The 72,089-nt window shown below is 35.0% G+C and overlaps 5 protein-coding genes across 5 annotated transcripts in view; 2 read left to right on the forward strand and 3 right to left on the reverse strand.

Moving 5' to 3' along the window:
* Positions 1 to 9,546: 9,546 nt before the first annotated feature.
* On the reverse strand, positions 9,547 to 10,940 carry LOC121242611 (transcription factor BEE 3-like). Its single transcript, XM_041140518.1, has 6 exons — positions 10,548 to 10,940; positions 10,314 to 10,433; positions 10,138 to 10,203; positions 9,946 to 10,014; positions 9,746 to 9,823; positions 9,547 to 9,639 (listed from the first exon to the last, which is right to left on the reverse strand). Exons 1-6 carry the CDS (start codon positions 10,938 to 10,940, stop codon positions 9,547 to 9,549), a joined length of 819 nt encoding a protein of 272 aa, XP_040996452.1.
* A 10,625-nt stretch (positions 10,941 to 21,565) lies between these two features.
* On the forward strand, positions 21,566 to 23,106 carry LOC121242612 (transcription factor MYB62-like). The gene is made up of 3 exons (XM_041140519.1): positions 21,566 to 21,854; positions 21,972 to 22,101; positions 22,294 to 23,106. Exons 1-3 carry the CDS (start codon positions 21,704 to 21,706, stop codon positions 22,925 to 22,927), a joined length of 915 nt encoding a protein of 304 aa, XP_040996453.1. The 5' UTR covers positions 21,566 to 21,703; the 3' UTR covers positions 22,928 to 23,106.
* A 16,124-nt stretch (positions 23,107 to 39,230) lies between these two features.
* On the forward strand, positions 39,231 to 39,773 carry LOC121242375 (protein FAR1-RELATED SEQUENCE 5-like). Its single transcript, XM_041140246.1, has one exon. The coding sequence runs from the start codon at positions 39,231 to 39,233 to the stop codon at positions 39,771 to 39,773; it is 543 nt and encodes a 180-aa protein (XP_040996180.1).
* A 22,014-nt stretch (positions 39,774 to 61,787) lies between these two features.
* On the reverse strand, positions 61,788 to 65,324 carry LOC121242613 (cysteine-rich receptor-like protein kinase 10). Its single transcript, XM_041140521.1, has 5 exons — positions 64,944 to 65,324; positions 64,104 to 64,314; positions 63,685 to 63,922; positions 63,377 to 63,527; positions 61,788 to 62,246 (listed from the first exon to the last, which is right to left on the reverse strand). Exons 1-5 carry the CDS (start codon positions 65,142 to 65,144, stop codon positions 61,872 to 61,874), a joined length of 1,176 nt encoding a protein of 391 aa, XP_040996455.1. The 5' UTR covers positions 65,145 to 65,324; the 3' UTR covers positions 61,788 to 61,871.
* Positions 65,325 to 71,676: 6,352 nt separating this feature from the next.
* Positions 71,677 to 72,089, reverse strand: part of LOC121242614 (cysteine-rich receptor-like protein kinase 10) — a 2,320-nt gene continuing 1,907 nt past the window's right edge. The window contains exon 4 of the mRNA XM_041140522.1: positions 71,677 to 72,089. This exon is cut by the window's right edge and continues 329 nt beyond it. The gene's annotated coding sequence lies outside the window, so the exon portion shown is untranslated.

Consider the following 72,089-nt stretch of genomic DNA (forward strand, 5'->3'; position numbering starts at 1 on the left):
TTTCAATGACTTAAGATATACATGCACCACTCTACAAGACTCTCCGACCATTGATCCTTCAAATAGCAAAAGAAGATCAACTAAATGCTTGGCATGTGAGGCTTATGTGCGGCCTTGCCCACAGGTGACCCACGTGCCGCCATACCACGAAAAGCTTTCCATTGCCACACTTCACACCATTACATTCCAACATTCTTAATTAACAAAAAGTTTAAGGGTGCGTTTGAATGTTCAGTTGAGTTGAGTTGAGTTGATAAAATATTGTTAAAATATTATTTTTTAATATTATTATTATTTTAGAATTTAAAAAAATTAAATTATTTATTATATGTTATGTTGGGATTTGAAAAAGTTGTAATGATGAGTTGAGATGAGTATAGAGAAGTTTAGTTACCAAACAAAGCTTAAGTTTCCCAAAATATTTTTAAAATGCAATAACATTATGAAGAAGTCATCTCAACAAACAATCTAAGTTGACTCATGTTCAAGGGAGCGTTAGGTAAAGAGTGGCATGCCAGAAAACAAACAACCACAACCCCCGATCAAAGATTGTCATGATCCAACCTGAAGTAATCTTGAAGAGTGTTTGTCTTGACCGAACCCGAATAAATCGGGTGCTTCTGTTTCTGGCCCACTCGTCTCAAATAATTTGGTTTTGTTTTTCCAATAGAGTGGGGCTACTCTGCCGCCCCATTCTTATTGCTGGGCTTACTGCTCAGAATTAATTTTTTTTTCTTTTTTTCACATTTTTTAATACATTTAAATATTTTTAAAAAATAAAAAAATACACCAATACACTTAAAAATACTTTCTTAATCACTAAGTAAAAAAAAAAAAATTCTGCCAAGCGGTCAAGAGAAGGGGTCAAGTTGGGGCAGCAGACTAGTGTTTTCCTTTCCAATAAAGAAACCTAAACAAAGTCGTTTCAATTTTCAAAATATGCATATGATTGTAGTCGATGCACTACTCAACCCAAATTTTCTAATCAAAATGACCCATTCAATTTTTGCTCTATTTTAGTATGAGTGCAAAACCCTAAGGGATTGAAATGAGGTTCTTGACTATATATTAATGAAGTTTTTTAGGGGTAAAATACATTATACATCCCTAAACTATCACTTTTTAACAATGTGATATCTAAAAGGAAACTTTGGTTAAACATTCCTTATGCCATGGGGTACTTACATTTAGGAATCTGCCCAATTTGTTTTGGTATATGTTTATTAGAAATATTTTTTTTATAACCAGCATTTATTTATTCATTAAAACTTTATAATAGAGAAAGAATACATCGAGGAATTTGCTCCATTACAATGGCAATATTTAGTATACCAAGAGCATCATTTCCTATAGCATGAGCAGCTTTGTTCTTATTCCTTCCAATGTGTTGCACTGACCAAGAATCAAATTTAGCCACTGGTGATCGTGTATTTGCCAGTATCATGCCTGTGGTAGTCCCCACCTCTATAGATTTTGGATCCCCTGGACTACCTACAGTGCATCTCCATCTAGGATTATGTTTCTGAAACCCAAGTCTTAGGAATACAATGTGGCTTGGAGGAGCAACAACAACTTCTGCTAGAAAAGGATCAGGAAGAAGATCCCTCTTCATCCTCAATGTTGCCTTGAATTTGCCCTCCTAGTCACACATAATAGCACCAATACCAACCTTGCAGTGAATCTTATCCAAAGCAACATCCCAATTAAGTTTAAAAATTCATTGAGGAGGGGCCTCCCATTCTTCATTCATTCCACATTCTGTTTTGGTACTGCTAATTGAAGCTTTGAGTTGTCTGGGTTCAACCAGTAGGTTCTTAGCTTGCTGCACTAATTTGGAAGGATGTGTGAAAGTTTCCTTAAAAATAGACTCATTCCTCCTCTTCCATATTTCCCAAGAAACAATAGCAAATTCTTCCATGTCTTCCTTGTGTAACACATCAAGCATTTTCTCCACTAAATCCTTTGCCTATCTTTGAGATGCACACTTTTGAATTCTGGTTGTACACTGCCCCCATACATCACAAGTAGAGGTGCACTCCCACAATACATGCTCCACTGTTTTAGGGCTTTGTTTGCAGAAAGGGCACTCTGGATTGTCTACTACACTCCTTTTGAAAAGATTAGCTCTTGTTGGAAGGACATCTAGACATGCTCTCCATATGAATGTTTTGTTGGCATTAAACTCTTATAACATGTGCTTAAGAAGTTTGAAAATGCCCATACAGTAAGTGGGGATGCCTTGAACAACTGCTTTGAGTAGGATCTCCATGCCTCCTTGTGAGAGAAATTTGGTTTTCCAATTTCTCAATCTGTCCTTCACCTTGTCTAATAACCCTGTGAACGTATTGGCTCTAGATCTTCCCTGCTACACTGATGATGATCTCATTGGCGTCTTCTTGAGTGTTCTTGCTGAAGAAAATGGAAGTCTTGCCTTTATTGAGCCTTTGGCCTGAAGCTTTCTCATAAGAGTCCAGAAGCTTGAAGAGTCTACTCCACTCCTTGGGGTGCTTGCCTTACAAAAAAGTAAGCTGTCATTTGCAAAAAAGAGGTGGTTAATATGGACTTGACCTCTGGCCAGTGGAAGACCAGTGATCAAACCAGAAGCTTTTGCTGTGTTAAGCAGGTTGCTGAGAACTTCAAAGCATAGGGTGAAAAGGTATGGCGAAAGAGGATCACTCTGCCTAATCTCCCTAGAGGAGTGAACTTTTCTGTGGGGCTCTATTAATAAGCAAAGAGTAAGAGACTGATCTGACACAATTCATGACAAGTGCAATCCACCTTTGTGCAAATCCCATTTTCTCCATTACATATCTTAAGAAAAGCCATTCAATCTTGTCATATGCTTTGTTCATGTCAAGCTTAAGAACCATGAAACCTTCATTTTCTTTCATACAAGTCTTCATGGTATGCATGGATTCAAAAGCTACTATTACATTATTAGTTATGAGTCTGTGCACAAAGGTACTTTGGGTACGTGAAATGATGTCAGGGAGAATGGCCTTTAACCTGTTAGCCAGTGTTTTTACAATGATTATGTAAAAAATATTACACAGGCTATTAAGTCTGAACTCAATAACTTGTAGAGGGGATTTGGAATTTGGAATAAGGGCAATACAAGTGTCATTTAAGCTATCATACCATTTTCCTTCATTTAGGACCTCTAAAATAGCAGCACTCACACCAGGTCCTACTGTATCCTAGTGGTTTTAATAGAAAGTTGCTAGGAAGCCATCAGGACTAGGAGATCCTAATGGATTCATATTGAAAATAGCTTCTTTAACCTCTGCTACAGTGAACTCCCTAGTGAGACCTGCATTCCTTTCTTCTGTTACTGAAGGCTTCAGTGATTCTAGACAAGAATCTATTTTTGTTGGATTGAAAGTTGAGAATAGATCATTAAAATACCTTTGAAACATGCTATTGATCTCCACAAATACTTTTGCTACCTAGCCATCTTCTGTTGTAATCTTGTGGATCATGTTGGTCTTCCTCCTCTGGCTGGCACATTTGTGGAAAAATTTGGTGTTTCTGTTCCCATCTTTAAGCCAAGCTTGTTTAGCTCTTTGCTTCAACTTAGTGTCTTCCTCTTCAAGTAAACAATCAATCTCTTTTTGCAAGCTTTTGATTTCATTATTCAGTTGGCCCTCGGTGATCTCTTGTAGCATACTCAACATTTCAACTTTTGATTTAATTAGCTTGCCATTGTTTCTATGTAAATCTTTACTCCATTGTTTGAGCCTCATCTGACAGCTTTTAAACCTGTTGCAGTAGCTTGCAAACTACTCGAGGAGCTTGTAGCATCATACCCTGCATCCTAAATAACTGTGTTGCATTCTACTTTATTTAACCAGCTAGCCTCATATCTAAGAATTCTCTCTTTTTACCTGTTGAAGGATTGATTTTGTAGTGAGATAAGGATTGGACTGTGGTCATAACAGTTGGCAACTAGATTGTGCACTGAGTGATCTTCAAAAGTGTTAATCCATGCTGAATTACCAAAGGCTCAATCAAGCCTATCCTTTCTAAAATCATCACCATCTTTATTGTTCTTCCATGTGAATTTGTCCCCTAGATAACCGAGATCATTTAATTCACAGTTCTCTAAAACTGTTCTGAAACTGTCAATCTGTTTATAAGGTCTCCTGGGCACCAAACTTCTCATTTTGTTTGAGGATTTCATTAAAATCCCCTGCACATAACCAGGTTATACTCACTTGAGCCTTTAGTAGTTGAAGTAGATTCCAACTATCCATTCTCTTGGTGCTAGCAGGGTTTCCATAGAAACCTGTTAACAACCATCACCCCCACCCCCCCCCCCCCCCCCCCCCCCCCAAAACAGCCATTTAACCCCCTCTACAGGATAGGTGATCCATGCTTAAATATGCCAACTAGTGAAGGAGTCCAGTTCCACAACCAAATTTGAGTTCCATAGTAGGGCTAGCCCCCCACACCAACCTCTGCTATTAACAAAAGAACTATTATCAAAACCATGTTTATTCATGATCCATTCCACTTTGTCTCTACAACTCTCAATGAGGAAGACCAATTGTGGGCTCTTTATTTTCACCTGCAGGTGAAGCTCACTACTTGTTTGAGAGTTTTCAAATCCCTGGTAGTTCCAGCTGAGGCAATTCATTGTTGATGGTGGGACTGCAAAGTAGCCTCCACTAATTCAACCTGAGTTAGGCTCCTTGCAGGGGTGAGCTGGGGTTTTTGCTTCTTACAAGTTGGCTTATTCAACATGCTCTCAGAATTAGAGACCTCTGATCTCTTCTTACACTTCTCAATTGGGGCATCTTTAGACAGCTTAGGCATTGTAGCTTGAGTAATAGAACTACCTCTACCTTTCCTAATCCAATAAGTTTACCCATCTCCACAGTCATTGCAGCAAATGGAAGATTGTGTAACTGCACACAAAAAGGTTCATACTTGAATTGAACTTCATTTGGTTACATACTACCTTCAAAATCCTAGAGGTTAACCAAGTGTCTATCAAATGACCAGGGTCTGCCATGCATGACTCTCTCTTTGTCAGAAAGGTTTTGAAACTCCACTAGAAATCTGTTTTTTCCAACTTCACGAAAGGTTAACCATCCATCTGAGTTCCAGAACTTTGCCAGGGTTGATTAGAATGCCTTCTTATTAACAGTTTTATAATTGATGATCAAAGCAAGTAGACAATGTTGACCTTTAGTTTCTAAGTTGATGACAACCTCTTATAGAAGAACAATTTCTTGTTTTTCTTCTTCAGTCAATGATAGCCCCTCCCACAATCTTGTGATTTCCTTTGCTATGTTATTAACATCTTAAGACTATTGTTTAAGAGACAGATGCTTTGTCAGAGCAAAGCACCTACACCCCACCCATTAGAGAAGGAGAGGACCCTTCCGACTATGGCCCTCGGTTAATTTTTTTGGTTCATCAACGTTAACCAAAAAAAATATGGTTGAATCACAAATTGTTGCATGCCAATCATAACTTCCCTTAAAAACTTAATCTTTTTTGTTTAAATTCAGGAATAAAATTTTACAATAAATATTGATTTTATATTTAAGAAATCAAAATGTAAAACAAGAAAAAAAGAAAGAATAGTCAAGGCTAACCCTGTTTTGGCCATCGTGGCTGGCCTAGATGAAAGCACCACATGGTGACTTGACCTAGACCATCCACGTGGTGGCCAGATTAAGTCATGGTGATCCGAAACATCATTTTTGCAGTTAATAATTAAACATGATCATATGTTTATGCTCCATGCTCCATTTTTTTTTTAATCCAAGTTAAAGCCAAAATCATATATGGTGAAATTTGACAATAAATGGTAGTTTAAGGGTGGAATTTCTTAAAAATTGTAGTTTGGAATTTAGATACCCATTACAAAACAAATGATATGTAGTTTGAAGGTGGAGTGCACATTTCTCAACTTTATTCTTTGCCCACAAAATGGACCAAAACTGATTCAAAGTCTAAGTGACATAATTCTCCTCACATCATGGGATTGAACCTCCATTTTTACCCCAATCTTCTGAGATTAGATTAAATATTGAAACTGGTCAATCATGACATGACTTGCTTGTGTGACTTCCACATGTTGCATAAGACATGTTTGTTGTTTAATCCCACTCAACCGATGATAAATCTTCCAAGAAATAGCAAACCTCGTATATAAAATGATTGGTCCTCCAACTAGACCTCCTTAAATTACTCAACTGGTTTTATGTGTTGCTCACTGAGCATTGCCACCTCAGGTACGCCTGCCCTGAGTCCTCCCCACTCTTTCCATATAGTTTTTCATAGTAACAGGAACTCAGCATGTCAACCCAAAAAAGTTTGCTGTGACCAAATAAAGACAAAAACAAAAGGAGTGGAATTTGTGTTCAGTTAACTTGGCCCATCCAGGTTCATTATTTATTTTGTGAAAAGTTAAGATCTATTCAGCTTTAGGCTTTGCCACAACTGCATGAATCAATAGTCTACCTAATTTCGGCTGAGTGAGCCTTTTAATTTGGAATGTGGTGCTTTGCTTTTCTTGAGCTGCACTGCGTTTCATCAAGGAAAAAAACTGAGGTTTTGTCCAAATCAGGTCGGGTTGTAAAGTACTCATGAGTTGAGCTTGGTTTTCACTGAATCAACAAGAAAATAAAAAATAAAAAATTCTATTTTCAAGTCGGCGTGTAGAGCCACCACTATTATAATACCTACTTTCCGCGTCAGTAGCACATTTGGTTTGAGAATAAACTGACCTGCAAATAGATTTTTTAAAGGTAAAAAAAAAAAAAAAAAAAAAAAAAAAAAAAGCTTAGCGTTCGTTTTGTAATCTATGACATACATGCATAGTTGAAGATTTTCCTTTAAGATTTGTGACCAGCTAACAACCCTTCCGCTTCTGAAGTTTGATTATGAGGCCACTGCATGTACTAGGATCCTTGAACTTGCCCATATTGGTCACTAGTCCATCCCTCTAAGCTCCAACTAATATGTGACCCTCAATCTAAATTGGGAATATGAGACACTATCCATTTACTTCCTTTGGGACCCATGGAGTTCTCTCCCCACTTCCCAGTTCATGCATGCTCCAAGAGACAGGCAAGGACTTGGTCAAAAGGGGGTTCAAAGAAGAAAGATTGAGTGGGGAGGAGAGGAGAAACAAAAGTAACTTTGAAGGCACAGGAAGCTCTTATCATTTAGAGGAGTTGGAGAGCCCACATTGCCCATCCTCTTTAGGGCATGCTCTGGCCCATTCCGGCTGTCTCCCTCCCTCAATTCTCATTGATGCAATGCATCTATCCTCTCTTTCCCCCCTTTCAAAGAAAATAAAAAATCAATAACTTTAAATTTCTTCCCACCAATCATTCAACTTCATGAATAGGCAACATCCTTTAGATTTTGTGCATTCATCTATTTTGTGGGATCCATATGCTTTTTGTTCAATAGGATTCGCCAAGTGTCTTGTCATATTGCAAAAGCTTGTTGCCCCTCGAGTCTTTTAGCTGGTTTCTTCCTATCCGGGCCTATGAGTCTCATGGGTCATGCTCATTTTGGTTCCAAATTGGATTAGCAGTTTCCTAATTTTGCAGACAAAAGGGGTTGTTTATACTAGTTGTTGCCAATAATTTTGCTGCTATAGGCCCCACACGACATGGGATACTAAGCAACTTGTGATGGCAGCAGATTGTGATGGTATCTTTGGTAGGTACCAATTGGAATTTGCGCCCATCCCAATTACATTTGAAATGTTGAACTCTAGATTTGGTTCAAGGAGAAGTGAAAGTTTCTGTACCTTATTCAATTACAAGGATGCATAGATAAGAACAAGAAAGATGGTGTGTAGCTTGGAATGTAACCCATCCAAAATTGATGAAGTACATGATATGAAATGAAATCCATTCTCTGAAGTTTCCATTATTCCCAACACAAATCAAAGAGAATGAACGCACTGTGCAGAGTTTGAGAACCCCAGAGAAACCTTAGCCACATTTGCAGTTGTCTTGTGAACTTAGAACTCCAAAAGATTAATCGAGGTTATTATTGAGTATCATTGGAATTATTTATAAAGTCTAGTTCCACCTAATAAAGAGCTAATGTGGAACTTTTTTTAATGGGTAAAAAGTGTAAGAGGGGGCAATGGGAGACTGCCTCTTTGTCTGGGTATGACCATAGTAGCACCCTATTCATTGAGAGTCGGATAGAAGGGGACTAGATTGCAGAAAGCCGCAAGTGCTCACCCAAGTCAAGTTTGAGTTTAAGCCTAGACCCTAGCCTTAATAAGGAATTCAATAAGGAAAATGATAATATGTTGCCTGAGTTTACCCTCTCAATTTGACCACTCATATATTTTATTTTATTTTTAATTTTTTTACTTAATGGTTAAGGAAATAACTACTAGTGTATTGGTATTTATTTTTTATTTTTAGAAAATGTTTGAAAAAAAAAAAAAAAATTGCACTAGGGGCACTCAATTGAGGGGCGGCTTAGTAACAACACCCATTCACTAAATCCTTAGGCAGCTAATATTAATAGTCTAAAGCAAATCCATATTCGAATTCGAAACTAAGACTTAAGATTTTTGGTTTTAGATGAAAGTTTAAAATATTATTTTTTAATATTATTATTGTTTTGGGATTTGAAAAAAATTGAATCAGGATTTGAAAAAATTGAATTGTTTATTATATTTTATATGAGAATTTGAAAAAGCTGTAATGATGAGATGAGAACTTTGTGTCTCATCCCACTTGCCAAACTACATGAGAGTAACCCAAGAACCATTGAGGCAGCACCCTTGGTGGTAAGTAATGTGAACTTGACACTATCATAATTCACTCGCCCAATATGGGATTATAAGCAATCCGGAATGTCACTAATTAGAAGTTCAAAATGTCAGACAGATCATTACTTTCTTTTTACGTAGAATATATGATAGAAACCAAAAACAAGGAACTAAACTTAAACCCAAGAAGAATCCTTGAAATAAAACTTAAGCAGTGGGGAAAGGACTGCATGATATTTGTTTGTAAGATGTTCCTTGTACGAAGCATCTTCTAAATTAGTCCCATCAAGCTCAAATACATGCATGTCAGGCTCAAAGCTCATGTCGGCAATATAACTGAAGTTAAAGCACCTTCAGTGTCTCATGGTCTTAGTTCATTTTGGATATGGAGCAATCAGGAACTAGTGCTCATGAACACGAATTAAACACATCACATTCAAAGTCCAATCATGTCTGTTTATGTCTAAATGGTGCTTTGGATTAGACGCATTCTTGCAGACATAAACACTGTTAGATCAGCAGTCATATTTGCGTACAAAGATCTAAAAACAGAGAAAGTTCAACAATACTTGGGAGTGAAATAAAAGTTATAAGCCTTTTTTTTTTTTTTTATTAATCTCAATTGAATTTCCCAACTTGTCAGGACTTGTACAGGTATGAATATCCACTTGTGCTTGTATAGCATGAAGTGGTGACAAATATATAACTTTTTTCAAATTGGAAATATTATGAAACGAAGCTTCTTCATGTTGTATGGTAGTGAGTGACTTCCAAAAGTGAAGTCAAAGGGACCAGGTTGAGTGGAAGCAAGTGATTCCTCCATACCCTTCTTTCATCAGTCTCTCCAACTCTTTTGCCTCATATGCCTTGGCTCTCTGCACATTAGAATATTCCATATCACATGTCAATAGTATGCAACATATACATGCAGTCAAGCATTTGCACATTTCAAGTGGATGAAGCAGTCAAATTTCTATTCACCTGCATTGTTTCTAAAGCATCTGTGTCTGAGTTGAAGTCATAAAATGAACTTGCTGCAGTAAGCTTCATGGAAAGGAACTGCACTCAAATTCAAAGAAAACCACATGTTAGTTTTATGTTAATATCCTGTTATAACTTCTACAACCCAACACAGGAATGTTGGTTGTGTCAATAAATGTGCTTGTAAATAGATTTCTCACCTCGACCTGATTTTGTAAGGACTGGACATAATTAATTATCTCATCCAGCATCACTGCCATTCCCATGCTCTGTAATTCCATAATGCAGTTTAAGATATTAGTCCTTTTTCATTTTTTACTCTGAAAACAACTTGTAATTATTCTAATTCTTCTTATTCATTAGTTTTCGTTTTAATGAAATTCTTTCTGTACCTTATAGCATCCAGGGACAATGTCTTGCAAGCATCTGAGTCTTTCATTGATCTTTCCCCTTCTAACCTGATTGAAAATAATAGATTCATCAATTTCTTAATTAATTTCAACATGTACCTAAGAAAAGAGATATAAAATACTTCATTTCGTTATAACAAGAACGTCTTTATATTTACCCTCTCTGCTAAGCTGTGACTATCAGTAGCTTGGCCTCTTCTAGCTCTAACATGAACAACTTCCTTTGGTTTCTCTTCTTCCTTCTCGTTGCTTTTCACTCTCTTCCCTCTTCCTGAACTCTGAAAACAAACAAAACCAAATAACCATGAATCCAAATTCAATTCTAAAGTACAGATTATATAAGTTCCTTCAAGTGGAACAATATAACAAGTTAAAACATAATAAATCATTACGTTTTTCCTCTTGATTCCAGATTCAGAAACTTGGGGACTTGAGGTGCCAGAGCTGCTCTCTGGCTTGTCCATTGCTTTTCTCTTCTTACTGTCATGGAGTTCATTTCCAGCTGAAACATTCATAGGCTGAGCAACAGGCACCACATTCTGATTCAACTGATGGAGAGTCCAGGGAAAATTTTCAGCCAAGGTTCCAGTGAATTCTGGTGCTTGATGATTGCTAAAGAAATTATCACTGGAGAAAGGCATTAAGCACTGGAAATCCATGTCTGAAGTGGTCAGCACACTTGGGTTTAGTCCTGCATATTGGTTTGCTATCTCCATGTTTGGATCAATATCTGACACAGGAAATGAGACTCTAAAGCTCTGCAAATCTGCTGTGAATTCAGCCATGGAAGCTTGAAAGACAGGGCTTCTTGAGAGGCTTGGCTTGGTTTATGGATAACAAGGCCAGTGTCAGACTGCTGCTATTTATAGCGTGGGACTAAGATTGGAGTATGTGTAAGTGTAACATCACTCAGGATTTAGTAATTCACTTTCACATAAATAAATTAATGAAAAGGAAGCACTATTTTTTAAGGAGACCACGTGGCAACTCCAGCTTCTGTGGTTGTGTTTCCTGGGTGGGTCCTATATTCAGGAGATATATCCAATAACAAGATGGGCCCATGATAAGCTTTTGGCTTTTAACCAAAACTAAAATTTATTAGTTTTTTTTTAATAAAAGAGGGAAAAAAAAAAAAGGGATAAGCTTTTGGCCACTTGCTGTAGCTCTTGAAATTGTACAGCTAATGGTGAAATGTTTTCAAAGCTTTTTAAAAAGGATTGAGAGTGAGACATGCTTTTGATAGTAAGCATTAGCTGGCACCTTATTCTTCATCTAAATTAATGTGGTGCAAAATCTCAATCAAATGAAGGGCAGTTTTCATGCAATCTTTCTGTATCTATAGGATGATCTTGTCCCATATTGATGATCAATTAGCAGTACCCCAGGTTCTGCATGCATTGGGCATACCATTTCATTGATTGATGAGAAACTAGGAACTGCACTCTACATGTTATATTCTATTGAAAACATCACTCTTATGTATTTCAAATAAATATTTATACTATTTATCGCCATCTTAATCGATGGTGCAAATTAAAAGATATCAGTAGTTTGTGAATTCAAAATCTGATAATTTCTGGCTGAACATATTAGTTATCTATATTTTGTTTCCTCATTAACATGAATATCTTTGGTGTACTACAATTCAACAGGGTAACATGGTTGTACTCCAACCATTTTCATACAGGTATGGCTGCAGATTGCAGATGTACAGGATCTGTTAGTGACTGAGTTGCACCCAACTGCAGTTCTGTACTAGAACTGCAATTATGTTTAACTGTACCTTTCATGTGGATCAATAGGGAAAAAAGAGAGGACATTTTCAACTTTTTTTAATAGGACTTGTTGCATGTGGGATGTATGTTTGGCTTATGGCTATTTTATTCAATTCTATTAACTGCCTACATTCCTAGGGCTTTTGAAGTCCAACTAATTAAATATGAATAAATCTTCTCATTAGTCACTATTCACTACCTCACACCCCACACCTTATATAGCAAACTGAATTCACTAACAAGTGAACCGGTTCTTGCCCCAACCCCTCCATCTCGATCCAACTCGAAGGAAGCAGGAAGAGAGAGAGCTTGAGGAGAGAGAGAGGTCGAAGAGAGAGAGAGAGAGAGAGAGCTTGAGGAGAGAGAGAGAGGTCGAAGAGAGAGAGCTTGATGAGGGAGGGAGCTTGAAGGTGATGGGTCTAACATTAAAAAAAAAACACAACTGTCAGGTGTGGAGCGTGGGGTGAATAGTGGCTGATATATAATAAAGCCCATTAAATATATAAGCACTGGGCCTCGTTTGTTTTCAAAGATGAGATGAGATGAGTTGAGATTAAACTTAAAAAGTTAAATAAAATATTATTAGAATATATTTTTAAATATTATTTTTGTTTTGAGATTTAAAAAAGTTGAATTGTTTATTTTATTTTGTATGAAAATTTAAAAAAATTATAATAATGAGACGAGAGGTTTTCAAAGTTTTCAAAGCAAACCAGGCATTTCCCACCCTAATTGAAGGTTTAAGCCCTTAACCAATACAAACAAACACAGTCAGACTTTTTCATGGTAAGAATTTGATGATCATTTTACCAATTTTGACACAAACACATCCTGATGCTCATTTACCAATGTTTTCCAATTTGACATCTTTGAAGTGTTCTTTTCATTCAAGTTATGTTGTCAGCTAGCGTTTTGTGGTCTATAATAAACACACAACTCTAAAGGTTTGCAAATTAAATGTAAAGACCTAACTGTCTATTTCAGTTCAAAGTATGCTGTAGTTTCTATATTTAGGAGTTAGCTAAAGATCCTCACTTTATGGTCCAAATTTTTTTCATATTTTATGGGTATGCTGGACTTGCCACTATAATTGCGATCGATTGACCCAACAGTTATTTCCCATCTTTTTGCGTTTGAGGAAAGGTTATGGTTCTCGGGCAGATACTCGGGCAGGATTTCTAGAGGCAGGATCTGAATATCAATCCATAGACATAATCACCAAAGTGATATTACCATATATGCACCGAAGTGATGGGTTTGAATTCAAGTTCATTGATTCTATTAGTGCATTATGACTACAAGATCACAACTTAGGTTCAATGATTTTAGTGTTCGTTGAGCAACATCATTGCATCATTGTAAGAAGACTAGAGATATGTTTAGTCACTGAAATCATCTTTTTTTTTTTTTTTTTTAAAAAAAAAATTTAATGAGGCGTGGAAAGCAATTCTATCGGTAGCCTTTTTGTTTTTTTGTTTTTTTGTCTTTTTGTCTTTTTGCAATTACCAGTAGCCTAATTTGAACTAGCTAAATGGTATCTTTTCTAAAATAAAAGTAATAATTTTTCGTTAGCCTTTTACCTCTTTTTTTTTGTTTTTTGTTTTTTTCCCTATTTTCATGGACCATTTCTTTTTAAGGTGGTAGGAGATATTTGTTAAAAATTGTTGATCAAATTAGTGAAACTGCAGTTAGCTAGGGTGTTTGTCTCACAAGTTGGTATTGGACAGACTCAAGTGTCTCAATTTACGCACATCAGTCTCTATTTATAGGCAGCGGTTGGCAGGATGCACAACTGTTGGATAAATCCAACAATTGTGTCTCTTGACACTTTCTCAACTGGCATTGTCCATAGGAAAGGGTGTACATACACTATGGTGCACCGTTTTGTGTGGTCACACGTGTATTTACATCTTCCATTTAAACACACAACAACAATGACGAATATAGTTAAGCATGTTCACCTTAGTAGTAATAATAAATTTTTCACAACTCCACTCTCCTCCGCAACTCTTGTAGATCGACATCAGATCATGACTAGACCTTATGTGCGCATGCTTTCATAATTACCTTCTCTGTCGCACCTTTTACTATATGTTCTCCCATTAATTACATATTAGGAGTGACTTCATTTCACTATATCTTTAGTGAATGACATTAATTATTCATGACTGAGTAAACATCCTCATCACAACTGATAACTTAAGTCAAATACATAAAACATGTATCGGCCTATACTAAACATTTATCAAGTACTTCATCTAAAGCTATTCTCAAGGTTTTTCTTAATTATCTTATCAGTGACATTACAAAGGACCAACCCTTTATTTGGGTAATCTCCCATTACTCAATTTATCCAAGTGTCCACAGAATTTCTTGAATTATGTGTGTTAACTATGTGATTATTCTACTAAAGTATTTTTAACCATATTCTAGTCATATGTTTTCTCAATTTTTTCAAAGAAAATACCTTGGTCATTGGATCCGCTACTATCTCGGTCGAGGAAACAAAATTAACTTTGATCTCACCCCTTTCTACTATATCAAAATTATAGTGATAATATATTCAATGTATTTTTCTTTAGAGCTCTATGCTCCACTTTTACTAACGAGATGTCAGATTGATTATCACAAAATATATTAACTGGTTCATTGAATATATTAAAATAAAAATTTTCAATAAAGTGTTTCATCCAAACTGCATTACCAACTGTAGTTTTGCAAACAATATACTTTGCTTCTATTGTCAGCTTAGCAACACGGCAACAATTATTCATTGAAAAGATAAATATGTTTTATGCCACTTAATTTGCAAAAGTTATCCAAAACTTCAAACTCACCTCCCCTATCACTATTCAAACTTTTAATAGGTTTACCCAATTGGATTTCCACTTCTATTTTATATTCTTTGAATTTTTCGTCTGAGTAAAATAGATATGCCTATATATTGAATAGTTATCAGTGAAAGTAATAAGTACTCCATTTCCTTGTATGTTTTTGTTTTAAATGGTTCACAAACATTATAATGTATTATTTTAAGTAAGTATGTCGATTTTTAATTTTTAGAAAATGCCTTACTATTCAGTTTACATTTGATACATGGTTCGCACACATCAAGATCATCTGAACTTATTTTGGTATTAATCCACTTTTATACATTGTGAACATTTTAGTTTTACTTACATGACCCAATATTAAATATCATAAATATATGCAATTAGTAAACATATTCAAATAATTAGAAATATGTATTTTATTATTAATATCAATATTTAATAGGTATATATTGTGACTTTTCACACATTTTACTTATACATCACCCATATTAAAAATAGCATTTCTAGACTTAAACTCAATTGTGTAGCCCTTTTAATCCAATATAGGCACATATATTAAATTTCTATGAATATTAAGTACATACAATATATCATTTAGTAAAATAATGGAACCATTTACATAAAATTTGCAAGTAGCTTGCCCAAAGATATCGCAATATATGTTGTTGCCTTTTATACTATGTGTTCACCTGCTTATTTCTCTTAAAGTTTGACAAATAGTTCTTTATTTCTAGAAATATGTTTTGTTGTTGCAAAGTCAATCTACCAAGAATTTGACGTTGGTTCCATAAGCATTATTTCTGAATTATCATTACAATTTCAATACACTCTTTCGTTTTTCCCTTACTAGTTCACTGTGATTTGTAATATTCATTCTTTCCTCAATTAAAATAACTTCGAAATTGTTTATTTTGCCCCTTCATGAGCCATCATAAGGTTGGATGATCCATTCTCTCTCTTCCTCCTTTTATCATTTCTTCCTCAAGTACCAAAAATATTGGGAGTGAATTCATGGTTATTTCCTTTTAACTATGTGTTAAAGAGTAACAATGTGTTCTCAAGATAAAGGAAGACTATTGAACATGGTTATAAATTATATTTTATCAGTAAGAGGATGATCAACATCAAATAATTCATTTGCAATCAATTCCATTTGAAGTACATAATCGCTCACATTTTCATTCTCTTGCATGCAAGTCCTGTTATACTTATCTAATAATAATTATATATAAGTATCAGATGTTAATCCATACTTACCTTCAAATGTATTCATGATTTCCTTAGCAATTTTATAGTTTTCGAAAAGAGGAATAATATCATTATTCATGAAATGTAAAATCAGAACTCTTACCCAAGCATTGTGTTCTTCCCATTTGTCTCCGGTTCTTAAGCCGCTTCTATTTCCATTTTGGGCTATTTTCCGCATTTTCATATGACTTTTGTGTTGTTAATATATTTAAGGTCTTTTCAATAATTGAAAGAAAAGTTATATGAATTTTCTAGAACCAAAAATTTCTACAATTTAGTTTTTCAATCCCTGCGAGAATATTTTTCTTCGGTGTCATAAACAACAAAGCCATAATATCAACAACAAAATATAGAAATAATAATAGATGTGTACTATTATAAAATAAATGTAAAATTAAATAATTACAACTTGACTAAAAAAAGCAATAATAATAATCATTCCACTTGATCCAAGGCTGTTGTGGAAAAATTTTCCTACCATACTTCAAATAAGCAAAATATTGGAAGTGGTGCCTTGATTGACTATTGCCTCTAACTCTCCTTGAACTTTCTCCCCTTTCTCTCCTCGAATTTCTGTGTTGTATTATAATTATGATTCGGCACAAAATCAGGGATGCAACAGTTTTTGAATGGACCAAATCAGACTTGAAACGACTATAAATGATAATAATAATAATAATAATAATAATAATAATAATAATAATAATAATAATAAAAATTCCATCTGAATCAAACTAGAAAATCAGGTGAGCGGTTCAAACCGGAGTCAAGCACAATGAACCGATTTCTAGCATAGTCAACGACTAGGTGTGCGGCTCGCTTATCGGCTTGGCACGCGGCTTTAGGATCTGGTTCATAGGTTGGTCGAGTTCTTGCTCATGGGTTCAAGCCTAGTCCGTTTCTATATGGGCTTGGTCTTGGGCTTGGGTCTAGTCCTTTATAAGTTCGCAGGCCTCAGTGAAGTGGGCTAGAATAAGGATTTGATTGCAGGCCTTTTGATGCCACTTGGGTCCAGAAGGAATGGCGTCATTTGATGTTGTATAGGATTCGTTCAAAACATCGTCTTGTTGCCTCTTAAGCGTAACCTCTAAGGTCCTGGGAACAACATCGTCTTCAGCCTTGCGTGAAACAAAGTTGTATGCAAGTGAAGTAGGATTGATAGGCATAGCCAAACGATGTTGTCATTTTGGTCAAGATTCTTTTCAATCGGCTAAATGAAAATGTCGTTTAGGGCCAAAAGATTCAAATTCTGATAACCGTTGGTCAAATCGGCACCGTTTCAACCAATAGTATCGTCTTCAACCTCCGGCCCTTAGAGGTCGCAACTAAAAATCTTGAATTCTCTCCCTTTTCCCAAGTTTTGCACAATGATGATGGAACAGATGATATGTCCTCGATACTCTCGAACCCCAACGGTGGTAAATCACTCTGGCCACCGGTCGATAAATTTTCTTCAGAATTATTGTTCACCTCTATTTCGGACAATGCTTGTTTACCTCTCTTAGTGAAAATCTTCGAAAATATTTCTTCGAAGTAGTATTGGGTGACAAGATTTTTCAAGTTATCAGTGTATTTGAGTTCTCCCACAATGATTTGAAAAAGTTTATGTTGGGTCTGAAATCCTCCTTAAATAGTTTTAATATGTGATTGTGGTTGTCAAACCAAGCACTTGCCTATTGATAGTATTTTCTGTGCGAGAATACAAGCTCTCTCATTGACAAGGCTTTTGATACCACTGTATGAAGTTGTGGATTGAACTGGTCCGTTAGGGTGTTTGTCTCACGGGTTGGTGTTGGATAGAGAATTCAAGTTTCTCAATTTCTGCACATTTGGTCTCTATTTATAGACCTATAGGCAACGGTTGGCAAGAGGCACAACTGTTGGGTTAAGTCCAACAGTTGTGTCTCTTGACACTTCCTCAACCGACACCCGCCATTGAAAACCGTCACCATGGGTAGGGTGTACATGCACTAGGGTGCACTATTTTGTGTGGTCACCCTACGTTCTACAATATTTGCATGCATCATTTCTAGTGCATCATACCTCATCTCTCATCTCTCTTAAACTTAGGAAATCGGCCTCATTCCAATTCATCAAAATCTATAACATATATAAGTTCTGAAGTAGAAGTTCACTCCCGTTAAGTCATGACATCAATACGTATTTAAGTATTTACAGATTTAATAATTTAAGTTTAAAGTAATTTGAAACATCATATCAATAAATATAATGTAATTTACAATTTTCAGGATTTGAGACACATCCACTTATTTTCTATATAACTCTGTCTTTTTTCATCTATATTTAATCACATTTAGATGGATGATTGATAAGAAAACAGTGTTCTTTGGGTGGGATACTATAGAAGAGCTGCAGGCCCATACCTTCTAGGCATAAACCATAGGCCATAGCAAACAAGTATAAGAGAGTTTACATCCAAGGATTGGTTCAATGATCAGCCCAAATTTTGAAGCTGGACGGTTGATAGTCTTCTTTCCTTTCATTTTAGTTGTTTGGGTGTCAAATAGAACTTGACATGTCACAAGTAAAATCAGCTTGACCAGTACTTGTGGTTTCAGGATTACTATTAGTGTGAACATGATGCACTCTATTTCCTTGATGCCAATCAGATCATAATAAAACCAGCCGTGTAAGATGGAAGAGTCAGATTATTATGGCAATGGACTAGTCAAACTCTACACCAAAGAGGTAAGTGCAATGAATCATTTAATTATATATGTTACACTTTGGTGTTCTCAAGATCAGGCTGAAGATGAACAAGCTAGCCATGCAAGCATGATCAATAGATCCAATAGAACTACCCAAACTTACCTTTACTCATGCAATTCTATTGGTAGTATATAACCAATTAGCATATATCTGCAGAAGTTTTTTTTTTAACAAACTTAAGCTGATATACTAGAACTATCATTACAAAAAAATGATTATCTGTGACGAATTATTTGTGACAAGAATGGATCGATTTTGATAGGAAATAGTCGTTTTCGTTGCAAATAACTAGCCACATAATAAACATTTTTCTTGTAGTGTACCTACATGAATTCTGAAATCACTTTCATATTACCAAAACTTGGGAAGATCAATGAAAGAGATTAATTATGCTGCAATCATGTGTAATAGAAAAAATACTGCTCAAATAAGCACTGATCTGCAGATGATAATGATGTATTAGCTAAGCAGATTCTAACTGAATTCTTCCTGGCCGCATACCTATTCAACAATGTGAGATGATTTGTAATCTTTCTTTGTTACAATTATGAAAATCTGCCGTTAATCACGCTTAGTCCTCTTCATCGTCGTGATCATTATCCTCCTCATCATCGTCATCATTATCCTCAGATATTGTCATCAAGTAACAATTTACCTCTGCCATTGTTATCCTTAATCCCCATGCCATCTTCCTTGTCTGTCATCATTGTTGTGTCCTCTTGCATCCTCTCCTATACAAAATCTTCTGTTCTGACAAGGAAAACTTGTTGTAGTATGGACCTCCTGCCTTCACATTGGTGCTGAGACTCTTTCCTATCAACATATAATAATCACAGTTACTGTAAAGTGGACCATGGAGCTTTTGTAGATTGAACAAATTGGCATTTTGATTTAACATAAGAGCTGAAACTATGCTGCAGGAATACGTAATCTTCCCTATTAATATTGATTAAAACCAAGTTCTTTATCCCCATTATGCGCAACAAGACCAAGTCCTCGTACATAGCAATCTTGTCTCCAGGCACAATTTTGTCTCTAGAATTATCATTTCAGCCAACTGTTCTGTTCTGCAGCCTACACATGGACTTAAAAGGTTTGAACTTTCATGCATATATGCTAAACCTATGCTTCCAATCCTACCAAATCACATAAATAAAAAAATTGGGTTTTGCTTTTATGATAGAAGCTCTAGAATCACCAAACAGTTGATATTTGCTTGCTTATTACCCTAGACACCATTGATGCAGACCCCACAAGAAATGGTTTGTTTTATGAGAAAATATATTTGCAATCGTGAATTGTGCAACCGCCACGTAATCACTTTGAAAAAAGTGATTAAAACATGAGACCCACGTGAAAAAAGTGAATTGTCTTATACACCGACTTAATTATAAGCAGTAGAAGTCTTCGTTTGGGGCACATCATTCTATTGCTCAACCTTCACACTAGGGCTTAAAAACTACTAAAAGGATATGTTCTTATCCACTCATCCAGCGGACCACCGCCCTGTATAATTTTCTACTCTCAAAAGTAATATTGACAAGTAATACGTAAGAAATGTGCCACCCAGAGTCAAACTTAGCCGCAGTGGCAACTTTAGCAGACTTTTCAATGATCTATTTTCTTTATCTCTCTTGAAAACTGATGGGGTTCGGAGAAACAAGAACCACATAGGGAATGACACTGTTGTTCTGCATAGCAGACATCATATGACAAAACCCAAGCCCAAACAAAAAGCAGTAGTCAGGCTCCAAGATTCCAACCAAGCTCAGAAATGCCGCCCCTCACCAGGCAAACACCAAAAACTCCACGTTTTTTCAGTAATCTATATTCAATTGTATTTTGTTTCAGTCAAGCACGTTACCCCAATAAAGAACAAGTCTTGGACAGCTGAATGAACCGTTACCCCATCATGATTCATGACCATATATGCCTCAAGATATCGTTTTCAAGAAAATTACAACTTTCTTTTCTTTCTTTTTCTTTGTCCTGTTTTGGCCTTGTTAGGGTTCCTCATTGCACCAGATCATCTTTGAGTAGATGAGTAGAACTCTAAGCAAAAAATCACACAAGATGTTACATCTTCATGTCTAATCGTATGTATGCATGTATGTTTATGCGTGTATATATATATACACACACACAATTTGGGATGTACACGCATGTGTATTCTGATTTTGATCCTTGGCCTTCAGCTCAAGCAATGAGGTGATGATAATGATAATTAAGAATTAGCACATATAAAATATTAAAAAAAATTGTTCCTTTAATTGTCAAGTCAGTTGTAATATCATCAATAATTTCAGTTGCTTAAATTTAGTGATGGTGAAAATTAAGGAAAAATGCATCTGGGTCTTCCTCTTTGTGGTCGGGCTAATTTGGGTACTGAGAATACCTTAATTTATTATTTTATTATTACTTTTTACCTACTTTTCACTATTATTTAATATTCTATCATTATTTTTTTATTACTTTTTCACTACTATTCACAGAATACCTGAGATATCTCACTATCCAAACGCAACCGATCTGGTAATGTTTATTTCCTACTTGAGTTCCTAGAGTGATTAATATGCAGAAATAATCATTCTGAAATTCTGATTGAGAACGTGTTAATTAGAGACAAAGTAATTTGACCAGCCAGCTTGTATTTACTGTCTACTATTTTCTTCTGAGGCGTCATGGAAAGTGAATGGAAATCACCTACGAATTTATCCTCAGAAACTTCTTTTGAGTTGCTGATTACGCCCAACCTCAAAAAATAATAATAATAATTATTATTATTTTTCAAAAAAATAACTATATATAGAAGTGGAAAGTCTAAAAGCTTGTAACGTGTAAATGCTGAGTTTGGCTGTGATTTGCATGCATCACTTTAGCTTCAAGACACCAAGGCCATCCTTGTTATAATATACAAACAATATATGGTTTTGGGGGACTCTTGTGTCAATAAGAATCCCCATGTCTTCTTGTAGCAAGAGTTTAAGTAGTTCTAGTGAAGATGACAGTGAGCTTCGAAGAGGGCCATGGACTCTTGAAGAAGATACTCTGCTCATTCACTACATTTCTCGTCATGGTGAGGGAAAATGGAATTTGGTAGCTAAATCTTCAGGTAATCTTAATGATTTCTATGCAAGATGGAGTGGTTTGAAGGTAAGATTTATCGGCTATTTTGATCATTGATATTCATATCATCAACCCTTTTTTTTGTTTTAATTTTCCTGTTAAGGATTGAGAAGAACTGGAAAGAGCTGCAGATTGAGATGGCTTAATTATCTAAAACCAGATGTTAAGCGCGGAAATCTTACTCCTCAAGAACAGCTTTTGATTCTTGAACTCCACTCCAAGTGGGGCAATAGGTAACCGTCCAAATCTCATGTTCATGTCTGCAGCCTGTGAACTTGATTGATGATCACTAAAACAAAAACTATTTGCAAAACTTTAAAAGAAAATCTATCTTTCCTGTGCCTTGGAAGTTGTTTTGGTACTTTTGTGGTCTAATTTGAATGAGATTCTTAACACAACTGTTCATTTGGTAATATCATATATAGGTGGTCAAAGATTGCGCAACATCTACCCGGAAGAACTGACAATGAAATCAAGAATTATTGGAGAACTCGGGTGCAGAAACAAGCAAGGCTTTTCAAGATCGATACAAATAGCACAGCATTTAAAGAAATCATCCGGTGCTATTGGATGCCAAGGTTGCTTCAAAAGATAGAAGAATCATCATCTTCTTCAGGCATGATATTCCAAAACTCAGCAATCCCTCAGCCTCTTGACACTGCCTATCAGCATTCAGCAGCAGCAGCAGCACAAGTTCCTCCTGGACAGGGCCCTCTTTATTTGAGCCAAAGTTTGAATCACCATGAGCAGAATCCAGACTCACATCAGCACTGCACCAGTTCAGTGAATTTCTCTCAAATACCTCAACTTTCAGAATATCCGAGTTCTGGTCCATTTCATGCCATAGCTGACAATGGGTATGAAACATTTCTAAAGGGATGCTATCATGCTGATAACAGTAACTATGAGATGGAAACCTTCAACTTGGGAAGTATCCGAGCACCAGGGAACTTTGAGAATTTGATTAGCAATTCCCATGCTGTCGAAAGAAACTGGGTTGATAATGATTTTTCAGGTGGCCTTTGCAACATGGAAGGTTTATGGCAGACGAGGAACTAACAAGGGGAAACTCAGGGTCTTGTTTTTTGGGAGAACCCACAAAACAGTCGATTAAGTTTTGTGACATATATTGATTTGTTTCTTGGATTATATTATTAGGGTTTTAAGCTTTTTTGATTTATCTCTGTTGATATTTCAATCAAAATGAAAAAAAAAAATGCAAAATTTGTTGATTCAAATCTTTGTATTGTTTCTTGGATCTGCCGGTGGCTCTTTTTTTTTTTTTTTTTTTTGAAAAACAAATTATGAAACTTAAATGAAATAATATTCTACCCATGTAAATGTTTATGAGAAAGGTACGCTCCAAATTATTTTTATAAAAATAAATTTACAAATTGACGTGGTTTGATATCGTAAACCAAATTGTAAAACTCTTTTTATTGTAAAATAAATCTGACGAATCTCGTCAAATAACATTATTTTGTAAATCTTTTTTTTTATTATTATTATCTCTTTTTGGAGATAACACTTCTCTTTATTATCTCTTCATTCTTTGATATCAAATTCCTTGTAATAAAAAGGTACCCTTTTCACATTCTAATTAATATACAGTTTGCTCTTTGCACCTCAAACTATCAATACTACACACTATAGCCTCTAATTACAAAATAAAATAAAATAAAATAAAAACCCATAAATTGCACATTTTTATGATATTTTGAATGTCCCAATCTCTCAAAAGATTTTCCCTTTTTAACCTTTTCATTTTTCTTCATAGCTTTTCTGATTTTCTCATTGCTTTAATCCAACTAAGAAATCAGAAAGGGACAAAAGGAGAGAGAGGGAGTAGTTCTCTAGATGGTTGGAGTTTTTGATTTTTCAGTTGTTTAATTGTCAAAGGAACTGATTCCCATTGAAGGACTTGAATTTACATCATTTTCAAATCCACCGGATTCCACCAACCAAACCATAGCCAGTTCTAGGAAACAAGATCTTCTAACAAATGCATCTTATGGAAAGACCCCACCATGGCTTAAAACATTAAAAATGATTTCAAAGTTAATTAATTGGTTGTAAAGAAATATATGTGAAACACATTTATTTCATTGAATTCCTTCTTTCTTCCCTCCCAATATTTTTAAGAATGTAATAAATTAGAATAATGCTATATACAGTTATAGATTTTGTAAGCGTCACGTACTCTTTTTGAAAATGAATGGAATCCACTATTAAAAAATTAATTTTCTTATTTGGTTTCTATATTTATTCATTTTTTTCAGAAGGAGTGCATGATGCTTGTACACTCAATGATTACAAATATAATTTCTCAATAAATTAACAAAAAAAATGAAAATATTTTAAAAATAGCAATGTTGAATAGTACTGACAAAATCCGAATTATTTCCATTTTTTTTTTTTTAAAAAAGCCAAAGGTTGGAATTTTTTTAATGACAATAAATGTTGTAGTCTACTTCATGTGTTTATTTTCTCCTTCAAAGTTTGAATAAAAACTTAAGGGGATGATTTTCCATAATGTCATGCGAAACTTTGCACCAAGTTAATATCCCACCAACCATTATGAATGATACAAAAAGTTTAAGCATGTAGAACCTTGGAATTAATATTACTCAATTATAAATCATCAATGTGTTCTAACTTGAAAGTCTCAAGTATAAGAGAGATAGATACAAAAATTTCGCACTATAGCGTTTATTGTTGTCCGTACAAATATTTCGGACGACATTAAAAGAGAAGCAAATGTAAAGAATTAATTTCATGAGTCCATCCCTCTTCAAATTGAGACCCTCAAATTCGGGCAAAAATCAGGGAATTTTTCTCCATGATCTACCCATCCTAATGCTTGTTGTATGGACAATATCCATTTAAGCAAGACTCATTTGCTCAGTTATAGCTCAATAGATGGAGAGTTTAGTTGGTAAAATAAGTGAAAAAAATATTTACAACCGTAAATTGTGCAACTGCCGTATAATCGCTTTGAAAAAAGTGAATAAAACATAAGATTCATATAAAAAATTAATTTTTTAATAGTAGACCTTCCTCTTTTTTAAAGTGATTACGCGGAATTTTCGTACTTAACTGTTATATATAGAATTACTCATAAAATAAATTGAAGGGAAAAGATTGGTGGGCTGTTAATTTGTTGCCACCAAGGATGGAATTGACAATTTAATTCATGAATGAAGGGCTTGGAAGGATATGATTTTTCCTAACATTTTTCAATAGGGATTGGAATACAGATAGGCATGCATGACTATGATCATGAGGAACAAGAAAGTGTGTTTGAATTTAATTCCAAGTTGATTGGTCAGCCAATTTGCATCACAGAAAATAACGCCATAGTACTGTATCGTTGGAAAAAAAAGAGAGAGAGAGAGAGAAAATTCTATATATTCACATAATTTGACTATTTTTGTCTGTATATATCCTTTTTTTCCTTTCCAAAAATGAGAAATGCCCCTTTGATTTTAGGATTCACGGAAATCTTTTAAAAAAGAAGAAAAAAAATTAAAAGGGTACGATTAAAGTTTTGAATTCTATTTCGGTGACTCTTCCAATTGAAAAGATAAAAACGAAGTGAAAAAAAGATAACGCATGCAAATAAAAGAACAAATAATTCAACAAGGAAGTTGGGGCTTCTCTGATCAATGGCATATATATAGTTTCCTAAAGATGACGATTTAAATAAAAAAGGAGGAAATATCCGTATATAAATATATAATTGAATAATATTAAATATAATTATGAGCTGTATAAATATTGCGTACTCATTTAAAAAAAAAAAATTATTATTAAAAAATTAATTATTTTTTATATAAATCTCATATATCCTCACTTCTTTTCAAAATAAATATACGATATTTACGTATTATATAACTATAAATATCCTTTCTATATATAATTCGACTCATAGTGGGAGAAGCCTCAGCTGTACTTGTTCTCATCACTTAAAAGCGACTACTCACAAAAGGATAAGAACCTATCCATTCTGAGCCACTATCGAGCCCAATGGGCAATTTGTACCTATCCACAAAAGTCCATTAAAGTTAGGGATGATAAATTTTTTGTAATATTATATACTATATTATCATCTTATTTTTATCTTATTATATAAGATATATCTTATTTATCACCATTTAATAATAAAAAATCATTCAATAAAAAATCATCTAATAATAATAAATATACCACATCTTACATAATAGTATGAAAATGATATGCCAGTATAGTTTATAGAACTTTCCTAATTTTTTATACAACTTGTAATTTGATAGAGATGCGATACGAAATAATAAAAGGCTAATTTTATGTAATTTATTTTGTCACAACCTCAAATTACTTGATTATTAACCGAGTCAAATTTGGGTCAACCCACGTAACTAGCAGGTGTTACGTGAGATGACCCAACTAGTTCGTTTATTTGATACATTATTTCTTTCTTATAGAAAAATTATACTTTTAGTTTTTGTATGTGCAAGGCTCACATACTCACTTTAAAAAAAGTGAGTAAACTTAGAATTCACTTGAAAATTTTATTTTTTTAATAATGGACCCTATTTTTTTAAATGGAATTGCATGAGATTTCCACACATGTGGAAGGGGGTTTTTGAACCCAACCGGGCCGGGCCGGGCCGGGCTCAAGCCACTCCACCAAAGCCCGTGACCCATGACTTGGCGGGCCGATGGATGACAGGAAAGAAGCCCAAGTCGACCCAAGAAAGGAGAGACAAATGGCCCTCCCTCGAGCCCATCGCATTAATGATGGAAAGACAGGTTGGGATCCTGTCCCCTAAAGGATCGGCCACATTAAATGCAACGTTGAATGATCGACATCGAAGTCGAGTGCCTATTGCTGACAGGAACGGCCGCATTAAATGCAACAGCATGCTGTCCAGAACAAATGATGATCATTACAGCGATAGAAGGGTCTGTGGTCCTTCAAGGGATTTAATATAAATAGGAAAAGGCTGGTAATAGAAAAATGTTAACCACTCTCTGAGCTTTCCCTTTTGATTTTCTGTGAAAAACATGTTTTGACTTTCGCATCAGAGGTGTTACAAACACACCCAAACACCACTTCTTACTTGGGGTGGGCAGTGGAGCCCCGCACCCCGCTGCCCTACCCTACCCCGCCCCGCCCCGCCCCGCCTCCGCATAGCTAGGGGAGAACCCCGCTCTGCCCATATGGGGGTGGGACCCCCTACCCGCATCTAGGGCCACTAGAGAGGGCGGGTGGTGGGGAGGGGCCAACCCCGCCCCGCCCTCACATACATTTATATATATATTTATATTATATATAAACATAAATATATATTTATATATATAAGCATAAATATAAATTTATATTTTATAAAGAGAAATACTCTAGCCACAAAGGAATTATACAAAAACAATCCCACAAATTGATATGGCTTGATATGGTTCATCATATTGTAAAGTTACTTTTATTGTAAAATAGATCTAATAGATCAGACGAAACCACATCAGTTTGTGGGATTGTCTTGGATGTAGCAATACTTTTTTATAAATTGTGTATATATAAATATATATTACAATTTGTTAGACTTGTTCACAAAATATACATTGGCAAATTTAAAAATTACATAATTTAAAAGTTAATACACTACAATTTACACAAAATATGCACTAGCAAATTTAAAAATTATATAGTTTTTAAATTTTAGTCATATTTACAAAATTTAAATTTATAATTTAGGTCTAAAAATATATTTTTAATTACTTTTACACTTAGAAATAATTTTTAAACTAAATAAAATATAGAGTTTTTTTTTAAGTAGATGAAGGCGGGGTGGATTGGGAATCCGCTCCGCCCACCGGAGCAGGGTACTCCACTCCCTCATCCCGAAGGTGGGGGACGGGGGTGAAAATCCCACCCCCAGCCCCATGTGGGGCGGGGTGTGGGGAAGGAGTGGCCCCTCCCTTTAGGGGTGGGTAGCACCCCTACTTCTTACTCCCTTACAGACACTCAAAGTGTCGTCAGAGCTGGTGGTTACAAAACACGCCTTAACAACATGTGAGAAGTATTTTAAAACCTTTGACTATGCAAGAAATATCAAAGAAACAGGAATGCTAAGAATATCATGTGCCATAAGATACTAAGAGAATAAGATTAAATGATAACATATCATTTCTTGTCTCTCACATAGGAAATGATAGAAGATCTAGGACCATGTTTGGTAAGTCAAAGAAAAATATATAATACAATTAAGCACTGTAAAGTTTCAAATGAAACTTTTATATTTAGCTGACAATTTCAATAGGTTATTAATTAATAAGTGCTAATATAGAAACTAGATCATTTGTTCATGTATAGTAAAAACTAAAAGCATACCGCGACTCCAGCTGACTCGACACGAAATCGAATAAAATGAACTTGAATTACTCATTTACTTATTCGGATCGAGTTAAGGTTTACTCTTTCATAACTTGAACCCCAAATAGTTCGTGCACCTCCATTGATGAGGATCTCAAAAACTAATATATGCTATTTACTTTTCAAGTTTTTATAGAAATTTGTTTTCTCATGTTTATAAAATGGACAGTGCTACTCCCACACAGAGAATCTATCGAAACAACCACCGAATAGATAAAAACAATTTTTTCTATTTTTTTTTTTAAAATTATTTTTTAAAATTCATTAAATATCTTTTTAAAAAAAATATAAATTCATTTTAAAATAATTACTTAACAATTAAGTAAAAATAAAATAAAAATAAAAAACTGCAATCGGTGGCCACCACCGGCGACCACCTTCTGTGGAGAAGCATTTCCCTTATAAAATATATAACTTATTTTAATTTGCTAAATGAAATATGTTATTTCTATTACAAGTATATTCAAAAATCACTTCTCCAAATTTTAATTTGTAAAGATACAAATAAGGATATACAAAATACCAATTGAAAGAATAAGATTAATTGATCAAATGTTTTTATTTTGAATTATTATACTATTATTTCCTTATACTATTATTCATTTGTCCAAGAAAAGAGGGTAAAGCAAGAAAGTCTGTATATACCTCTTACTGCATGTTTGATATTACTGTAGGTAATATAACTTTTAACTTTAGAAATTTGAGTTATAAAGCTTAAGAAAGAAGCTCTATTATTAAAAATTTATTTACTTTTTTGTAACCATATGTCTAAATCACTTTCAAACATATTGAATTTCTTTGAAAATAATATAAAAAAAATATTTTTTAAGGTAGAAATGTCATTTGAGGTACTATCATGCCTATGACAAGACGAAAGGGTAAAATTATAATTATTTAAAAATTATATAGATATTTTTACCAATTAACGGTCATTTTTTTAAATTAAAATTACGTTTTGTATTATTCGAAAAAGTACGTTTGAAAAAATCATTAAAATGATGCATTTGAAACGTACTTTTCAACTTTTTTAAAATTAAAAAATATTTTAATATGTAACAACTTATAAACAATCCAATTTTATCATTAAAGAACTTTTAAAGATATTTAAACACTTTTTACATTGATCACGCAACTCCAAACATGCCCTTATTAATATAATATCATGATTAAGGTTAATTGATTTGGTGGATAGAATAATCCAATATTAGGTAAATAAGAGTACTGATTTATAATTATATATAATATATATATATATTTATAATTTTATTTTAAATTACGAAACGCCAAATCAAATGGTTAAATATTTCTTTAGGAAAAAAAAATGGTTAAATATTTCTTTAGGAAAAAAAAATGGTTAAATATTTGTTTAATTTGTGGGAGAAAGTTAGAGTGACCTGGAAACGCAACGTCCCCATGCATTCACATTTCAACTTCAACACATCAAGTCACTCCACTTAAGCCTCTCATTTGATGTTATCTTGCACGTAGAAACGTGTAGAGGCCTCTCTCTCTCTCTCTCGTGTATATTGAAAGGGAAAATAATTTACATAATATTTTTTATAATATTTTATATAATTATATTTTAAATGAGAAATATTTTTATAAAATATCTTATAAAAGTAATATTATTTTATAAAAATACTCTCATTTTATAATATTATTATATAATATATTGTCTAATATATTGTGTATATATCATTACTGTTAAAAAATATCAATTTGAACCGAAGATGATGACTGATAGGCAATAGCACACCATACGTACGTACCTTCATCAACATCTCAAATATTAAGTCTTTCATTTTTATATGCAGAGTGCATGAAAACGGGAAGATAAATGTTTCATCCCAAAAGCAAATTAATAACTAATTAGATGCACGTTAAAATAATTTGTATTGTAAAATAAATTTATCTTATTATATTAAATTATACTATTGTGTAAGTTTATTAATCTTGTATAAATCGAATGCTTGTTTTTAACTAGAAAGATAAGATTTACAGTCACAAGAAAATTTTACAGAAATAAATCTATAGACTAACATGATTTTATATGCAGATACATATGTTATAAACTAGAAATAGCTTGTCAATTTTGATCAATACATTACGGATGGCTTATATAGCCTCTTTTGTTTTCATAGATGAGATGAAATGAGTTGAGATTAAAGTTAAAAAGTTGATAAAAATACTGTTAGAATATATTTTTTTTAATATTAGTTTTGTTTTGGGATTTGAAAAAGTTAAATTCTTTATTTTATTTTATATGAGAATTTGGAAAAGCTGTAATAATTAAATGAGATAAGATGATCTGAAATTAGATGTATTTTGCATCTAAACCTCTTAGATTTATTAAGTCTAAGACGGATGAATTTTACGTCAATTCTTTAATTAAAAAAAATGAGATTTACTTGAAATTCTTTATTTTTTATTTTTATAGAGGGTCTTATATTTTTTATTCTCTTTTTTATTGCCTCAGATCAGAACACTCATGGCAGGACAAGTAGTACCACTACGAGTTGATCTTAAAGTGAAAGACCTTGAGTTGAGTCAATTCTTGGTCATTAGAGTATTCTTATAAGCTGGGTTTTACTTTGGAAAATGCCAAAGCCAAAAGTACCCTAAGAAAAACAAGATAGGAAAGATGGCCGAGGAGTTCTTGCACTTGCATGCACATTTATTTTCCAACGTACAGCTAGCTCGAGCTAATTCCCTCTGCTGTCTTTGCTGTATGTCTCTCTTTAACCAGTTTATACGTCCTGGAGTCCATGCATCTTCCCTATCTTGTTTTTCTGCTTTGACATTAATCCACGTTTTGCCTTGTCAAGTCATTAATCTTGGGCAGTGACTTGGTGTTGGTCTTTGCCAGCCAGCTTGATTATTGATTATGTGCATTGAATACGTACAGTACTCACAAACTCATGTGTTGTGACAGTCATTTTCAGCACATGATTTCAAATCATCAATGTTCCAAAGTTGTATGGTACAGGCTTCCTGTAACCTTCAAGGAAAATTCGAGAGACCAGTACCTCCAAGAAATAGACTTGTATTGAGCTTTTGAATGAATATCTCCTGCCTCAACTTCAGTTCTTACACAATGAATGTTCGTTAATTCTGTTACACTGCAAAGGGCAAAACTGTAATCTAACTACACTAAGTAAGGACAATACAGACATTACAACTTCATTAATGGTCACGTGCTATCCATGTGCTCTTCACTTCTTCATACTCTTACCCCAGCCGTACGAACCTTCTTCAGTATCACTTCAACACTTCTGCACCTTCATCCTTCAGTACGAACCTTCTTCAGTATCACTTCAACACTTCTGCACCTTCATCCTTCACAGCTTCTCTCAACCATAACAATTTCCCCCCTCTTCAAAAGACCTTGCCCACAAGATTAGGATACTGGAATCTTAGCTGTTCTACTAGAACCCAAGATGAATCTTCCTCATGAACTCCACACCACTTCACTAGTAATTCAATAAAAGGTTGATTATTAGAAGTTGTCATTCTTCTTTGTAAAATAAACTCAGGTTCAGTCCTTAAACATCCATGAGAATCTGTAAAAGGCACTAATGGAGAAATGTTAACATCTGATCCAACATGCTTCTTCAAGTTTGACACATGAAAAACTGGATGCACAGCAGAATCTGGTGGCAACTCCAGTCTATAAGCCACTTGCCCAATACGTTCCAGCACTTTGAATGGGCCACAATATCTAGGAGCCAATTTAGGATTAAGACCAGTGGAAAGACTCCTTTGCTTATACTTATGCACCTTCAAATAAACAAAATCACCCACCTCAAACTGTCTTTAAGTGTGCCTCTTACCATAATTCTGCTTCATTATAGACTGTGCAACCAAGAGATTTTTCTTCAATAATGCCAATCTCTTCCCTCAACCTCAACTTAGAATCTACAACATGATTCTGTGTAGTACCCGTTACATACTGCATTAAGGAGGGAGGTGGAATGCCATACAAAGCCTCAAAAGAAGTAATTCTTGTTGAGGAATGTGTGGAAGTATTATACCACCATGGTAGGCAATGAACCCATTGCCTAGGCCTTTCACTCACAAAACATCTCAAATACTGTTGGATCCCCTTGTTATCTATCTCAGTTTGACTATCTGATTGAGGATAGTAAGCTGAGGTAAAGTTCAACCTTGTCCCATTCAGTCTAAACAATTCCTTCCAAAAAGTGCTAGTAAACACCACATCTCTATCTGTCACAATGGTTGCTAGCATGCCATGTAGCTTGAAAATCTGAGAAATGAACAATCGAGCAATTGTTGCTGCTGTATAAGGATGAGACAATGGCAATAAGTGTGCATATTTGGTAAATCTATCAACTACTACAAAAATCACAGAAAATCCTTTTGACACTGGCAAAGCTTCAATGAAACCCGTGGAGATGTCACTCCAGGATCTTGTAGGTATTAGCAAGGGTTGCAATAAGCCTGCTGGCTGCAAATTCTCCACCTTGCATCTCTGACACACTGAGCACTCTCTAATAAATTTATTTATATTCTTCCTCGTACCAGCCCAAATGAAATCTGCTTTGGCTCTATGTAATGACTTCTGATATCCTGAATGCCCACCCACTGCACTGCTATGTATAAAGTGCAAAATTTGCTGCTTTAATGGAGATGTTGATGACAAAAACAATCTTCCCTTCTTAAACAACAAGCCATTCTTGACCTCAAATGTGTGATTAGGTAAAGAACCCTGATGTAGCTTCCCACAAATCTCAGAAACCTCACCATATAGCAAATAAGAGGCCTTCAATTCTTCTGACCCTTCACCTTTTCTTGAAAGTGCATCAGCAACTACATTCTATTTACCTTTTTTTATACTCGATTATGAAGTCATAACCAAGAAGCTTACTTATCCACTTTTGTTGTGAGGGTGTGCCAATCTTCTGCTCCAACAAAAACTTCAACTTTGCTTATTTGTTCTTATGACAAAAGTAGCCCCTAACAAATAAGGCATCCACTTCTTCAAAGCCAACACCAAAGCTAGCAACTCATTCTCATAAGTAGATAAATCCAATGCCTTACCCACATGACTTAGAAAAGCCAATGGCTTCCCTTCTTACATCAGCACTGCACCCACACCCTTACCAAATCTATCACATTCAATCAAAAAGCCCTTAGAAAAATTAGGCATTGCTAACACAGATGGGTTTGTCACAACCTGCTTCAAGGCCTCAAATGCCTTGGAAGCCTCGAGTCCCCATACAAATGAGTCTTTTCTCAACAACTTAGTGAGTGGAGCAACAATCATCCCATATCCCCTCACAAATTTTCTATAATATCCCATTAGTCCAAGAAAGCCCCTCAAAGACTTAATGGACTTTGGCAAGGGTTAATCAATCATGGCCTTAATTTTTGATGGGTCTGCCTTTACCCCCTTTGCAGAAACTAAATGGCCAAGATAGTCTAATTCCACACAATCAAACTTACATTTACTCCTCTTAGCAAACAGTGTGTTTTTTGCTAAGGTATCCAACACAATTGACAAGAGTTGTAAATGGTCCTCCTTGGTTTTGCTATAAACTAGTATGTCATAAAAAAAAATATATAACAAACTTATGAAGGAAAGGTTGAAATTATACCTCATTCATCAAGCTCTAAAAAGTTGCTGGAGCATTGGTTAAGCCAAAAGGCATAACCAAAAACTCATAGTGCCCAAGATGTGTTCTGAATACAGTCTTCCCGATGTCCTCTTCCCTTACTCTTATCTGATGGTAGCCTAATCTTAAGTCCAACTTGGAGAAAATGGTGGCATCAAACAGCTCATCTAACAGATCATCTATAACAGGTATGGGAAACTTATCTTTCACAATTTCCTTGTTAAGAGCCCTGTAATCCATACACATATGCCAAGTGCCATCTAATTTTCTCACCAATAACACAGGTGACGAGAAAGAAGATTGGTTATTTCGAATGACTCCGGCAGTCAACAACTCATGGACAATTTTTTCAATTTCAGACTTCTGATAAAAGGTATATATGTATGGTCTTACAGATATTGGCTGAGTTCCCTCTTTCAGATTAATCTGATGGTCCTTGCTTCTCTTGGGAGGTAGCCCTTTAGGCAACTCAAACATTTTTCCCATATTTCAGCAAAACAACCTCTATACTTGGGTGTACATTTTCCATCTTCTTTTCTGATTCTTGTGATACAATCTGCAGAAATACTAATTTCCTCTTGATTGTAGTAAGCTGGCAAATCTGCACCTCTTCCACCAACTCTGATTTATTAGGGCTTAATCCCTTCAAAACCACTAGCTTTTCATTGGCTTCAAATGACATGGTGAGACTGTTAAAATCCCACAACACAGGGCCTATGGTCCTTAGCCACTGCATTCCTCACTACTACATCACATCCACCTAATGGCAACAAGAAGAAATCAGTTCTTAAATTTTTGCCTTGCATATGAAATTCCATTCCTTGCAGCATTCCTTCACTTCGGGCCCTTCATCATTAGCAACCCGCATGTTAATCTATTCTTTCTTATTCCCTTCCATTGCCACCTTCTTGGCGACCATCGGGTCAAGGAAGTTATGGGTGCTACCTATATCCACCAGAATTATACAGAACATCCCTTGATACGACCCTTGATTCTCATGGTTCTTGGGCTCAAAGAACCAGCTATTGCATGTAAAGAAATTTCTTACATATCACACTCTAGCTTGAAATCACCAAAACTTCCAACATCCACCACTTCTTCAACATTTTCTTCTTGAAACAACTCCATACCCTCCATCAGATAAATTCTTGTTGTTTTGCATCTATGAGTTGGGTTCCACTTTTCATCACAAAAGTAGCATAACCCTTTCTCTCTTCTTTCCTCCATTTCTACTAGGCTCACTTTTTGAACAGGTAAAGCAGTTTTATAATTCCCCCCTTTATTTCCAAAATTGAAATCTTTCCTCACATTATTATTGCCTATCACACCTGTCCCAACAGAAACTGCTACATTACCTCCTACAGGTGCTGGTATATAAGAAGAATGGTTACCAAACACACCCCTATGATTGCCTCGTGTACTATTAATATACTCATGTTGGATATTGGCCAATCCAAAGGCAGAATTCAAGTTTTGAGGGTGTAACATTCTAACTGGAAGTCGAATTTCATCTTTTAATCCACTTAAAAAGCAACTCAATCTATAATTTGGGTTAATTATACTTTACCCCCTCGAACTTTCACTCAATTCACAATATGTCTCCGAAACTAATAATCGCATCAAAGTGGACCCTCGAACTTTCAAAACTTTCCAATTCCCCCCTTCTGTCTACTAGCAGAAATCTAACGAAAATTCACTACAAAGATGTAATTTTTATCTAATTTATTATCATTAACCATATAAAATATAAAATAATATATGCTACCAATTAATAATAAATCTGATTAACCATATATAAATTTATTTTATACCTAAGTTGTAAGCAAGTATGAATAATCTATGTACACAATGAAGTTATTTGATATTCATTAACCATATATAAATTAATAAAAAAATTATTTAATGATTTATGATTTATTATTAATTGATAGCATATATTATTTTATATTTTATATGGTCAATGATAATAAATTAGATGAAAATTACATATTTGCAGTGAATGTTATGCACATGAGCAGTACATGCAGTGAATTCTGTTAGATTTAACGCTATTGGTAGATAGAAGGGGGATTGGGAAGTTTTGAAAGTTCGAGAGTCCACTTTGATGTTATTATTAATTTCGGAGGCACATTATGAATTGAGTGAATGTTCGAAGGGCCAAAGTGTAATTAACCCTTATAATTTTCAGACAAACCCTTCAAACGATTGGAAATTACCTCAAACTGGGACTTGTATGCAGACAAAGATGCAGTTTGTCTCAGCCTAGCAATGGTTTCCATTGGATCATCGTAGGAAGAATTACCAAACCTCAGTTGTAAAGTTGCTACAAAGGACTCCCATGTGCTGAAATTTCTAGTCTCCTCAGCATCTTGAAAGCAAATCAATGCATTGCCCTCCATATAGAATGAAGACATAAGAATCTTCTGCCCATCTGGCATGGGATGTAAGGCAAAGTAATGATTAGCCTTGTACCCAACTCGTGGGATTCTTTCCATCAAATTTGGGAAACTCAATTTTAATGGATCGAAAAGGCATTCCTCTAGACACCCCCGAATGCTCAATGTTCATCCCATCATCATGCCAGCCATTTCCATTACCATTATGTGAACCCATCCTTCCCCCATTAACTGCTTCCAGTAACAAATCCATCTTGGAACTCAACTCCTCCAACACGCCTTGATGGTCTTCCACTCTTGTCTCTTGCTGTTCATGCAACTTTTTCAACCCCATAACCATCTTCTCCAAATCTTTGTACCTCGTTTCGTTTGCCATAACTTCAAGAACTTCATAGCACAACCTCACTTTCTTCCCAAGAATAAGAACTGCTCTGGTATCAATTTGTTACAGGCTTCTTGTAACTTCAAGGAAAATTCAAGAACAAGAACTCTAATCATTCGAGAGACCAGCACCTCCAAGAGAGAGACTTGTATTATGCTTCTTGTTGCTCTGTGGGTTTTCGCTGGTTTTGGTTTCTCGGCATGCAGTCATGTTTGTGGTACTGTCTTCCGTCAAAAAAGAAAATGAGCAAGAGGAATAAATTACAGAAACAAGTGAATATCTGCCAAGACGCTGGGTTTGGGGCAACACTGAGGAAGCCGGCCAGGGAAAGGAACATGGGATTGAAAATGAAAAAAACAAAAACAAAAAAATGTGGCAGCACACGTGATCAAGTTTGTAGAATCTCTTTATGTTTCAAGTAGTTTTTCATAATTAATGGGTTGATTTTCAAATGAAGATTCAATTAATTAACAAACTTGAGTTTTAAGAATGTTTCATAAATATAGTGACAACCAAAGAATCTTGAATTTAGTTTAGTATTTATCACCAATATGTCTTGGTTAATTCTATATTTATTTTGTGAAAAGCATATGGATGTATATCATTATAAACCTTACGTACTCTCTAGAATTTTCTTAAATCTGGATTTACATAGAAATGTCTCTCTAATTTTTTGTTATATGGCCCAAAAATTTATTTAATTCCTGTATATCATTATTAAGTATGATGTGATCCCTTCAAAATTAATTTCTTTGCCCCTAAAATTTCTTTCAATTTGATGGGTAAATTCTAAAAAGGCTTAAAACTAAAATTAAATTTACGAGAATAATAAACTTAATAATATGGATCCTAAACTTCTTGATTATACAATATAAAGTTTCTTAATATGGAACCTAAACTGAAATAAACACTAGAATAATCATTTAAGCTTTATACTTTATATATATATATATATATATATTGAGAACTTTTATCCTTTAAAATTCATTAAGCAACAAAACATTTATTTGAGATCTTAATTGTAGCATTATATACTTAACGTGACACCAAAATATTCAGATTTGACATTAAAGTTGTATAAACTAGCTTATGTATTAGAATGAAAGATGAGTTTATAAAAATTCGCTTGTTAGTTTTTATTGAGAAAATAATTTCTAAAAATATCATTACAAAAATTGATAATAGATGAACATTATTCCATAAAATAATGTCATAAAAAATCTAAAAGGGATGATAAGTTGTGCTTTTTAAAATTTTATTTTTTACATGCACATAGCAAATTATATATTTTTTCATCGAAATGAAAGGTCTATTAAATAAGCTAATTTTATCGAATGTAACTTTTATATAAGTTATTATATCTTACAATTTATAGTGAAATTAAGCACAAGATTCATTTCTTTTTTATATTACATAAACATTATACTATAGAAAAATGGAAAATGCTACCCTGCAGCTTGCGACTGCCCGCTCCAACTGACCGGCTGATGTAGTGCATGTTGTGACATGCCATCAAGACAAAAAAAAAAAAAAAAAAAAAAAAATCAGCCCCTTTCACGTGCTTAGTTCGTTTGTGTGAGTGAACTGTGAAGACCGAACCCACCCTTGCATCCATCTCTCCCCTCCCTCACAGTGCCAACCACCATTCTCGGACCTATCTTCGACGAGTTTTTCATCTACAGAAACTCCACACACGATTCACTTTGATTCTACTCCAAACTCTCCACACGACCCCCTGAATTGACTCCACAAACTCCAAAAATAATGCCCACCAACGTATGATTCGACGCCCCCCGAATCGACTCCATCTGGTTCGAATCCACATGAGTTCATCCTCACCATGACTATTTCATCATCACTCCACGCCGGAAGCAAAAGGTAAAAATTATAGGCTTTTGAAAAAAAATTCTTCATCTCTACTATGTAGCCGTAACCTTGTCTCTGTGTATTGAGCTTGGCTAGACTCTATGTATTGGTAGCCATGACCTTGTTTCAGCCCCTTTCATTAAACAATGAATATATTGTTCATTTTTTCAGCTTCTAAAGTGTCTCGATGCATCATCATTCGTTAAACAATGAATAAATGCAATGTTTATTTATATTTTAATTTGTACTTCTGGTTTTTAATGCCCTTAAATACAAAAATCCATGCATTTTTCAATCATATGGGGTTGGCGAACTTGCCATATCTATGCTAATTGTTGCAAGCACGAACCTACCATTTCAAGCAAACACAGAGCTAATTTAATTGTTGAATGTCTAAATGGAAATTTTCACTTCTAATTGTATGCTAATTGTTGAATGTGGTGATAAAAATTTTTATAATCTTCTCATGTCAATAATATGAAGAAAATGATATGCTAATTCAATTATTGGATACTGATTGTTGTAGATTCTCCAAGACTAAGTCGACATGGCTTCCGACATAGAGTTATCGGATAATGAGTATGATGAAGTAGTGGGTAATGATGGGCCCGACAATGATGATGGTGTCTAAGAACCCAAGGTTGATGATGGCGCCAAAGAATCCAAGGTTGGAATGACGATATGTAATGAGGAAGAAGTTCGGTCTTACTATATGAAGTATGTTAAGCATAAAGGGTTCGGGGTGCGTAGAAAGAATTCTAGACAAAATGACGATGAGAAGATTAGATGGTTTACATTGGTATGTGTGCGGCAAGGCACAACAAAGAGTCAGGCTTCCAATGTCCTTAATCCAAGACAAATAGAGAGGGTAGGGTGTAAAGCAAGAGTTAATGCGGTTTTGAATGAGGATGGTGGATATACTTTGTCTAGTGTAATCTTGGATCACACACATGTATGTAGTTCGGAGAAAGCAAAACACTTTAGATATTTTAAGAAGGTAAATGCTCGTGTGGCTAAGAGGCTTGAAATAAATGATGAGGCAGGAATACGTACGTCAAAGACTTTCAAAAGTGTAGTTGTTGAGGCAGGGGGAGGGAGGTATGAGAATGTGCCATTTGGGAAAAATGAGTGTCGAAACTATATTAACAAAACACAACAACTTCGCATCAGAGTTGGAGGCGTTGAAGCTCTAATGAGCTACTTCCAAGATATGTAGGAAAGAAAATCTTGACTTTTACTATGTGATTGATATGGGCCCTGACATGAGGTTAAAGAATGTGTTTTGGGCAGACGTTAGAAGAAGAATTGCATATCAATCATTCGAGGATGTGATCACATTTGACACAACATACTTCACCAATGCTTATAAAATGCCTTTTACGCCATTTGTGGGTGTGAACCATCATAGTCAGTCAATCCTATTCGGGTGTGGATTGATATCCAATGAGGACGCACATACTTTTGTGTAGTTGTTTGAGTCAAGGTTTGAGGAAGGTATGAGAATGTGCCATTTGGGAAAAAGGAGTGTCGAAACTATATTGACAAAGCACGACAACTTCACATCAGAGTTGGAGGCGTTGAAGCTCTAATGAGCTACTTCCAGGATATGCAGGAAAGAAAATCCTGACTTTTAATATGCGATCGATGTGGGCCCTGACATGAGGTTAAAGAATGTGTTTTGGGCAGACACCCGAAGAAGAACTGCGTATCAATCATTCGAGGATGTGATCACATTTGACACAACATACCTTACCAATGCTTATAAAATACCTTTTGTGCCATTTGTGGGTGTGAACCATCATGGCCAGTCAATCATATTTTGGTGTGGATTGATATCCAATGAGAACGCATATATTTTTGCGTGGTTGTTTGAGTCAAGGTTGAAGTGTATGAATAACCGACTATCAAATGCAATCATTACAGATCAAGATAAGGTAATGCAACTTGCAATTGTGAGAGTATTATGCAAACATGCTCTTCATATTCTGGCGTAGTTAGGCAAGAGTGGTGTAATTAGGCAAGAGTAAAGTGCCACCAAAATACATTTTGGATCAGTAGATGAAGGATATAAAGAGAAAATATACCTATGTAAAAAGTAATTATGAGGCGACGAGCAACCCCGAGGGACAAAGGTATGATCGGATCCAAAATTGTTTCTATCAACTGTGTTGAAATTCTGCAAACACTGAGAGAAACTGTGTGAAATAGATCGGTTAGTTAGAATAGTTAAAGCTAGGGTACCCGAAAGACGGTTCAAGAGAAGGTACTTTCACAACTGGTCCAGCTACTCCCATGGATGACACAACAGGCAAATTTCTTAGTTTGTTGGTAGTTTGGAGTAAAGGGAGACCATCAACTAAGAGAAGAACGCATCTTGTTGAGAAGACTCTCAATAAACCAAGTACGAGAAAGAGATTGCCCACAACTGAGGTTGTATATTGCACCACTTGTGTTGAATTTAAAAATCATTTCCTCTGGCAAGCTCTAATAATTTAACATATTAACCTCGATATTTGTTGATATGCATAGCGGAATAGTCACTTATCAAGAGAAGATAGACTAAATTACAATGTGAGTGGCACACAACATGAGACTCCACAAACCCAGGTACACTTAAAAAATCAAGTGTTCCATTGTTTATTCATATTCTTTTCTTTTGTTCATGAATTGAACCGAAAAATGGCATTTGATCATTGTCCTAGCTATCCTGGCTACATGATCAAGAAAGCCAAGTTTGGACACATGCGCCAGATTATTTTTCTACTCCCTCGACTACTCCACCTCCATTACATGTAGGGGTGTAATCGGTCCGGTTTGGTCTGGTTTTGGACAAAATTTGAAACCGAACCGATATGCACCGGTTTTGAATTTTCAAGAATCAATTCCGCACCGGTTGCCCCCTAAACCGGTACTTCCAGTTTTATCGGTTCTAGTCTGATTTTTCAGTTTTAATATACAATATTATATATTATGTAATATATATAATAGTATATTATAGTATATAATACTATAGTGATATATTATAGTATATTATAATATATAGTGATATAATATTAGTATAATTATTAATACGCATTACATAGTATTAGTATAACTATTAATTCAATAAACTATAGTGATATAAGATTTTAAAATTTAATATTATATTAATTAATAATTTATCGTATAATACAAAACTATTTTATATATAATTATATATTATATATATATATTATATACAATATACAAAATTATAATACATATATAAACCGGTCTCGTTCGGTCTGGTCCGGTTCGGTTTTAGAAAAAGAAAAATCAAAACCGGATTGATTTTTAAACAAAACTCAGTACCAGATTTAAACCCACTGGTTCGGTCCAGTCAAGTCCGGTTTACCGGTTCACCGGTTTTTTTACACCCCTAATTACAATCGCAAGTGGCTTATGATTTATACCAGCTTAGATAGTGGCAGCCATGATGGTGTTGTATTTATGATGAACAACACAAGCCTTGTAATCACTACTAAATTCAAATATACATTCGAATAAGATATTTTCTAACGAACAAAATCATCTCAAAAAGGAAAAACCGTTCGAACGGAACAAAATAGATTCGAACATGGAATTAATGTCTGTTTGAATAGTATATAATTTGTTCGAATAATAATATTGACTAGAAATTAATTTATTTTTCTCGGGAAAAGTTAATAATCATTCGAACTTAAATTTCTTTGTTCGAACGGATATTTTTTCCATTAATTTTTTTATCATCATTAATTTGTTCATATATTTTTCCATTAAAGTAATAAATATTTTTTCCATTAATTTGTTATCATTTTAAAAATATAAAAATGTGTATATATTATATATTATAATTTGCGGTGAGTTAAAATATTTATAAATTTATGTAATTAATTTCAAAACTTTATAGTGATTTCTTTTATGTTAAATTTATATAAATATAACTTTAAAAATAGTATCATTTTTTATGTTATCATGAACGACAAGTAAAATGAAAAAAATAAACAAGGTAACAAACACGAAAAATAAAAACCATACATTAATTACATCTCAAATATATAATGTTCAATACAACATAAAAAAGTAAAATAATAACTAAAACGATCAATATTTGCTAAGTAGATCAACATCTTCTTTTAACATTTTAATGCGTTCTTCCAAATCCTTAAGCTTCTCCACGATGGACTCAACGAACTCCACAAACAGAGCTCATACTTGATCCAAAGTAGCCCTAGAAGGCTATCTCTCAACAGCGGTAGTACTACTAGAAGTTGGATTTGTCGGCGTGGCACTAGGCTATTCTGGTGTAGTCTTCCGCAAGTGCCCCATGCTCTTACTGAATGTGATCTTATTAAAGGGCCGCCTCTGTGGCAACCTCCGCTCAATCACAAACACTGTAACCCCCGATCGGAGTAGGAGGTTAGATATCAGCAATGCAAATGGTAGACTACCTCCACTGGAATAGCGTAACTCCAATAGAATGCGGAGGAAGAAATACAATGCCAGATCAATGGGAACCCCCCGTGCTATCTATAGCAAAAATTTGGCTCGATCGATCCCGAAATCATTCTTGTATTTTTTCGGATCAACATTATAGCCAACAATCAAATTAAGCATTCTGAAAAATGCTATACAATCGGCCTGTCGGATCACCTTGCTCCCATCATATGGAGGAGCCGAAAGGTCTCGCACTAGCTGACGCACCTGATCATCTGTGAGACCATCATCAGGTAGATCCCCATCCTCAGTACTATCTGAACTAGCATCCAACTCTATATTTGGGGCTAGCGTGGAGGATGCGGCCGGTGTGTTGGAATCAAATGGTGTAGCCGCTAGTCCCCGTGTAGCCGCTGCAAGATATGCGTCGCCCACGCGAAGGATGTCAAGGAACGCAGCAATAATGCGGGAAGAGGAAGTAATACTCACTCCCCGGACCGATAAGGTGTAGAACAGAGTATCATCGATATCCTCTCCCATGGCACAGTAAAACTCACCGACCATCTCTAGATATGCAGTCCACCGATACTGACAGATCAGTGTCTATCCCCGCTAGGTGAAGATGGATTGTATGCTCCGTCCCTCCCATGAAAGATCGGAGAAGTTAGACAAAATGATCTCACGCTCGACAAGTGTAGGCCTCATCTCCTGAGCATGAGCTGCTCCACTATTTTGGTTGGGCTGATCTCTTGCACGTTTTCTTCCGCTGGATGTCATTAGTATACTATTTAAGCACAAGGAAAGTAAAAATATAATTAACCATAATATTTAAATTATATTATTGAAGAATTATACTCTATTAAACTGAATTGCAATAATTAGTTCGAACGGAACATATTTTGTTTGAACTAGTAAAATCTATTCGAATGGACTGTTCTATTCATTCGAACCGGCAATTTTTGTTCATTCGAACGAATTTATTTTGTTCAAACCGAAATAAGTCTATTTGGCAACTGAGCGATCGATCTGATTAGAGTTCGTTCGAACGGGAACAAGCCAAACAGCCATGGCTGAGTCGACTCAGCCCCGAACGAAAAAACTCAATCTAGATGTTATCCTTTGTTTTAATCGGTAGAAATGATTAAGGAATGAAGTCTAATCATTTTTACAGATTATTTTGATGTTATTTCTACGGAATACACCAAAATGGGAGATTTCGGATTCGAAATCCATACATTCCCAAACACAACCCATTCGAACATAAAACCAAACAATAGATGTGGAGACTTGACCCATACCTCTTAAAAGTTCAAATGTGAGGTTGCTACGGCGGTTGAGTGGCAGTTTTCGCGGCGGAGATAAGGGACAAAATCGTTGCTCTCGACGGCTACTAGTTCGAACATGAGTGATTTATTTCATTGTATTCGAACTGAGTATATAATGACCGTGGTGTCTCCTTCGAACTGGATAAATATCCGTTCGAACGATTATTATACTAATATATTTCTAATTATATTACTAATAGTAATATATAATAATACTAATATTACAAATTACAAAAGTATAAAAATAAAACTAATAATAGCAATTATTAATACTTAAAATAGAATATAACATAGCAATTATTAATACTTAAATTAATGTTTAATACTTATAAAATATTTAATTAAAAAACTATATAGTATAATTACAAAATATTTTGCACTTAAATTAAAATGGAAACTTAAAGTATAATATAACATAGCAATTATTAATACTTAAATTTATAATTAATACTTATAAAATATTTATAATATTGGTGATTAGTAATGTAATTTTACAATGTATTTGTGATTTGGAATGTGATTTGCTTTCAAATTTATTGTATAATTGTAAGAGTTAGACAGTTTTGGATTTCAAGATTATTTTTATATGTACTTGAACCTTAGACCTGTTCGAGAGTTGTGGCCAAATATTATCTTAAAGAATATTTGGGTACAACCCTTGAATTGTTCAAAGTGAACAGTTTGAGATTCTATCATCTATACGGCAGATATATTCAGTTAAACTCTTGTGTTAGTCAATTAAAATTTTAGTTCAGTGATTCCTTACATTTTTCGGGTATGTGGTCTGTAAGTTTTTCAACCCATGAATAAGGTCGACGACTTATCGTGACTAGCATACTTGGAGAGTTGTAGGAAAATGCTGTCGAAATTTTTATTAACATTAGAGTTTTGGACTGAGTATATATGCGATATAGATGATAGTCTCTCAAATGGGATATGATCAACTACCTTATAAAATAAATAGTACACAAGTATGAATATACTGTTGATAGTGTTTATCCCATGAATTAGGTGTTTTTTTATAGACGTTCGACAAGTAACAGAAATACAATGGATAACAATTGGATACTGTTGGGAGATAGACTTGGGCGAGACTATAAGGAGTATGTACACGGGGTGAAATTTTTTTTAGAGTTTGCTCGCATCCTACAAATTCCTTACAATGGAAAAGATTTGATGTCGAGTATCCATAGTTTGCTGAAGAAACTCGCAATGTACGTCTTGGTTTAGCAACGGATGATTTTAATCTATTTAGCAACATGAGCACTTCTCATAGTATTTGATCTGTCATATTAATGCCCTATAACTTGCCACCTTGGAAATGTATAAAAGATCCGTATTTTATGATGACTCTACTGATACCACGGCCAAGGTCACCATGGAACAAATTAGATGTATATCTGCAACCATTAATTGTAGAGTTGAAAGAGTTATGGGATCAGGGTGTCAGTATATATGATGTGGCCTCATCGTGGGAGTTCAAGATGCATGCTACAGTGATATGGACAATAAATGATTTTCCAGCATATGAAAATTTGTATGGATGGAGCACAAAAGGTAAAATGGTTTGTCCTGTTTGTAATAAAGATACACAGTCTCAATGGTTGAGTTATGGTAGGAAATTATGTTTTATGGGACATCGTCGTTATTTACTACATTATCATAGATGGCGTTCAAATAGAGCGATATTTGATGGAATGGTTGAGCGCTGGTCATCACCGCTAGAGTTGTCGGGGAATGATATTATCGCGCAGTTGGGGGATGTTTCAGAAAATAGATTTGGGAAAGATATAAGAGTTTGAAAGAGAAAACGACAAGCAGTTAAGTTGAATTGGACAAAAGAAAGTATTTTCTTTGAGTTGCCATATTAGTCTACTTTGACACAGCGCCACAATCTAGATGTTATGCACATCGATAAAAATATATGTGAGAATATATTGAGCACTCTGATGTCAATAGAAAGGAAGACAAAGATACAACCAACTCTCATAAAGACTTAAAGGAGTTTGGGATAATTGGGAATAAGACCGGAGTTGCATTTGCAAGATAATGGGTCGTCAGCTTATATGTCCATTGGATGATGTACACTTTCAATTGATGAGAGAGAGATTTTGTGATTAGTTTATGACAATCAAATTACCCAATAGATATGCTTCAAACATGACAAGATGTGTTCGAATACATGATTGGAAGATAACTAGTCTTAAAAGTCACGACTGTCATGTATTTCTGCAGCGTCTGTTGCCGGTTGGTGTGCGTGGAAAGCTTACTCGAGATATTCGTACAGCTCTCATAGAATTAGGGAGATTTTTCAGAGACATTTGTAGTAGAACATTGAAAGTTGATACATTGTTAAAAATGGAAGCTGACATTGCAGTAATATTGTGCAAATTGGAGAGTTTGTACCCGCCTTCATTCATTGATGTAATGGTTCATTTGGCTATGCACATACCTCATGAGGCTTTTGTCGTTGGCCCAGTTCAATATAGATGGATGTATCCTATTGAACAGCTTTTGGAAAAATTTAAGCGATCTGTGGGGAATAAAACTCATCCAGAAGGTTCGATTGTAGAGTCATATATTGATAATGAGCAGCATACCTTTTGTTCAATGTATTTTTGTGAAGTTGATACTAAATTTACAAGACCAGACCGAAATTATAAAGGTGGAAGAGAAATGGGAGTCTCATCGACTGTGTTTTCTTAGACCGTACGTCCCATAGGCGCACAAGAGGGCTACGACCTATGTGGCCGAGAGTTTGAAAGAGCTCGATGGTATGTCTTGAATAACTGCACAGAGGTTGACCACTACTTAAGGTTAGTGATAATCCTCTAAATTAATATTATCTTTAAGTCCATATATAATAATATAGTATAACTTCAAACAAATTAACCATTCACATGAACATGCGCAGCGAACATATACAATTACTTTGCACGAATAGTGTAACTAACGTAGAAAAGACGCACGAAGAAGAATTTGTCTCATGATTTGAACATACGGTATTATTGTAAAGTTCCATTTTATAATACGAACTTCATACCACTAAATTCCACTTTTTTCTATACAATAATATTTATTGATATAGATTGTATCGAAATATAGTGAAAATTCAGAAGAAATCTCACTAGAACTGTATACTCTGGCATGTGGTCCGTCCCGGCGGGTCATCCAGTACTCAGGATATTTGGTGCGTGGATATAGATTTCACACAACTGACAAAGAACGATATAGGAAAACTCAAAATTGCAGGGTTGTAGTCGAAGGAATCCATGGGGATGATAACATTTACCTCTATGGAATTGTAGAAGATATCATAGAGTTAAAGTACGTGGGGGATATATGGTCTGATTGTTTAAATGTAATTGGTGGGATGTCTCAAATCCTAGATTGGGAGTGCGTAACAATGATTATTTTGTGAGTATGAATACATCTCACACATGGTATGAGGACGATCCATTCGTTCTCGCTTGCCAAGCGAATCAAGTTTTTTATTTAGATTATCCGGAGTACGGAAACTCATGGTGAGTAGTGGAGAAGTTTGCACCAAAAAATGTATATGATTACATTCCAAAGGCAGACAAACCGCATGAAGAAGTTAATAGTCTAGCAAATGAATAAGCATATCAAGAAAACGAAGTAGGCATCAATCTATTTGTTAATCTAAGTCAATATGATATGGTCTCATTGCGTAGAGAAGATGTTCAACCCGAAGTAATTGAGGGTGAAATATCGGATTAAGATGAATCAACTGAAGTGTCTAGTGAGGATGAGGGCGACTGGTCTAGCAAAACGGATGGTGAATGAATTTCAAACATGAGTTTTTGTAAGTATTATTCTTATAAATATCCGTAACGTTTGTTTGAATAATAATTTGTTACAATTTCAAATAGATATGCCTCCCAAACGCAAAGCAACACGTGTGCCATCCCCATCTATTGCTGACTCCCCATGTGGTTCACCTGCCATGAATAGTGAGTCAACATCACCAGACCCAGAATAAGGTATTTTAACAAATTAAATATCACATTTTATGCTCAATTTAAGTAATATATCTATAAAATAATTTAATTTAATTAAAATACATGCTTTAATTACTGTATATATAGTTGTTGTAAGCCAGCGCCGAGGTAGAGACACTGCGAGGGGTGTCTGCATAGAGAAAGTAAGGAAAAAGGGTAAAATCAAGGTTGATATTCTTGATGATCACACCGGTGGCTCTGGAGATTCGGCAGCGTGACTTACTTGTTATGTTGGTACGCTTACTTGCACGTATGCACCGATTACTACATCCTTTTGGTCTAAAGTTTCCCAAGATGTAAAAGATCACATCAAAAAAATTGCTTGGTAATAAGCTACATCTCAAGCAACTAAGTATATAATATGTTACTTTCAAGTTATTTTGTATTTATACTAATTGTTTATAATTTTTGAAAATATGAGTTTAGGTTTAATTTTGGTCGACGAGAGGATCGATTAACGGTTGAGGAACTGATGTCAAATGCATTCCGAATGTACAAAGGTTGATGCCATGCACACTATAAGAAGTTCAGTACTACAATAGAGGCACACCAAAATCCATTCCAAGCAATGCCACCAAACGAATGAGAGAATGTTTGTGATATGCTTAAAGATCCTGCTTATCAGGTAATTTCACTGCTATCTTGTTTTAATAGTATATGATAATTGTATTAAACATATAGACTAATATTTTTTTTAGCAACGGAGTGCTGTGTACAAAGCAAATAGATCAAATTTAACGATACACCATCATGTGGGTTCTCGATCTTTTCATCGTTTGTCTAACAAAATGGTAAGTTATTTTAGTTCTCGTTAAATATTAACATATAATACACTTTTCTGATTTAAGTTCTAATATAAATTTTCCTTTTGCAAAAAGAAAAAAGTTTCGCTGACTATGATCTGACCCAATTATATGCTAAAGCACATAAAAATCGTGATGGTATTTGGGTCAGTCCTAAAGCAGAGGCAAATTATGTAAGTTTAAGTTTCTTTAATTCTATTGTCATATAATATTTTTGTTACTTATACTAACTTTAATGTTTTTGTTTTTGTAGGACAAGATGATATCTTTTAAGGAAACTGCTGCGAATCCATTTGATGCATCATCTGTCAACGATGCTCAAATCCTTTCTCAAGTTCTTGGATCACGTTCTGGATATTTGAGGGGCTTAGGACGTTGCGTGAAGCCATCATCAGCATCATCATCATTTTCTCGAGCCAGATCGAATGACGACAAGACTAAGGAATTGGAGGAATCAACATTTGAGATTGAACGATTGAGATCTAAGAGAAAAGAGTTGCTGACCCAATTAAATCAAGCAGCGGATCTTGAGGCGAGATTAGAAGAGAACATGCAGAGAAGACTGTGGATGGAGGTACAAAAAACTGCGCTTGAACAGCTGCAGTCAATTATGTCCCAAAACTCTATACCACCACTACAATCTTAAAATTTATTTTTTCTTTTATTATCTTTTCTATTATTATGTTCCAAAACATTTGAACAATTGATTTTTGAAATTTGTGTAATACTAGTATGGTATTTTTAATTAATTAAATTATGTTATGTATGATTAATACCGTTCGAACGGTAAATTACCATTTATAAATCTATTCGAACAAAAATGGACCCATTTGAACAGAAAAGAACCAATTCGAACGACAAATGAGAAATACAGTCCATACGGACGTTCGAACAATAAAATATTTCTTTGAACAACATTAATTTTCAAAACACAGTTCGAACAGACAAAATTTCACAAAATAAAATGTTTATTCGAACGGACATAATTATATTCGAACAAAAGTCAATCGAACAAAATTTATTGGTTTGAACACTCCGTTCGTTCGAACAGGATCAAATATGGTTATTTGTTCGAATCAAAATTTTAATTTGTTCGAATGGACGGGTCGGTTTGAACTGACAAATATTCCATTTGAACAATTTTTTGAGATGAAATTGGTTCGTCTAAAAAAAAATTCTCGTTCGAACAGTTTCGACTGGTTCCACCAAATTTCATTCCTAAAAGTATTTTTTGAGATGAAAATTGAATTTCGTCTCCAAAAACCTGTTGAGACTGTCTTTTAGAGACAAAATAGAGACAAAAATTTTTCGTCTCCAAAACTAATTTGGGATGAAATTGGGATTTTTTGAAACAAAATTTTTTATATCAAAAAACCATAGCTCTTGTAGTGAATGAAGTGTTTTGAAAGTGTTGTACAGCATAGGTGCTTTTTGTAATGAAAATGTTTTGCACACCTGTTGCACGTTTGTACAGCATAGGTGCTTTAGTAAATGAGTTAAGTTTGAACACTTCGTAATGAATGTTGTTGGGCTTTTGTAACATTACTCCTATCTTTAATGAAAGTATTTTGAATCCTTTGTTGTAAAGGGATTTTTGTAATGAATGTTCTTTGACTCATTTAATTAAGTAAATCGGTTGTTATTCAATACATATGCAAAAGATAAATTTACACATTTTCAAGATATTGAACTCCATCCATCATTGATAGAAAAGACAAGGACTAGACTTTCAGTATATTCAAGTCCATCCATCTTGGAAATTTATACATGATAATATTCAAGCTTACAAAGAGCTTTCACATACATAGAATTTCTAAGTCTCAACAAATACAAAGAGCTTTCACATAAATATAGACTTTCCAAGTTTACTACTTCTATTACAACATCGATATGACTAACATTTTCCTTTAAACAAAATCCAAGTGGATATAAGTAACCCCCAAAAAAAAAAAAAAAAAGATAGTAAGGAGAGGGCGACAGGAGTCGAGGGATTCTGATCCCTTGGTCTCGTTTAAATTACATTCGACTTGATTTTATTCAACCTTTCAACAAATACAAATAGTTTTCACATATATATAGACTTTCCAAGTTTACTACTTCTATTACAACATCGATATGAGTAACATTTTCCTTTAAACAAAACCCAAGTGGATATAAGTAACTCCAAAAAAAAAAAAGATAGCAAGGAGAGGGCGACGGGAGTCGAGGGATTCTGATTCTTTGGTCTCGTTCAAATTACATCCGACTTAATTTTATTCAGCCTTTCAACAAATATAAATAGCTTTCACATACATATAGACTTTCCAAGTTTACTACTTCTATTACAACATCGATATAACTAACATTTTCCTTTGAACAAAACTCAAATATATATAAGTAATCCAAAAAAAAAAAGACGACGAGGAGAGGGCGACGGGAGTCGAGGGATTCTGATTCCTTGGTCTCGTTCAAATTACATCCGACTTGATTTTTTAAGCCTTTCTTTATTTATTATTTTTTATATTTGTTAGAATGCACAGCGGAAAAGTACCTCAAGCTCAGCTTAAAGAATTGCTCCACAAGTTTTTCCAGATTGATAAACTCTAAGCGTTTCCTCTTAGTGGCGAAAGTGTACTACGTAGTATAGAACTAGAGTAACACTTACAAATCCACAGCCTAAGTATTTTATCAAGAGAGAACAAAAAGAGAGAGAGTCTTTTGTCCAATTTTTTTTAGATGGGTGACAAAAACACAATTGAGGAGGACTATATATAGTCCTCCTATGCACGGCTGGCCATAAAGGCCAGCCTTCAATTGCCTTGTGTAACGGCAGTAACGCATGGCTTTAAGCCATGCGTTACATACGTTACAAGTAACGCATGGCTTAAAGCCATGCGTTACCAGCAGGAGGGGTCAGCCCCACGTGGGCGCCCCTCCATCTAATATCTCCCACTCGCACACAGTGGGCATGACCCCAGGTCAGCATCTCTCTAATGTTCTCAATCTTGTTCATACAAATAAATAGGCCGTGCGACCACCAAGCACATCTGTAGAAAGGAGGGAGTACATACACCAAATCTCTCCCAGAGAAGACCAGCATAGTAACATCCCTAAAGTGTCTGGTCATGTCCTAGACTTATTCAGTCACATCAAGATCAAGCATTTTCGAACTCTCTTGAGTTAAAAAAAACTCAGAACAATGTTTGACTACCTCCAAATATTTCAATGTGTTCACAACCTTTAGCCGCTACCAAGATGTAGCGTCATTTGTATGACGTCAGCAAACACTATCGAAGATACGATATCGAATAGTCTTCCCTTTACACTCATATCACTCAATTTTGGTTGAACTGCTTTCCCAATAATGCCTCTTTAGACCGTATCAATCATGGCCATAGACAGTATGCCAAAGTAGCAAACATCACAACCTCCATCTCGTGACATAGTCAAAAGTAAATGACATTTTTTAAGAAATGAGACTCACACAGTGAGAAAGAGGGAAACATTTTACTCACTTACTCATATGGTCGTATAAGCACATATAGTATGAAACACATGCTACGGTGGATTTCTCTTTCTCAAAGAGCATATGTCTATATCAACACCGTACAGATCTCAGTCTAGCCGCTCCTTAAGCGTCTAACCCGAATTCCTCAATTTGCACGTCTCCAAGGTGTCAAAGAGGAACTCACATCTGGCTTACTACAGGTTACATGGATGGTGGGGTAACCCATGCATAGTTCTATCAATGGACCTCATCTTAGCTCCCACTAAGGCGACAACTTTGTGTCAACCAACTTATCCCTTTGGACAAGTACCTAGGGACACAATGTCTCATCTCTACTCGCTACTTAAGCGCTAGAGGCGATCGCTCGTGTGAGTGAGCCGATCTAAGCCTGTTGACATATCTTGTGTATGTGTATTAAAAACAATACGATAAAGACAAGAACTGAATCATATTGTATTAATATCCCAAAGGAAATGTTACATCTTTATGTCATTTGAAACACAAATTACATTTATAGTCTACGCAGTCCTAGATTCCTAACATGAGCCTCGAAGACATCTCTTGCTATAGGCTTCGTTAAGGGATCAGCAACCATGCGACTCGTAGAAAGATGTTTCAGAACCACTTCCTTTTGCGCTATCATGTCTCTGATGTAGTGATATCTGATAACTATGTGTTTGGTTCTTCCATGATACTTTGAGTCCTTAGCATATGCGAGAGCTGCCATGCTGTCGCAGAATATTGTCACCGGATCTGAAGTATCTGTGCCAATGTCTAAATGCTTGAGGAACCTCCGTAACCAAATAGCTTCTTAAACTGCTGCAGAACAAGCTATGTATTCTGCCTCCATGGTGGATAGAGCTATACAGGGTTGTTTCTTGCTGCTCCACGTAATGGCGCCTTGGTTGAGCAGAAAGACATACCCAGTGGTTGATTTGCGCTCATCTAGGTCTCTGCCCCAATCGGCATCATTGTAACCTCTTAGCTGCAAATCTAAACCCTGATAGCACAGCACATAGTCCGCAGTTCCCTTGAGATATCGCATAATCCTTTTGACCGCTTTCCAGTGAGCTAGTCCGGGGTTTGATTGAAATCTACTCACTATGCCAACTGCATAGCATATGTCAGGTCGAGTACACATTATTGCGTACATCAGACTACCCACAGCATTAGCATAAGGGACACGAGCCATCTTTTCCTTTTCTTTTTGAGTCTTAGGACACATCACTTTAGACAAGTTCTCGCTCCTTGTAACAGGGGTGTCAATGGGTTTACATCCATTCATTAGGAAGCGCTCGAGGACTTTCTTTATGTAAGTCTGTTGAGACAAACACAAAGTCTCTTTGAGCGATCTCTGTAGATCTTAACTCCCAAAATGTATTCTGCTTCACCCATATCCTTCATCTCAAAATTGAAGGATAACCACTCTTTTGTGGCGACTATCAACCCTTTATTATTTCCAGCTAGTAGTATGTCGTCAACATATAATGACAACATAATGAAACTCTTCTTAGACCTTTTGACATAAACACAATGATCCTCTGTGATCATCGTAAACCCATTCGAGAGAATGGCTCGATGGAATCTGAGGTACCATTGTCTAGATGATTGCTTTAGGCCATATATAGATCGTTTGAGCTTGCACACTTTGCGCTCTTGACCTTTGACCACAAAACCAGTTGGTTGATCCATATAGATCTCATCATCTAGTTCTCCATTGAGAAATGCTGTCTTAACGTCCATCTGGTAGAGTTCCAAATCCATGTTTGCTACTATAGCTAGAATCAGGCGAATTGAGGCAAACCTCACCACTGGTGAAAAAGTCTCCTCATAGTCTATACCTTCCTGTTGGGTATATCATTTCGCCACTAAGCGAGCTTTGTACTTATCTATTGATCCATCCGACTTGCGTTTGACCTTAAGAACCCATTTGTTCCCAATAGTCTTACGTCCTATTGGTAGATCAACCAGATCCCAGACCTGGTTAATCTTCATAGACTCAATCTCATCATTAAGAGCTTTCATCCACTCATCTTTTGTAGAAGATGAGAGAGCCTCATAAATTGTCCTAGGCTCGTCATCATCATGCGGAGCTACCATAAAAGCTTCCCCTTCAATCTCAAAACGACGACGGGGAATACTTTCGCGTGTGCTTCTACGCGGCTGAGGTTGTTGTGATTGATTGACAAGTGATGTGCTCCCACTCGGATTCAAATAATTTGTAGGAGCTTGAAGAATTTCTTCCTCATTCTCAACTAAATTCCTTGGAGCACTTTCTTCTTGTTCTACAATCTCATGAAGTTCTAAACTCCTATCAACCTCACCTCTACTTGGAAACTCATCTTCAATGAAATCCACATCTCGTGACTCAATCTCAATCACACTTCCATCAGATTGTTCACCTATTAATACATACCCTTTAGAGTGTTTTGAGTACCTTATAAAGATACACTTCTTCCCTCTAGGGCCTAACTTTCCATACTTATGAGAAAGATTGTGAACAAAACCCGTTGAACCCCATGGCCGCAAGTTACTCAAATTGGGTTTCTCGCCGGTCCATAGTTCATATGGGGTGGAAGTTACTGATTTGGAGGGCACTCGGTTAAGAATGTAGGCAGCAGTCAAAAGTGCATCCCCCCAAAAAGAAATTGGTAGGTTTGCTTGCGCCATCATTGACCTAACCATCTCAAGCAGTGTTCGATTTCTCCTTTCCGCCACGCCATTTTGCTGGGGCGTATTCGGCATCGTCAACTGTCTTTTGATTCCTTTTTCATCACAGAGCCTTTTAAATTGCTCAGAGAGATATTCTCGTCCTCGGTCAGTTCTTAGAGCTTTTAAACTCTTGTCTAACTGATTCTCAACCATTCTTAGATATCGCCTAAAGCATTCCAATGCTTCAGACTTATGGGAGATTAAGTAGACATGACCGTAACGTGAAAAATCATCTATAAATGTGATGAAGTAGACACCTCCGTGTCTTGCCCTCACACTCATTGGACCACAGATGTCTGAGTGGACTAATTGCAGTGGAAAAGATGCCCTTGTGGCTTTTCCAAACGGTTTTCTCTTAGCTTTTCCCATTAGACAATGTTCACATGTGGGTAAGATGACCTTAGCGAGATTGCCTATAAGGCCTTCCTCTAGCTAACCTAGTCATTCTATCTTGCCCTATATGGCCAAGCCTAGCATGCCATTTATATGAATCCAAATTATCAGATGTAGAAAGAAAAGCAATTGACTCATTTATATTTGAATAATCTAAATTCAATATCATAAAACCGTCTTGTAGAAAAGCATTGCCATAAAACACATGGCCCAAATAAAAGGAAACATAATTGTTTTCAAATACAATACGAAAACCAAGTCTTAATAGAGTGACTATAGAAAGTAAGTTTCGTCGGATCTCGGGAGCGTATAGCACATTGTGAAGGAAAAGAGTGCGGCCACCCCGCAAGTCCAGCTTGTAGGTACCAAGTCCCAGTACCTCAACGCTAGCTCCATTCTCCACCTTGATATCACGACTCCTAGCTGGAATCCGGCGATACTCAACAAATCCAACTCTATCTTGCGCTATGTGTTCGGTCGCTCCTGAATCAACAGTCCACACAGGATAGGAGTGAGCAACCATCACATGGCTAGTTACAAAAACAATGCGAGAAAAGTCAGAGTGTACCTTCTTCGACTCAGTGCAGTCACGAGCGAAGTGGCCATTCTTTCCACAGTTGAAGCACTCTAATTTCGACTTGTTTTTCCCGCGCTTGCCCCTCTTGCTGCGCTGAGAAGTTCCTGACACCTTCTTAATTTGTCCAGCAGCTACTCCATTCTTAGACTTCTTGCGCTTAGGCCTTGATGCCTTACGCGAACCAGAATCAGCCACATAGGCCGTGTGATTGGGCTTGGCAGCCTCTAGGCGCTCAGCCTCCAATTCCAAGTGACGCGAGACATCATCAAAGTCTTTGATATTCTCGTTATGCGTCAGGTTCTGGCTCATATTCTCCCAAGAATTCGGCAGTGATCTTATCACTGCCTGGACTTGCTGTTCATCAGTCAGGTTGTTTCCTGCCGACTTAAGTTCGCGGATCATGGTTGACATAGCCCTAAGATGCTGCTTCATCGTGTGGTCAGAGCGCATCTTATAGGAGTCAAACCTCATGGTTAACCCACGCAACCTAGTGGCTAAAGTTCCACCAAACTTCAACTTCAAAGCCTCCCACATGCTTTGGGCAGTGTCGTAGATCTCGAACTCACACATTAAATCATTGTGCATGCTGCTTAACATTATTATGCGCGCGCACCGACTTTTCTTAGCCCATTGAGTATAGGCTAGTTGATCTATTTTGTGTTGTTCCGAGGTCCCTTCCCCGGGCTCAGTAAGGGAGTGAGATAAGGCCTCCAAGACCTTTTGCTCATCTAAAACATATTGGATCTTGCGATGCCAAATGTTGTAGTTCTCCCCATCCAATTTCTCCCCTTTGTTTAAATCGGCAACTATACTCTTGGATGTCATTTCACTACAAAACGCAAAGAAGGGATATTACACACACACCTAATAAATCTGCCGCGTCCATCCAAGTTAGAAAAATAATTTAGACATGTCGCAAGATCGAAAAATCACTAGGCTTCAGAATCATCTCTTGCGCCACAATATCCAATTATTAAATTTTTAACATAATTCCCGCGCAAATTCAAAAAAAATATGGGAGAATTAATCATAAATCTCAACCATACTCCCACTATCTTAAGTAGTCATCTAGTCCTAGTCACATGTAAAGACATAACCTACTAAAATCGCAGTAACCTTTTGGGCCAGTCTACAAGGACAGCTACTCCAACCACAGTAACTTGTTGGGCCAGTCTACAAAGATGGTTCATATAAGATCATTATAGTCCATTTTTCTTGTTCTATCAGTGCATTTACAGTTCTTACTGGGGTCACTATGGTCTTTTGGCTATACAGTGCATTTACAGTTCTTACTGGGGTCACTGCAATTTTTTTAGTCTATCATCTACACTGACATTTCTAACTAAGACTACTTAGTGGGAATTTTTCTATTTTATCAATAAAGACTAATGTATAAACATTCAAGCCTAACATTCATAGATGATAAAAATAATCACATATCCACATGTTCAATTCACATATACATGTTATCACATTTAATATAACAAATTAAATAAAAGATCACATGTAATATAACATAATGGAAAAAAATAGCATGAATATAACTATATATTCACATGTGATCACATTTAATCTAAAAACAATTAAATAAAAAAACACATGTAATATAACAATATATCTTAGAGCAAATTTCATCCCCTCATTTTATTTTCTGTTTAAAAAAAAAAAAATGGGCTTGAACAAAGTTGGGCTTTAAAAATATGCCCAGTAAAAATGTTGGGCCAAGCCCAGCCCGTCATATTTAAAAAGAAGGAGAAAAAAAAAAGAGTGGGCCGGGCCATGAGGCCCAAGCCCATGGAAATCAGATGACCTAATGGTCATCTTCTTCCCCCCATTCGGCTACTGTTCACGTGAACAGTAGCCGTTCGAAGCAGCACGCCCTGGAGCCTTCCACGCAGTATCGCAGGCGGCGGAAGTGATCGGTCCAAGCAGCAGGGTGCTGCCGACCACCTCGCCCCGCGGTGGTGCGCGCAGCACCTCGCTGGTGCGCACTGCACCGCGGTGGTGCGCGCAGCACCTCGCTGGTGCGCGCTGCACCACTGTGGTGCGAGCAGCGCCTTGCGGTGGTGCGCGCAGCACCACCTGGTGCGCGTTATTTTTTTTTTTTTTTTAACAGATAAAAAAAAAGAGGATAAAAAAAAACACCATACAAATCTCAAGCATATGCGAGAAAAAATTAAAAACTGGAAGCAATTCAAAAAATGTCTCTGATACCAATGTTAGAATGCACAGCGGAAAAGTACCTCAAGCTCAGCTTAAAGAATTGCTCCACAAGTTTTTCCAGATTGATAAACTCCAAGCGTTTCCCCTTAGTGGCGAAAGTGTACTACGTAGTATGGAACTAGAGTAACACTTACAAATCCACAGCCTAAGTATTTTATCAAGAGAGAACAAAAAGAGAGAGAGTCTTTTGTCCAATTTTTTTTTAGATGGGTGCCAAAAACACAATTGAGGAGGACTATATATAGTCCTCCTATGCACGGCTGGCCATAAAGGCCAACCTTCAATTGCCTTGTGTAACGGCAGTAACGCATGGCTTTAAGCCATGCGTTACATACGTTACAAGTAACGCATGGCTTAAAGTCATGCGTTACCAGCAGGAGGGGTCAGCCCCACGTGGGCGCCCCTCCATCTAATAATATTAAATAATATTATGTGATGTGGCATGACACATCAGGCGGTCATCTGCAAGCGGCATATGCAAGCGGTACAGTAGCACTATTCTAGAAAAATTGGCATCCCACGTAAAAATATCTGGTTCCGTCGCTGGCTGTTTGACAATCCTAGTAATTAACCGAGTATTGATGTGTTCTAAGTCGTTACAGTCTTTGGGTCGATCCTGCTTAGAGCCCGCAGCTTTCACTTTCACATCGGTAGGGTCGACTTTATCAACTTCACGAATTTTCAAGTGAATGAGGTTGTTTGAGTGGGTTTCAGTTGGAGTTGGGATTAAACGAGATTCAAGGTGGGAGTCTAAAATCAAACCATTTTTATTAATCTGTGAAATATTTTCAAAGTAGTTGAGCAATGCCCCTATTTGTGTGTTTCATTTTCTTGTAAAATGTTGTAGGTATGTTATTGTCGTTAAGAGTTTTGCGACTCATAAGCTTTACACATTATACACCATATTTTCTTTTATTTTTTAATTTTTTTAATTTTATTCTTTCTTAAAATAATTGAATTTTTCTACTCATCATCCATATACCACATATTTGATAAGAAAAAAAAATTAAAAAAATAACAAAAAGAGTGGTGTGTGGTGTGTGGTGTGTAAGGCTTATGAATAAAATTTTTCTTATCGTTAAACGATATAAATAATTAAAGAGTAATGTTACTCATTATTTATTTTTTTATCATCCTCTCATCATTTCATAATGATATATTAAATAATTAGAGACTATTTATTATATTTCATTTATTTTTTTCATCATCCTCTTTTTTTCCTTCTTCTTTTCTATTATATTTTATTTTCTATCGGTTTCAACGAAGATTTTATTTAGAAAAAAGTCCAAGGAGGATGCAGTTTTTCCTTTTTGATATAGCAATGCACAATATACAAGTCTTTGAAACTCTATGTCCCATTCAAGTGACACGTTTATATAGAAAAGTAAGTCCGAACAGATTAGAGCGGGCTTTTACCATCCTCTCATACTAGTCAATGACGAAACGTCAAGATGGAAGTTCTAGGATCTTTTTTAGAATTTTAATCTTGGGTCTTTGATTTTGGAGCATCTTCTGTCTAAGATTCTTTGCAACACAAATATTAGATAATATATATATATATATATATATATATATATATATTGATGATTCAAGAAGTTTCACTTTTCAAACAATTTTGAATTTTTTTATATTCACTCGATTACCAAAATTGTTTCTTGAGATGTTTTGTTCCATCATTAGTTTCGTTTGGTACATAAACCCATCTCAACTCATCTTAACTCATCATTACAATTTTTTCAAATTTCAATACAAAAAATAATAAATAATTTAACTTTTTTAAATCTTAAAATAATAATAATATTAAAAAATAATATTCTAACAATAGTTTATCATTTCAACTCAACTCAACTCAATTCAGTTTAACATTCAAACGCAGTCAATTCTTTGAAGTACTATAAACTATGTATTGTGTGACTACATTGAACAAAGTTATTACCACGGAATATAAATTAACGTCACTTCCATATTGATCAAAATATAACGATTACTAATAATTAATCAGATTCATCTCATATTATAGATTGACCATAACCATATTATTTTGTGTCATTTTCATGTCAAAATTCACGAGTCTACAATTTTTTCAAATTCCTATAAAATAAAATAAATAATTTAATTTTTTCAAATCTCAAAACAAAAATAATATTAAAAATATATATTCTAACAATATTTTATTCAATTTTTAACTTTAATCTCAACTTATCTCATCTCATCTATAAAAACAAATGAGACCTAACTCTCATATTTAAAAACGAAACAAAAACAAGCATATTCCCTCTTAAAAAAAACAAAACTCTAAATAAATATTAGAGTATCGGTGGGGGATAGCATCATAGCAACCAACTACCTTTGTTATACAAAAATAATCAGAGAAAAGAGAAAAAAAATACTAGGATAATTAAAATAAAAAATAATATTTGTAATCTTAGGATGTATAAATCCGCACTCACTTTAAAAAAAAAAAAAAGATAAATCTAAAATCAACATAAAAAATAATAATTTTTTTTAATAGTAGATCTGAGTTATAAAACCTAGTCAAGCACCATCAAAAGGTAAACTACCTCTATACTTCAACCACTCTTTTCTAATCCACCACTCTCTACGACAAAAACAACCTGGCAACCATTGACTAACTCAAAACTGCATGCCCGAGTGAGGTCCACGCGTATTTCCCAGGCCAACAGCTTACTCTATCTATCAACTACCAGTTTACGACTGTGGTGCCATCGAAAACGAGAGAAGAAAAACGGGAGACGGAAGAGTAGTCGCCACCAACACAATCCTAAACACAACCTCAACAACTTTTGGGTTTTGAACCTGAAACCCCCTTGCAACAGAACATGTTGGAACTCGGATACTAACGTGCTATAATCACCAAACCCAAACAACAAATTTGACCGGGATTTGGTTTTGAAGCTCTCCAGATGATGGCATCAAGCGGATAGGCACAGGTCGGAGTGCGACCAAAGTGCCTTCGCAAGTCGAAGTGCTGCCCCGCATGCTGCTGTCACCAGCACTTGTAGAGTTGAAAACATGTGCAAATACCTAGCAACACCCAAAGATTCAACACCTGATCAGGGATTTGTAGCAGACAGCTAGCCAAAGCTTTTTATGGGACTATATCTTGCAACAAATAGATCAGTAGTTGAGATCCAATGCTTGATCTCGAGAAAACTAAAAGATTCAATAGATGCTCCATGCCATTTGCTAACCGTAATCGATGAGGCAGAGATGATTTTAATGCACAAAAGATAGAACAAGAAATAGCAGAAAATTGGAAAAAGATCTTTACATGATATGAATAAAACTAATTACGCTATACAGGATATAAATGCAGGTCATCTTCCTTCGTCAATGGAAGAAACAGAGATAGAATTTCTAGAGAACTCCTCCACAATACTACTGCCTCCAGAAACCTTGGTAGAACCGGTATTTGTGCTAGCAGTAGCATTGGTACGAGTGAAGGTAGACCCCGTGGTAGTAGTCCATCGTCCTCCACGGCCTTGAATTCCAGGCTTACCCGGTCTGGGCAAAGTAAATGAGTCACTTGAAAGCATGAGATGAACAGTGCTCATGTCGGGTCTCTCAGCAACAGTTTGTTGACAACATAACAATCCTAGCTGAATGCACATTGCTGCCTCATCATTATTGAACTTGGTTAAGCTTGGGTCAACTAATTCCAATGCCCTCCGTTTTTGATGCAGCATCCATGTCTACATAAGATAGCAAAGAAGGAGAAAAGGTAGAATGAATTGACCAGCGTGAGGCAACAAACAAGATGAAATTGACAATGGTGACTCAATACACAAGAACTTCAAGGCAATACCAAAAAGGATTGAGGCTTGTCATAAATGCCAAAGGGCCTTTCTTTTCAGAAAACTTAAGAAAGATATATAATTTTTTTAATAGATCAGAAAACTTAATAAAGATAGATTAAAAAGAGTAAGAGATTGAGAAGAAGGGCATGTCTGGGTAACACCAAACGTTCCCAAAATTCCCAACTATTGTCAGAACTTCATTCCCAAGCATCACTCAATCTCTATTTCAAATTTTAAACTTTTCATCTAATCATTACCTAATCATTACTTAAACACAAAAACCAATACAACTTTTATAAACTTCAAAACAAAAATTATATTAAAAAATTATATTCAAACAACTTTTTAACTTTATCTATTCACTTTCACAAACTCCAATACAATACCTATTTTTAAAAATATTTTCATTCAACTTTTTATTTCTCATGTTCCAAAACTCAATAAAACATCTTCACTCAAACTATTTCACTACTATTCACAAATCTTGAGATACTTCAAGCATCCAAACATGTCTGTAAGGCGTAATGTGCTTGGCAGCTGCATGCATATCTTAGAAAACATTCAGTAATTTTTCTAATATTGGCACGATCTTAAAACATATGGCACGGAAGGTTACAATTATAGAAGAGTGCTGCTAAGGGTACTTCACCATTCGCATCCCCTATACAAACTTATGGTGAAAATTTATGTGGAACATACCAAGTCAACCACTAAACTCACACACTCAAAGACCACATAAGCTACAAAATAAAACAATAAAAATAAAAAACCAAGAAAAGAAACCAAATTTTTCTAAAAACTAAAAGATGGGCTGGGGCAAAAGGTAAACCCCAACTCACCCCCTGCAAGGCCACTAGCCACACCAATGCGCGCTTCTGCACAGGTAGCAGCAAAGGGGGAGATTCCCCCTTTGTACGGCTTGCCAGAGGTGATGGTGGGTGAAGGGGATCCCTTACACCCAGTACCTCTCATATCAGGTATTTTGTGTAATATTTGCATCAAAGCTCTCAAAAGAAGAAACTTACATAGCTCAGAAGGTCTGCCTTCTCTGCACCAAGCTGTCCATCGTGGTTCTTTCTGCCACTAACAATCTCTAACACCAAAATTCCATAACTGAAAACATCTGTCTTCACGGACAAATATCCATGCATTGCATATTCAGGGGCCATGTAACCACTGCATTCAACGAGAAGGATTATTTTTTTATTCTTTTGACCTAGCTACTAACGTTAACAAATTAATTCTAAACATTGAGTAATATCAACTGAAGCAGAAGACAACAAATTAAGAACAAGATGCAAATAAGTAGAGTTGAATTGCAGAATCTACTCACTGAGTACCGGAAATCCTAAATGTATTTACATGGGTGTCTTCCCCAGGAAATAGCCTTGCCAAGCCAAAATCTGAAATTTTTGGGTTCAAATTCTCGTCCAGCAATATATTACTAGCTTTGATGTCTCTATGAATGATCCTTTCTGGCGCTTCTTCATGTAGATAGAGAAGACCTCTTGCAACACCTGTTACTATCCGAAATCGTGTCGTCCAATCCAGGGATGCAGACTTGCTTTTATCTGAAAAAGTTTTCACCAGTTTAGCTGTATTCCTCCTCATTCTCTCCATCCCCCTTCCCAAACACGCAAGAATAGACAAAACCCACCCCTTCTAATGGTGACCACAGAATGTAATTGATATTCAATATACACAAATCAATTGGCAAAATATATTAATCTGTAAACGGACAGGGATTTTTACCAAAGAGAAAGTAATCAAGGCTTTTGTTAGGAAGATATTCATAAACAAGCATCTTCTCAGGCCCTTCTGCGCAACAACCCAATAACGTGACCAAGTTCTTGTGCTGAGTTTTTAGTAACAGTTTCACCTCATTAGTGAATTCTCTGAGCCCCTGTCTTGAATCTAATGATAACTTCTTCACAGCTATTTGTTGGCCACTTGGCATCAAGCCCTACACGAAATAGGCAAAACATTAGTGAATAACAAATTAACGAACGTATCAACGAACACGCATCTAAACATAACAGAGAGGAACGAGGACATTGGTATACACTGTTGATTAGTATATAACATATTAAAGCTTTTGGATTGATTCCATTAAAGGGAAAGGTACAAAAAGTCCAGGATAGAGCTTCGTAGAGAGGTTTTGAAAAAAAAAATGAAGAGAAAAGGAGAAAAGAAAATGATATTGATGGGAACCTTAGGTGCAGAAAGCCTGATCATCAATAAGAATAGAGTACAATGGGAATGAGGATAGATTTCAGTGAGTTATTTTTGGAAAACTTTTGAGGGTACACGGGACCGGAGTTTACTCTGGAGGATACATCTGAAGATCTGCCTTCGAGAGGTTACCAGAAAGAAAAAAAAAAAAAAAAAAACAGTTATTTTTGTCGAGCACACAGTTCCCACCATTGAGAGGAAAAATCACCCAACAACATTCATCCTTTACATCATTCCACCCAGACTTTCCCTCTTAACAAAAAAAAGGGACCCATATATTTTTGAAAAGCTTTCTCTTTCTACAAAACTAGAGAGAGAGAGAGAGAGAGAGAGAGAGAGATTCTGGGTTTCTCAAATTACCTTGTATACGGGACCGAAGCCTCCATGACCGAGCTTATTAAGTTCGGAGAAGGCATTGGTGGCGATTTGCAGGACACGGAGCTCGAAGAAGAGGTCCCACGAGTCGGCAACAGCGTCGTCTGCTGCGTTCTCACCGGCTGTTCGGCTGCAGGCTCTCAATCTCTTCTCCCAGAAAACACGGAGACCAGAGAGACAACTCATGAAGACATCAATCGGAGGAACTAGCCGGGGTGAATCGCGATGAGAAGCTTTATTCTTCAAGCTTCGTTTCAATCCGCGTACGGAAAGGCCAGGTGCTGTCGTAGTCTCTGTTCTATTATTTCCGATGATCGGCGTGAAGAATGGTTCTGTTTTTTTTTCTCAGAACATATGACACTTTGCTACCTCGTATTCAATTTACAACGTACTTTCAAAATTATTAATTATATCAAAATACATTTTTAAACTTTTAAAATTTCACAATTTCTCTTTCTATCTATTAGCAGCATTAAATCTAACAAAAATTGATTATACGTATTATTTATATACATAGCATTTACTGTAAAGATATAATTTTTATCTAATTTATTATCATTAATTATATAAAATATAAAATAATATATACTATCAATTTGTAATAAATCATAAATTATTAAATAATTTTTTTATTAATTACATATAATTAATAAATATCAAATAATTTTATTGTAGATATAGATTATTCAAACTTACTTGCAACTTAGATATAAAATAATTTTATATATGGTTAATGATTAATGATTTATTATTAATTGATAGCATATATTATTTATATTTTATATGGTTAATAATAATAAATTATATAAAAATTATATTTTTATAGTAAATTTCTATTAGATTTAATATTACTGGTAGATGAATGGTAAATTAAAAAGTTTTAAAAGTTTAAGAGTTCATTTTAACATAATTAATAATTTTAAAGGTACATTATGAATTAAGTAAAAATTTGAAAGAGGAAAAATCCAATTAACCCCATAACATTCTATTGGAATTCGAGGTTCAACGTGCGTTTCTTGTAGAAGTAGAGAAGTGAAAAGTAGGAAAAAAAAAAAATTGAGCGAAAGAAAATGGTTGCGTAAGAAAATATCAAGAGGAGAGAGAATATTTTGAAGAAATAATAAAGTATACATTTACTTCATCTATGGTTATAAGTGAATTTGACTTTACTTTTAAGTAGTGTTATATATACTTATAATTTTTATTTATATTTTTACTTATAAAATTTATGTTGTCGATTTTATTTTTAAATTCAAATTTTGAATTTCAAATTTCATAATTTCTAGCATATTAATAACTGACATATAAAGAAATAAATTTTTTAGAACTTTTTTTTAAGTACAAATAGTATTTTTCATCATTTAAATACTTTGGATTTGGGTAATGTATGATAGATCTGATTGATCAGTCGAGGAAACATCTAAATTAAAATTTTATGTAATACGTAAGGTCATGTATATATATATATATATATGCATATATCGTATATAGCATAGACGAAGAAATGGGGCCCGACTTGGTCGAAAAATAGTGAAGACGAATAAGATTTCAGAAGATGCGAACTAGTAGATGAGAAGTCCCTATCTTCGTGTTTCGTTTGAATCTATTTCATGGTTATACGAAAGGGAGTGCTACGTTTCATATGAGAAGATGCAAAAAAAAAAATCAAAATAGAAGATGAGAAGAAAAAGATGAGAGGTACCCGATCTTTGTGGTTCTTTGTGGGGTAGGAGAAGAAGAAGATGAAATCAATCTCTATGGATTTCCAAAGCTTGCTGCATTTCAACCTAGCCGAATTCAATGAAATGCTCAGTTTCATTTTTACACGTGGATAGACATGTTCACGGGGTTCCCCAACCCCAGCTGCGAGTAGAGTTTCTATTTTTTATTCAACTTTTTCTCTATTCTTTCCTAAAATCTAAAAAATACTAAACGTAAATTATCTTATTATTATTCACAAACTATCTAACTACTATTCACAAAATTTTTATCTTATCTCACTTCCCAAACCAGTCCTAATTATTCAATAAAAGGTAAACAAGAATTATAAGTATATCATTACTATGGTAAACAAGCAAGTACCATCAACAATAGGCAAATGTTATTTAAAAAAATAAGGCAAAATCAATATTCTCAAATCAATAATTGTTTGATAAATGTTGTTTAGTCTAGACTTTATCATCTTCAATTATGTTATTTAATATTAGGGCTGCAACCCGACCAACCCGCTCCATGTTTTGGATCGACCCGACTTAAAAGCGGCCCAATCCGTTATGGGCCGACCCGACCCGAGATTGGAACCAGGTAATGGTAACCTGAATCGTGTACAAACAGATTAAAAAAAAACCTTACAAATCCCATTATCCCTATACAATCTGATCAAAACCCAACATCAGCCAATACAAATAGAGCACATTTTCTCGAGAATTCATGGATAAATGCACAATCCCTTTCCTGAATTTTCAAATTTAACCAATGCCCACTATTACAGACAACTTGAAAGTATCCTCACCCCATCACTTCAAATTTTCTAGGAAAAATAAAGGAAAATCGAAGCTGGGAAAGCAAGCTAAAATAAGGGGGAATTACAAAAAAAAAAAAAAATGCGCTGGGAAAATCAAACCCCAGTGTTCGATCCTTTAATGCTCACCCACATGATGTCTCCTACCCCTGCAATGTTGGTAACCAAAACCAAATTAAAGTAACAAAAGCCGTTAGTGAATCTGATGCCTCATTGCGAATCCCTATACAAATCCCCTTATAATCTCATCTCTCACCCCCCGAAACGTTTTCGACCACAAACCCATCGGAGGAAGAAGAAGAAGAAGAAGAAGAAACTTCAGTAGCGTGATCCTTAGTGGAGGAGCCGACACCACTTATGTGCAATTTCTCGAGCACAGACTCGATGTCGATGTTGTTCTTGATGGCGACTTAGAGCCCGGTAATGGAAGCTGCAGAGGTCGCAGAGTCTAGAGATGGCAGCGTTGTTCTTGTTGGAGGCTAGGGTTTCTGAGTTTTTATTTTAAGTGAGTGAACTTCAAGTTTCAACGATGGAGAAGAACTACCCCTTTTTTGGTCTTTATATCGGTTTCAGCAGGTTCGACCCGCAAGCTACTTCAACCCGCTATTTTGGTCGGGTTGGATCGGGCCATACGGACGGGCCGGGTCCTAATGTTTTCTGCACAGGCCTATTTAATATGACGTATTTTAATAATTTATTAATGTTTTTCACAGAATAATAACTTATGGGAAATTGCTTCATTCATAAAATAATTTCATAAAAATAAATTGACAAATTGTCGTGATTTGAAATTATACATCAAGTCTATTTTATAGTGAAAAGAACTTTACAATCAAATACAGTACATCAAATCAGATTATGAATTTACCTTTTTTTTAATCCTTTTAATCCTTTGTGGATCTAATTAATAATTCTTATTTAAGTGATTGAAATAAAAAAATAAAAAAAATTACCTAAAATATATAGACATTATTAAACGTGAACAAAAAAAATAAAAATTCAAACTATCTGTTGGTGATGATTTGTGACGTTCTACTAAACTTATCCTAGTCAACCTCCGGATACGCGTTCCTAAAATTACATAACCTTGTTTACTTGTCAAATGACTCAAATGAACTTGTCACACTACTCCTATTTTCCATATATTGCATAATTATTAAAATTAAATCAAGTCACAATTTCATTAAAAAAAATCTATTTATCATCATTTTTACTATCATCCTTCCAATATTCTTTGATGTGGAATCAAATAATTGGTTCATAAGTAGAATATAACAAATAGTTTCTAATCATAAGACTGTGTTTGGGTGTTAAGGCGATCTCATATGATTTATGTTGATGTATAAATAATAGTATTTTATGAATTTAATTAAGGTGTGTTTAAATGTATGAAATAAATTGAAATATATATTTGAATGAATAAAGTAAGTTAAGATATAACTAACTTTTCATGAAAAGTTAAAAAGGTAGTGAGTCTCATCAATGATTAGTTTGAGATAGGGCTGTAATCAAGTTGAGTCATGCAAGCCTTTGACTTGCCGAGCTCGCCTCGACTCAAAATACTCGAGCTCAAAATTTTTATTTATTATTTGTTCAAGCTCTACTCGGTAAGCTAAACTTCCAACTCGAGCTCGACTTGAGTTGTTTATTTTTTATTTTTTTAATAAGATTTAATAATTAATAAATTAGATAAATAAAAAAATAAAAAATCAAATATTGAATTTGTACAACTAACAAGTAGAACCTCTATTGAATTATAAGATTTTAAAAATTTATAAATAATTAATATTTAACTAGTTGATATTAATCCTTAATAATAGTATATTATATGGCTACATAAATTATTTATACATACACATAATATAATAGCATATATATATATTTCATATATAGTTCCCACATACTAGTATATGAAATTATTAAATCTTATCGACTAATTATTGTACAAATTATAAAATATAGTTATGAAGTATATTCAATATATAGACATAAATAATTACATTACATATTATATATTTAATTATAAAAGTGCTATGCTTGAATTATTAGTTTTTTTTAAAAGGAGAAACTAATTCATTAAACATGTAACAATACATCACACAAGGCTGCCTCTCCCAGTGCTACATTCAAGACCTCGGGAGGGCCATCCTTGAGCCAAGCCTTTTCATAGCTATCCCTAATTGCTAATTTGGCTGCCATATGCGCAACTTTGTTTACTGTTCTTTGAACAAACCTCACAAGCTTGATTCCTTCTCATTAGCAGTTGCATATCCTCTATCATTTGGCCAATCCACGAGTTGTCTTCACCTTTGGAGTTTATTGCATCCACTATTGCCTTAGCATCCCCTTCAAAACTAACTTGGTTGAAGCCAAGTTCTATGCAAAGATCCATAGCTCTAAGAAGAGCAACACTTTCAGCTTGGGCAGCTGAGGAGATATGATCCTTTGGGCCTGTCACCACTGCTTGTACCTGTCGATTGAATCTCTGATGATAACACCCAAACCCATCCTTCCCTCTTCTTTTTGAAAGGATGCATCAAAGTTCACTTTGACATAATGCCAAGCAGGCGGCTTCCACTTCAGGTCGAAACCTCTCTCAATAGAATCTGCTACACTCTTTGAACTAATCTTATTGGTTTCCTTAAATAGAGATAGTTTGGCCTAAACTTGCCTCGCTAGAATACCAGGATGCATAAACTGGTTTTTAAAAATGAGAACATTTCTCCTATTCCATAACTGATACCATGTGGTTGAGGCCATCTCCAACCTCTCTTTACTCAGCTTGTTCCTCATCTCAGAGGTGTTTCGATTTTTTTGGTGAGTTTTCTAGATGGAGGTCAAAGTTTCTCTCTCAACAATGCGGAAAGTTAACTATCTGTTAATTGAGTAGTGTTAAGTTTACACAGAGATTTTACATAAAAAAAATTTATATACTAATGTGATTTAGTATACTACGTTAGATCAATTTTATAATAAAAATAATTTTAAACATTTGATAAATCACATTAAACTATTTCGTTTATAAAATAACTTTCAAGTTAGGCATTTGACACATCTATAAAGAACTTATAATGTCCATAGCAATGTGCAACCTGGAATAAATTTTCAATTTTAAGAGTGTATATTATTATTTTCATTACTTTTAAAATATAATTCCTTTTGGGTACTCTCTTTCTGTCCTAAACATATAAATCCTATTTTCTAACGATTTAAAAAATCCAACGATAGAAGTTGTCAATTTGGCCACAACGTGACCAATTGATTTTTTTTATTATTATTTTTATGTTTTTATATTATTTTTTGCTTTGACGCATTAAATTCAACAAGCAGCTAATTTTCCCATAATTAAAGCATGTTTCCATGGAGATTGACAAGTGGCAACTCCTCCCAATGTAGGAGGAATAGAGTTCCAAACGAAGTCTTTGGTCAAAATTGGAATTTGATTTCAATTTGGACATTTTATTTGTATTTGTTTTGGCAAAGACCAGATAGATTTAATGTTGGTTAAATTAAATATGTATATATATTACTTTTTAGTAGTCTTATTTTTCTATTTCAGACTTTCAGATAGTAAATATATAATTTTTTTAAAGAGAGAATGAATGCCAAGAACTTCAAGAACTTCAAGGCAATACCAAAAAGGATTGAGGCTTGTCATAAATGCCAAAGGGTCTTCCTTTTCAGAAAACTTAAGAATGATATTTTTTTTTAATAGGTCAGAATACTTAATAAAGATGAATTAAGGTTGCGTTTAGATATTGAACTGAGTTGAGTTGAGTTGAGTTGAGATGATAAAATATTGTTAGAATATTATTTTTTAATATTATTATTATTTTAGAATTTGAAAAAGTTGAATTATTTATTATATTTTGTGTTGGAATTTGAAAAAGTTATAATGATGAATTGAGAACATGTACGGGCATGTTTGGGTAACACCAAACGTTCCCAAAATCCCCAACTATTGTCATAACTTCATTACCAAGCACCACTCAATCTCTATTTCAAATTTTAAACTTTTCATTTAAACATTACCTAATCATTACTTAAACATAAAAGTCAATACAATTTTTACAAACTTTAAAATAAAAATAATCTTAAGAAATTATAATCAAACAACTTTTTAACTTTATCTATTCACTTTCACAAACTCCAATACAATACTTATTTTTAAAAAAAATTTATTCAATTTTTTCTCTACATGTTCTAAAAACCAATAAAACATCTTTACTCAAATCATTTCGCTATTATTCACAAATCTTGATATACTTTAAGCATCCAAACATGCCCTATTGTGCTTGGCAGCTGCACGCATATCTCTAGAAAACATTCAGTAATTTTGCTAATATTGGCATGATCTTAAAACATATGGAGCGGAAGGTTACAATTATAGAAGAGTGCTGCTAAGGGTATTTTCACATTCGCATCCCCTATACAAACTTATGGTGAAAATTCATGTGGAACATACCAAGTCAACCACTAAACTCACACACTCAAAGACCAGATAAACTACAAAATAAAAGAATAAAAATAAAAAACCAAAAAAAGAAACCAAATTTTTCTAAAAACTAAAAGATGGGCTGGGGCAAAAGGTAAACCCCAACTCACCCCCT

Source organism: Juglans microcarpa x Juglans regia, chromosome 8D (genome assembly GCF_004785595.1).
Source record: "Juglans microcarpa x Juglans regia isolate MS1-56 chromosome 8D, Jm3101_v1.0, whole genome shotgun sequence".
Lineage (NCBI taxonomy): Eukaryota > Viridiplantae > Streptophyta > Magnoliopsida > Fagales > Juglandaceae > Juglans > Juglans microcarpa x Juglans regia.

What these genes read in the sequence shown, in the direction of transcription:
- LOC121242613 (XM_041140521.1), bottom strand. Translation starts at nt 65,144, where the DNA reads ATGAGTTGTCTCTCTGGTCTCCGTGTTTTCTGGGAGAAGAGATTGAGA. An exon ending in CCTTGATTACTTTCTCTTTG is followed by an intron (nt 63,923 to 64,103) that starts GTAAAAATCCCT and finishes AAACTTTTTCAG; the next exon opens with ATAAAAGCAAGTCTGCATCC. An exon ending in TTTAGGATTTCCGGTACTCA is followed by an intron (nt 63,528 to 63,684) that starts GTGAGTAGATTC and finishes CGTTGAATGCAG; the next exon opens with TGGTTACATGGCCCCTGAAT.
- LOC121242375 (XM_041140246.1), top strand. Translation starts at nt 39,231, where the DNA reads ATGACGATATGTAATGAGGAAGAAGTTCGGTCTTACTATATGAAGTAT.
- LOC121242612 (XM_041140519.1), top strand. Translation starts at nt 21,704, where the DNA reads ATGTCTTCTTGTAGCAAGAGTTTAAGTAGTTCTAGTGAAGATGACAGT. An exon ending in TTTGGTAGCTAAATCTTCAG is followed by an intron (nt 21,855 to 21,971) that starts GTAATCTTAATG and finishes TTTCCTGTTAAG; the next exon opens with GATTGAGAAGAACTGGAAAG. An exon ending in CACTCCAAGTGGGGCAATAG is followed by an intron (nt 22,102 to 22,293) that starts GTAACCGTCCAA and finishes TATCATATATAG; the next exon opens with GTGGTCAAAGATTGCGCAAC.
- LOC121242611 (XM_041140518.1), bottom strand. Translation starts at nt 10,940, where the DNA reads ATGGCTGAATTCACAGCAGATTTGCAGAGCTTTAGAGTCTCATTTCCT. An exon ending in CTGGAATCAAGAGGAAAAAC is followed by an intron (nt 10,434 to 10,547) that starts GTAATGATTTAT and finishes GTTTGTTTTCAG; the next exon opens with AGTTCAGGAAGAGGGAAGAG. An exon ending in ATGCTTTAGAAACAATGCAG is followed by an intron (nt 9,640 to 9,745) that starts GTGAATAGAAAT and finishes TCTAATGTGCAG; the next exon opens with AGAGCCAAGGCATATGAGGC.